This window comes from Hyalella azteca, unplaced genomic scaffold (genome assembly GCF_000764305.2).
Source record: "Hyalella azteca isolate HAZT.00-mixed unplaced genomic scaffold, Hazt_2.0.2 contig15573, whole genome shotgun sequence".
In the NCBI taxonomy this organism is placed as follows: domain Eukaryota; kingdom Metazoa; phylum Arthropoda; class Malacostraca; order Amphipoda; family Hyalellidae; genus Hyalella; species Hyalella azteca.
The window spans coordinates 1-72,089 of NW_025945418.1; the positions used below are offsets into that span (position 1 = coordinate 1).

Sequence of the window (72,089 nt, forward strand, 5' to 3'; positions counted from 1 at the left end):
CGAATTAATATTAAGGGTGGCGCATCATTGATTACAGATTACAATGGTAGATTATAGGGGCGTAACAGTGGATGGCCAGATCTGCCAAAAATCGACAGTAAAACACCGATAATTCGAAAGGCGGCGAGACTAGGTGGCAGTCATCGATGAATCATCGATGATTTATAGGGTCTGAATCGTCGATGGCGCATTGCAGACTAATATTTTCTAAGCCATCAATAGTAACCGTTTGTCCAAACTGCGCAGTGCGCGAATGAATTTACCACTGTAATTTATATAACGTAGAAAGGAGTTATGGGGTTGCGGTTCATTCGAGATAAAGACGAAATCATGGCTTCGTTCCGTGTGCTTGGCTTGTTAGATTTCAATTCGAGTAAATTTAGCATTATTTCGGTAGGTACGAAAAACACTGACCGATAGAAACAATGTTTTCACAAATCTTTCAAGCCAAAGTGAAGCCACTTGGCATGTATTAGACTGCTCCTGATATGAATTGTCCGAATAACGGCGGAAAATTTTGTTGCAAAAAAGTAAGTTTTTCAAAAGATGATGGAAAATCAAATTTTCCCTGTTCACCTAATATATTGCGTATATTCATTACGAATTCATTGCGTACACACTAACTTGCTGCGTTTGAAATATTGCTTTCAATTGAGACTAATTTATTATATCATTAGATATAAATTGTTTGAATCGATTAAGTGTGTAATAACATTTATAATATTCTTAAGTTCCCTCCTTTATCTAAACTATCAAAGTATATATCTATCTAAAGCCAGGTTGACGTATTCTACAGGGGCTTGACATCTCTAAAGCACAGCGAGCGAGTGGAGGTTCGCCAACCCAACACGTTCACGTTGGGGTGGCGCGCGTTGGCGTTGAGTTCTTTCCTACTAATATCCTGCTTCAAATATGTGTTTATTGCTTGTCAAAAAGTATCCTCCTTTACGCAGAGGGATACGAGTAAAAATTTGGTTTTCTGTCGCTGATTTCGATAGTGAAATTTGTTTATTTATGGGAAATTTTCTTATATCGTCATATAATTATTATTAGATTAAGTTTTCTAATAAAGTGGTATCTTTCTAATAAAGTGGTATCGGTATCTTTCCTACGCAAAAGATTAAAGATAAGGCCAGAGAAATATGGTGACACGAAGTGATGACGGTAGTTCGCGCCAAACATTTCAAAATCATCTAGTGATATAAATTACTTATTTCACTCAAGAATATTATTGGTGAAAAAATTTCCAATCCAACTGCTGCCAAATTGGTGTAATGTTCACATTTTGCATCTTCGATACTTTATACTTACTTTAAACACTGTATCAATACTTTAAATACAGTCAACCAAGGTGACTTCGGCCACCACTACAACAGACACAGATGGCAGCAAAACAAAATAATAAACGTTGGCCAAAGTCACCACGGTGGCCAAAGTCACCCCAGTCACCTTGGCCAACGTTTATTATTTTGTTTTGTTGCCATTTGTTTCTATTGTAGTGGTGGCCGAAGTCACCCCAGTTGAGGGCACTTTAAATACTACGGGAAAATACTTTATTAAGTATTTTTCCGTAGCCTTTACTCTGGGCTGAACCATTGTTCTTTATATTAAGAAAAGTTCTTTTAGCAGCTGTTTACTCGAATATAGCAGCATGTTCAAATAAAATTGTTAATGAAAGCATCTAATCATTACGGTGGTACCACAATTTCTGTCATTTGATGAACTTGATACTTGCAATACCTCAATTGAAATCTTTTAAAATGGCTTGAGTGCCAAGTCCTTTACGATGGCTCATCGGTAGAAGCTTGGCTTCGCGTGAGGGAGATCAGAGTTTGAACCCTGCAGGCATGGGCTTTTATTTAAATCGATTTATCATGAGGTCTGTTTATGGTACACTGATAATTTGTTCATGCTACATGTCTGACATTGTTACTTGTACTGCCACGGTGGATTTGCATACGTAGTACTCAGAATATGGGATCGTACGACGCAATATCAGTAAATGTAAATGCATCAGAAAATGTAAATGCACCTCATTTTGACCATCGGCGGCTCACCGATGCGCCACCGTTATCAATCGGCAGTTATTGAATGGTGGAAGAAGAGTTTTTCGAATAGGGTGGCAATAGGCAGGTTACTGGTGGAATGGACATGCCATCGATATCGCATCAATGCGCTATTGGTGCTCCACCTATAATTCCCACCTATAGCCACCAATAAACATCGATGCCCCACCAATACTTTTTATCTAGGAAATTTTGAGTTCTGGGGAATTTTGAGTTCATACTTCAGGCAAAGTTTTGAGATTAAGTTGAGACGTGCATCAATCAAGACGGCAGCGCACTTACAGAGAAGCTCAGGCAGTTTAGGCCAAGGTTTCAGCAACATTGGACCTCGAGAGTTTGAAGCCTTAATTATTCTGGAGAGCAATGTTATCGCATGGAAATATAATGAGGAATTGAAGTTGAATTAGCGCAGAAATGAACCGAACATTTCAAACTCTGCTCGTGCGAGGGAGCCAAAATGGAAGCAGCAATACCGAGAGCTCACAATACAATAATATAAAGAAAGAACACAAAGGTTACTCAATCACGCATAAAAGGTTCCTTGGAGACGTGACTAGATTCAGGGAGACATGACAATAAAAAGTCGGAGTCACGGGAGCAGTAAACCTTGAGCCATAAAAGAGAACTGTCGCCAGTGCTGACGAAGAAGAATGATTCTTCCTAAGAAGAAGAAACAAACGACACAAAAGTCTTGAATTCATTAATAACAAGAGTTAAACTAACACCAGAGAATTAAAAAATTGAGCTAATTTCACTGTTGACATCCGTCGAACTAAAAAGCAATATATTCCTTAAATGATTTTCTATTGTTTTACAACTTAAAAAAAATAAACTTTAAAAATGTTGGTGCATCGCCACTTGGCGTCGCTCCTGGTAATGCAAGGTAATTAAATGAATGATTTGATTATTTGATTTTGTCAGCCCTAGATAAGTTCTGAAGTAAATAGTGACGAATGAATTGCAGTCACAAACAATTCATTCCATTAATATAACGGCAAAAATTTCATTATATATAAATATGCACAAATTAACTTGCTATAGCCAATGAGATATGTTGATAACAAAGCTTAAGCCATCAAAAGAAGCTAAGTCTAACGCAAAATTGCGGCATCAGGACTCACTTGAGCAGTTGACTTCATGGATGGACCTGGCCCTGGTGCCAGGCACTAGCCCATCAAATTTATTGATAATAAAGCTTAAACCCTAAAAAAGTACTTAGTCTAACTCTAACGCATAATTTATTGTAGCTAAAAATTACGGTATCAGGACTCACTTGAGCAGTTGACTTCATGGATGGACCTGGCCCTGGTGCCTGGCACCTCGTACCCAGTGAGAGGGTCAGCGCAGTAGCAGTGGTTGGCGCGGCACTGAACGGACACGAAGGTTCCTTGCTGGTCGTCGCAGTCCGGCACCTGCAGCTCTGCGGCACTCAGGCCCAGAGCACGGCCGTGTCTCAGCGTGTTCTCGCGCTGCAGCTCGCAAGCTGCGCAGAAAAACACAAAAAATTTAAAGTTTTATGAGCAAGTTATAGTTTAGAGCAATGAGTAGTACTTGTTAATTTTTAGTGCATGTATGACTAGATATAATCGACAAGAAAGTGATCTTCTCGCATGATAGACCTGAAAAAATCATCATTGCATCAGGCGAAATAATTGTTCAGAGAATTTTTGATTTCTGTGAAGTTGCTAAAATCCTTAGGTTAGAGTTATGTAACTGTTCGCAAGCGGCACGATTTGCAAGAACCTGCCATCATGCGAGGTAATCTCGTTACATCAATACCTTCGTGTTGTAATTCGAGTGAAGTTATTTGGAAGCTTTAATCAATGTATACGCGCAGCGCTGTAAAGACGGTCGAGGACCGGTACAAAAAATACAACCATCGAAAGAAACAATGGAATCCTGTGTGGCTTTTACATCAAACGACTACAAGAAAGTTATCTAATTAAATACGAGTGCATTTATGAAAATTCAAAATTAATGAAGAATACACTCTGCGATATAAACGCTGCAAATCAGAGGAGGAAAGTATTTACCGCATGGATCCAGATGTACGGGCTAGCAACAAATAAACGGTATAAACCAAGTGTTCAGTATTTAAATTACGTTCGTGAGGTAAGGATTCCACGAAAAAAGAAAATATGTAGAAAAGAGAGAAAATTTGCCTAGCTAATAAGCGTCGCTTCAAAACGAGCTTGTTAGCAACAATGATGATGCAATATATAGAGCGATGAAAAAGCACGTTTTGTATGCGCTAAATTTTATGAAATACATTCCTAGAACTTGATTTATCAAGTAAAAGAAAATTATTATTTAAATATCAACATCTGAGATACGTGATGTTTACGAGTCCACGAAATACTGGAGATAAACATCTTTCCTCTCGCTACATCCCCGATCATTTCCGACGGGAACGTCTGGCCTCAATGTAGACATTCGTGAAGGCGCTATCACCGCGACGTTGGGCGCTCAATTGCCTGTAACTTGGAATTCTTCGGCGAGGCGATTCCGCTGTTCAAATTTACTAACCTCACCGGCAAATAAATATTCCTAGCATTGGTCAATTTGAGAAGACGGCGAGAAGAAAATTTGTTTAAATTGATGAGTTGCTTCAACATTTTTCATTCAGGGTAAGTTAACCAACATGTTTCTAGAGATTAGCTAAATTTTTTATTGTCTTAGTCAAAATTCTGTGAAAGCGAGTGGGTAAACTTACATTACTTCAATCTAAAACTAACGACATTACAATTGTTCTAGCCAATTTTAACAAATGCATTGCTCTTTTAAAACTCAAATGAGAGTCAATCAGAGAGTTTTTCAATCGGTAACCACACAGTGGCATTGTTTGCTAAACTCAGTGATTCTGGCAAGATTTTTAGTCTGGAATGTAAAATTAATTGGTGGAATCAATTTTCATTCAAATGACTACAAGGCCGATCGTGAGATACTCGTCTCCATCCAACTTTATCGAAGAGCGGAAGATGCTTCCACTGATGTTCATCGTATGCCGTTGGAAAAACTCAGCGGCTATCAACGTAGAAATGAAGCAATGAAAAAAGTAATGAACAGTTAAAATTCTTTGGTATAAATAAATTAAATATAGTATATTATAGTATATATAATATTCTTTAGTATAGTAAATAAAGAATCTATGCAATATTGATATTATTTGGAGCTGGAGCGATAAATAATCTGATCAAAATATTATCGCTTTCCTCTCTTCAGGAGGTATAGTAATGGTCAGACCTTGTTTCATAAAAGTATATAACATTCTTCTTTAAAATGTATATTTAAATTATACAAGACTTGCAAGCAGTGGCTTTTACTTACTTTTACTAGTGGCTTGCATGCACTGGCTGACTGACACATTGAAATGAGTGTAAGGAACTCCAAAATTGAAAAATTTGACGTTAATTACATCGTCTAACGACACGATGAGTCTGAGTTTCACTGAGCAGCGAGAGCGGGCGTACGTTGCTTCACTAATAGATGGCCGCCAGCAGCCACGGCCGCATAGCGCCGGTCAGCAGAGCTTCAGGGTCCATACTTTCAAAACTCGCTAAGTGAACGTAAGTACTTACGCTCTATTTTCTTGTCTATGATTGGTGGATTTTGCTTGAAAGGCCGCCAATGATTGGCTGATGAACTTACGATCTCTCAACTTTTTTTTCAAAGTATAGGCCCAGGCATGGAATTTGGGCACGAGTAAACGACAACAGCGCTTAAAATTAATACGGACGAACCAATGAAAAGGGCGGCAAGATACTGAATGAGAAAGTAATTAACGCTTAGAATATAAAAAGGGATATGACCCGCAGCACAATAGATGGATGCCGGGGGGTACGCAGCATAAACGATGCCAGAATAATTTAGTTGGTGTTTTGTTGAAGTTGTATGTACTGAAGTAATTTCAACAAGCACTTCGTAATTCCACAAGTTTAAATTAAAAAGCAATGCCAATTAAGTTGTGTAGATTCATCAGTGCAAATTATTCAACTGAATTGATTTAGCACTACAACTTTATATATCTCCTTATGTGCAAGTAAAGTCTTCAAATGAACCTGGAAATGGATTTGAATTGTATCATACAAATTGAAGTATAAAATTCTTCTCTTTATCGTATCTTACACATATATTAAAATTGTGAACTTTTGGGGAAGAAATTATGTATTAAGGAACTAAGCGCAATTTTTTAAAATATCCACGTAAATATAGGCTAAAAATATTAGTGATACTCCATATTATCATACATATATTTTACTTTAAATTGATTATTTTTCCACGACTTACTATACGAATAAGATTTCTAAGGCTGACAGGAGAAGTTGCGGAAGTCACCAGGAAACAAGAACGGTAATAAAACGGCGGGTTTTTATTGAAAAATCGAATCGAGTTTCAGTTAGGCTTACCATCGAGTAGAACACGGAACTTTTCCATATTCTTTTTTGGAATATTTAATATATGTTTAGAATGTTCCCTTTCGAAGATCTCGAACATTGAATATTTTATTTTAAACCCAAACAACAGATGCGCAAATGTTGAGAATGCGGAAGCGGAAACTCACGAAGAAGTACTTCAGGCGAATCTTGCGTCTCTAGAGTGCGACTTTCCACATATAGGCTAATTTAACACAAACTGCATCATTGCACAACAAACAGTTATTTTCCTGAAGTGCTTCTCTCTTTCACATTACACTCCATCCCTTCACATCAAACCTTCCAAGCCTTTACAACATATCAACCATCCACATAGACTACACATCAAACGTCGCAAGCCATCAAGGCTTCACATCACACACCCCTCACCCTGCCGACCCTCATGCCTCTCCCCTCACATCATCCTTCGATGCCGTCCGTGTCTACAATCATGGCTGGTCTTGTACGATGCAAATGAAGTAATGTTTATTTCAGGCGGCACGAAACTTCGCTCAGTAACGACGAAGCTCAGTCCGCGCACAAAAAAAATGAGGATAAACCAGGGAATAAACAGGGAATGAAGGCAGAACTAGCTGGTAAATGGCCGAAAAATGACGAAATATTGAAGCGTAGAATAGGTGAACAGTGGGCAAACATACGCGTGAAGCACATAACCGCACAGAAATGGCAAAAAAGGAAAAGGCACGTAGGGAACCCGGAAATCATTAAAAAAAAGTGGATCTAAATGAGGTTAAAACCCTAGCAAGAGTGACTATAAATCAAATCTGACGCGTTTTACACGAAAGAGCACAAATTATTGGCTTGCAGAAAAGCCAAGATCCGCGCTTGGAAAGTCTCGCACCAAAAGTAATTTCCCTGGGAGGTTAACTCGGGAACTTGAGACTATGAACGTGCCTCAACAGCCGAGAAAATAGTAAATAGTGATAAACATTTTCTTCTATCATCAAAGATTCACGAGTTTGTGTTTTATGCTGCGACGTTAATCGTACTTGCAGTAGGTAATTGCGCATTATATTTGATAAAAGTTGCTACCAATCACTAACCGAATTTTGATTAGAAACTCGTAAATACTTTTCATAAATACGGTAAACTTTGTATAAAGATCGGCTCTGAAGATTCAAATAAGGCGTTGCGAAGACGTGCTAGTCCTTAACCAATTTCGGACTTTAGGTGTAAAGTCTCAGCAATGTTTCCAGGTTGTAGTTCATGATTAAGGAAAATCGTGGTTTCCGAAACTAGTCATCATACTCAAACAGCGTGGTTTTCCCTACAAGAAGAAAAATTAATTATTGTTTAACTTATTCTTGTTCTTTTAGGAGAAACCATGCTGGTTGATGATGACTATAGTGTCGGACAATAAAAAATAATCAGTTTATAAATAAAATAATAAATAACCCTCAACCACAGCAATTTTTCACCCTAAAATTTTTTTAATTCAGATGCAAGAATTGCACAAAAAATTCCATCTGTCTGTTAATCCCCTAGAAGAATGACTTTCTTGGTTCTCCGCATTTCACAATACGATGACATCTGAACATTTAAAATGAACAATAAAATATTTTCCATTGCACGATCACCATATTATCAACATGTATCATTAAGAAATGCATATGCGATACCAAGATCTGGTGGAAAGGAGAGACGGGAGGAGTGCCCTCAGTGCCACAACAGGAGATCCTCGACCCTCTAATGAGGCCCTCAGGTGGCTCTCGTGAGGCGCTGGCGTGATGTCCTCCACAGAGGCCCTTATCTCCGTATTATCTTTGCCTCATGCCACTCCTTTTGGCCGCCATTCATTTCCGTGCAGAGGAGGCCATTGGACGGCCGCCTTTTTCAAATGTGATTAGCGTCTTGTCGACAGGGAGTCTTCCTCAGTCAGTCCCAAATGAATCAATTCATCAATGGAAAAGAATAATACAAGTCGAGAAAAGTTACAGTATTTTTGTATTGAAAACATTTGCAATGAAAATATGGTGAACTTCCTTAACATTTTATTCCCTCTCCGTTGCTTCGAGATCTGAGCAATGAAACGAGCATAATGGATGATATCATCTCCGATCTTATTGGGGGATAAAATACCCAAGCTCATTGCATACCTCACATTGTTTACCGACACGTGCGGTACTGACCCAACACATAATAGAGCGCATAAAGCATGGCTATATATAATAACGACGCGTATGCTGTGGCTGAGTACTAGATGGAGTCTAAAAGCTCCGAAATGCGGTGCGCACGCAAGAAGCTATTCTGGACCACCAACGCCACCATTAGAGTTATGGCGGGCAGAAGAGGCCGCTTTGTTGGGAACTTGAGGATAATGCGCGCCATCGCTGCAAAAATGGTCTCACCGGCTGCCTCTTATTGTCTTCAATAAACGTCTAGAGTAATTCCTAAACTTGAGCACAAACGCTGCGCAAAATATGCGAGGCGGTTTGCACCCAAAGAAGGTAGTTTTGTGCAGGAAAAGTACCTAGCACCGAATTTACAGTGTAAGGACCATATTTTTTTGTGGTACTTTGAACACGAACAATTTTTAAGACTTTCCCAGAGAGCAGAAACGCAGAAAAATTGGAAAAGATGAGCAATCAAAGAATGACGAGAACAAATTCATTTAGCTATTTCCCTTCCAGCCAACGACAACAAATGCTTACAATCTTTCATGGATATAAAGAACAAGCGAGGCAATCTTAATCTTTATTAAAAATTTCATTATTAATAAGAGTCTTGATATACAGCGGTTGGACAACACAAGGGAACGCCTGACATTTTGATATCGTAAATTTTAGAACATGTTATAAATATAAATAATGAAAATGTGACATATTTTTAGGTGTTATTGTTGCATCTAATTGATATTTTATCCTTGCACAGATATTTTTAGTAAATTTTTGTGTCTATAACCTAACGTATAAAATATAAATGGCAAACCTCTCTGACTTTCAAAGACTCCAAAATGTTGGTGCTCGTATGGCAGGTGCTAGTGTGACAGAAACTTCCCGAATGCTTGACGCTTCTGCATGGAGGTACTGTCTGAAAAGTAATGACTGCTTTTGGAAGAGAAGGAAAAACGTCCTCAGCAAAGCACAGGTCTGGCCGAAAGTCGAAGTTGTCTGAGAGAGACCATCGGTAGATACCTAAATAGAATTGTGAGGGAAATTTAATCCCGGCTGCCTCCTCACAGCCGCAAAACATGGGGATGCTCTGAGGTGCTATTTATTGGAAATCAGGCGGACAAATGATTTCTCTTCATGGAGGAATCAACAGCCGTGACTATTTAGGAATTTTGCAAGACCAAGTTTATTCAATGGTTCAAGCACTATAGCTGTTTCTGGAGGGGAACGCCATCTTTCAAGATGATAATGCCCCGATCCATATAGCTGGATTTGTTAAAAAATGGCTAGAGGAACATTCCAATGAAATTTAGCATCGCATTTGGCCACCACAATCACCAGATCTGAATATTATCAAGCATTTATGTTGCATGCGTCATGTATACATAACAAATAGTGTTGTCTTTAACTCTGATTTCATTTATGAAGCACATTAGACGCGATCGAGTAAGCTTACAGAAAACTACCATAACGAATAATGATTACTTTGAAAACTACGTCTAATCAGATTGCTTGTCTTGGCTCTTGAATGAAATCTCTAACGTCTCGACCATCAGCTTGCGTGTGACAGATTCAGTAGTTTCAGATCAGAGACGCGATTGCAACCCTGCATCGCCGGCTCATACATTAAGAAATAAAAATCGATTTCAACACGAGGTGAAAATCATCATCGAATGCAGTACAAGGTTGCGATTTTGTTCTGCTCTCATCATCATACGTTAATACTGCTACGTGCCAGAAGCAGCAGCTTGCTCGTGTTTCCACTTAACATGATTTATGTTGCTTTTTAATGCGGCGAGCTAAGTCCACCAGCTTGATTTATGACCTTCATAATGCGCTGCTGAAGGTTTTGCATATATAATATTTCATTCCACGCACGATTAGATCCTTTTATTAAAAAACCTGAGTCTAATAATTCACACGGGAGGAAAAACTTGTTAAGTAAAAGTAGGAATTTCCAAACAGTACCACTTCTAGAAGAGTTAATTATAACGAATAGATGCTTAAATGACCTTGATCACCCATTCATTCGAATGAACATGATAACATAGCATAGCTAAGGTTTTTTTCTGAATAAACCGCGGTAAAAAATTACTTTAATCACTAACGAACCACTTTAACGACGAATTGCTTGCCGAGTGCGTAGCAGCCTTGACTTGAACAACAAAGCCCTGTATCAATAATGAGGCAAATCAGTTGATTGCACCGGCAGTGTCAACACCAGACAATCAGCGAGGCGAACTGAGCTCCGTTCATTTAAACAAGCTAGACTGCTAGAGCATTCAGTGTACCGACATATTAAAATGCACAATTAACCACTCAGGCCTAATGCTGCATGAACAACTAATATGAATACAACAAAGTAGAGTAGAAAAATAGCATTCAATACCCTCTTAATAAAATAAATAAAAAACGGCATTTAATCTGCTTAACCACTAGTAGTTGTACGGCTACTAAGCCATGTAAGCGTAGAGCACTCCAGACCGGTCATTGTACGGCTACTAAGCCATGTAAGCGTAGAGCACTCCAGACCACTCGTTGTACGGCTACTAAGCCATGTAAGCGTAGAGCACTCCAGACCGCCCGTTGTACGGCTACTAAGCCATGTAAGCGTAGAGCACTCCAGACCGCTCGTTGTACCCAAGCCAGCAATTAGACGGCGATTTATTCATAAAAAGTGTCAATAAGTGGTAACAAATACCGAGACTCATTCGCAAACTTCGTACTGTTGGTTTTAAGGTGCTTTTTATCTGCCTGGCCGTTTATACGCGAAGGCAACTTGTGCATAAGAGAGGGTAAAAATGTATAATTTTCGGCTCGCATCTAAAGTTTATTCGCCGAAAGCTAAAGTTTGGAATGCCTTTTTGTGCAGCTATCGCGCATCGCTAAAACCGCTTGCTGGAAGTCCAGATTAGTTTGGAGCTCTCGTGAATATTTATTGAGTGATATTGGAGCGCGCCGCTGCTATTTTATGAAGACTTTTCATTGCCAAACTATGATTTTTAGTTAAAGAACGATATTCAGCGGTTTTCTTCAAACCTAAGATACCCCCAAAAATGCATATAAATTAATGGCAGTACAAATTTTTTATTCCGAGAGCAATACAGAGCGTCATTCCATACAGATCAATTTAATTCCGAGCTTAAATTGATTTAAGAACGTTTCAGTCGGATGAATTAAAACTTTAATTCTTGACAATTCAATGATCAAAATAATATTAACAGGTACGCGCAAGTGCATATTTACCTTCATTAAGAAAATAATCCTTTGAAAATAATGCCTGTACTTCTGAAACGCTGTCTGTTTCATATAATTTAATAGGGTTTACGTACAACATCAGCCCAGGTTGTAGGTAGATTGTCGGTATCCATGATAATTTGTTTCGCATGAAGTCAATGCGAGTCTGTGCGCTGTGCAGGCTTCAGTCAACGTCGCGCCGCGGCAATTTATTCTTAAAAATGAAACGGCACGGAATTATTTCAGAATGAATAAACCTTTGATTTCAGTTGAAGTTCGATAAAACGGAAAACACCATGATTTTAAGGACCGCATTGTTCTTCCCCTTTCTACATAAATGAAATGAGCGTGAATGCCTCGTATAGATTTCCTTGCGTGTTCCATTCACCCCGTCTCGTTAATGCGACTTAGGCCGAAGGCAACGTTAATCAGTTAATTAGGCGACTTGAAAGGAACATCGTTAGAAGTCGGCCAATACGTCTAAATGGAAGAAGTTTCCAAGCTATAACTCACCCGTTCCTGCAGCTCCTCTCGAGATGTGTCACTGAAGGATTTTTTATTAGATGCTACACCACATTGACCACAAATTGGACGATAGAGAGTAGACCTTCTCTTTGAAAAAATTACTGGTTACTGATATTTCGTAAGGCACTCAAAATTATGCAGTAATTCAAATCGAATTGAAACCTTGTGACGGCAAAAAGGCATTAAGGTGCACACCAAAAATCCCTGCGCACCTTTGAGATGGCGAATTAACTTCAACAAAAACAATACTTGAGTTCGATTCATAAAAAGAAATTGAACCAATAAGAGCAGATTCGGGGCAAAAATTTATTGATCAAATGGCTATAAGTGGAAAACTTCACTCCACTGATGTAGATCACGTCGGCAAATGAATTAGCACATCCGTCCTGCTCACATTCAATCCAATTACGCACAGCTGATCTAATGAGATAATCACGCGACAAATATGCAACATTATAAAACCTAATTTCGGCTTAAGAGAGAAAACATGAATGAATTTTTTCCGTCACGCCAAAAGGCGAAATCAGCTTTTACTTTCATTCAATCCACGTTAACTTAACAATGCTATATATGCGAGTCCTAGTTTCTTAGCGCTTCCAAATTAAACAAAAAAATTGAGGTATGTGTATATTATATGACACTCAGAAGGTAAGATCAAGAATTTAATGAAATAGCTTGAGAGCTTCTCCTCAATGATTAACTTTGTACACATACGAGTTCAATGCAGATGATTCTTTCTAGCACATCGTACTTTAGGAAGGAATGCATTCTGCATGTACGGTATTTAACCATTTTGAATAAGGACTTGCAGGATTGAAATATCAGAGATCACGCATTTTAATACTAGCATCATTAGCAAAAAGGAGTAAGGAAAATGTGCATTTTGCGAGGCTAATAGACCCTGACCATCTACAAATATGCAGAACATTATTTGTGAGATGTTAGAAGCTGAACGGGCTTGCGGAACGTGGAGAAATGAAAGGCAAAGTAAGGACTTGACGACAAAAATTTGAGCGACGACTTGCCTTAGCAACGAGTTTGTGGACACGTAAAGACATATAGAGACGATGTATTATTATAGGTACGAAACAGCATTTCGGTTAATAAATAGCTAATACATACAGTAGCTATCTTGTCGTGTTGAGTTTCACATCTAACCCAACATTCCACAGATTATTTTTGCGTCAAGATTTAAATTGACTTGTCTATTCAATGAATGAACTTATTTGTATAGTAATAGCTCATTGGAATTATACGTCGAAAAATTATACCGTTTTTATGATGGCTACAATATTGCAAAATATTTTTAAAAATACATATATAAAAATTTATTTTTTGAAATCTACCAGCAAATGAAGTAAGCACAATAATTTATCGTTAAGAGCATAGACTTTAAACCTACACATGAATGTATCGTTAACAAATTTGTGATCGTCACAGACATGAGAAGTCCGTAAATGCGTTATTCTCTAGAAGATCAGTCTTGATCAGATGTCTAGTTCAGATGAGACCCTTCTTATAGATACTTTTGAATTTTCCGGGAAATTACAGAAAAAAATAATTTTTCAAGTTTTAAGAAATTATCAAGTCCACAAAACAGGTATTCTAATTTCCATTCCATTTCTATTTTATTTCCAGACGAGTTTTTAAAACTCCGATCATAATACAGCAGACGCTGCCTCCATTGACTAGAAATATTTCCCAAAGGTTTCAAGTTTACAAAACATTGTACTCGGATCAAAAGGAGCCGGCTTGTGCCCATATAAAACCAATAACTATCCAAGTCTCTTTCGGTTTTAAAAACTCTTCGCTCGGAACACAAGCTCAAGGAGTATCTGCATTTCAAAGAGTCTCCGGTTTGTCACTCTCAATTCATTCGATTCGGAAAAGCCGTACATGAAATCTGAGGTGGCATCTCAATTTCAAGCGATATTGTTCAAACGTTGGAGCAAGCGTGGCGATATTCATGATATTCTAGAGTTTCTTAACAGTCATATTCGGTGGAGCAAAAAATTCCGACGCATCAAAGAGGATTCCCATTCGGCGGACGCTCGAGTCTCAATATTGACGCAGGCTGGGAGGAGAAGAACAGCGACCAATGCCTTTACAGGATGAACGGCGGCTCACCAAGAAACCAAAGTATAACGCGAATCCAAAAAAGGGACCAGAATATAACGCGACGAAAATATAGCGCGTTCGTTGTCTATTCTCACTGTCGTATTACGAGCCTGGCATCAGTTTACCTCTTGACAAAAAACATGTCTGAACGGACACAGTAAAGTTGGAAAAATAGACAAAAGCGGATAATGTATTAATTAATTAGATAAATGACAAAAAACTTCAAAAAGTGGATTTTTAGATTCAACAGGAAAAAAATTCCAAAAAGGATTGTCACGTCAACCAACGGGAACGCCAGGGGCTCATATGCATCAGGAAAGTAAATGAGTATGGGGACAGTGAGCGCGAAGGCATAGTAAATTTAAGGATCGCGAGTAGAGGAAGAGGGAGAGCAAACGTTGAGGATGGCGGAGAAGGAGAGCAAGTAATAAAGGATGAAGAGAGATAAGAGTGAGAAGGATGTGAAGCGCGCAGGTCTCGAGTTAGGAGTACATCCATCAATGTCAGGAGTGTCTCCTGTGAGCTCGAGCGGCGCTCACCAGGTTAAGCTGGTTGAGAGCAGCCCAGGGACGGGGGTAAGGAGCAGCTACTATAACGTTAGAAATTATGATCAATTTACCCGAGGAACAACGGAGAAAAGGTTACGTCGCTCGGCGAACACTAGAAAAAATTAGATCAGTACTCACTGCAGTGAGTGACATGTATTGCAAGCATTTTCTCAAAATCGACGAAAAAATGAAGTCACGGATGGACGGACGGACGGACATGACGAGCAAAATAGCGCCTTTTTTCCATAAATGAGAAAATGCGCTAAAAAGGGCAAAGTTGGCCAAAAAGAACCGAAGACAGAAAACAGTAGCAAGAGGAGGACTTTTGATTGGGCAAGTCGTGTGAGAAGGATTGGAAAATAGTGAAGTTTCCCGAGGAGAGAGATAATGAAGTGGCTGTACGTGCAGTTGACTAGAATAAAAATATATATAAATGAGAGACGCGAAAGAATGGACAAGAGTGAGAAGGAAGAGCAAGAAAGAGAGAGAGAGAGGTCTTCCATATATAGTTTAGATCAATCTCTTTGGGCTCAATACGGAGTAATGGATTAATGGTCCCAAGTTGAATGCAAAACTTTAAAGATCTCCTCTGCAATTCATGGAGGTCGCATCTTTTTTTTTTTAATCCTTAATGGTGATGCAAGAGCCCGGCCAAAACCACGAGATGGTTTGAACGAGCCTTAGCGCATCCCATTCCTTGTTCAAATAATAATAAATCTTTCTATGACATGTGCATGTGAGTTGAGCTGGGCTCGATAGTAGCCGAGACTGGCAATTTTTACCACAAACAAAAAAAAAATCGAACAAAATATAAATATAAACTGCATGTCGAGCTGGAATTTCTCATACTTTTTGTTCAAATGGAAATATCGTGTGACTAACAACACAGCTAGGGGTTCTTTTAGACTAGGATATTTTCGGCTGGATTAAATTGATCTTGGGCAGGCGTTACTAAATTATCCATCCGTGAGCATATAGAAGAGGCTCCACCCAAGACGCTCGCAGCTTCACGCTCGCAGCTTTTTCCCTTGCTAAGTCACCGAGTCATTCGGAAATTACCTAACAGTGTCCTCGGAGTGTCAGACCAAGTTCTGGAACCGTAAAAGCATTCGCAAGCCATAAATATTGGCGCAGGGAAAATTTGGAACGACCTGAGGCTAAGCCTAGAATGGCTGGACTCGGAAACTAAATTTGCATAAGCAATTTTATGCACTCAAAGAAGATTGAAGAGAAGAGCCTTTAGCCTGAAACGAGCGAAGACACAAAACCCGATTTGAAAATGTGCGGATGGGTGAGCGGCGGCAGGTTTCATGATCAAAGGTAAAACGATTGGAGTCGCCCAATGTCATCATGAGCGCGAGGCAAAGTCTACAGTTGGCTTTTCTTTATCCTCTGCCAGGAAAATGCCGAAAAATTCAGCTGGAAAGAACACATGGAGAAGTACTGGCGCCAACTGGCGAATTTCTTCTGCTATAGCTTTTGTAACATCAAAACGAGCTTCACGACTAAGCTTGAACGGTAATTAGACGATTTAATGGGGAGAAGAAGAGAAATAATTCAATGTAAAAAAAGAAAAGACAGATATAATACACAAATAAAATACAATGAGAATAGAAGATCATTACATCAGTGTGCATGAATTCCTATTTAGCAATATGTTGAAATATAAGTTGACTAAGAAAAAGCTATTTACAGCTATTCTGACGTACAATCAGTGACGCAAATTTCAAATTAATTTTCAGCAAATATGTATAATGAATACATCAGGGGATTTCGATTGATGAGAATAAAATCACCGAATAAATACGCTGTGTCATATTTTATTGCGCAAATATAATTTCTTCAGATTTTCCAGCATCACCTGCGCTTAAGTCATAAGACTATATAGTAAAACTGGTCAGTTTATTATTATAGTTTTAATTGTCATAACCTAGTAAAAAAAACTCGTGAATGTGTTTGAACAAAATGACCAGAATAATGGCATATCTATGTAAAAACAACACTTAACATTCTCTAAAAAAATAAATGCTAAAAATTACTTTTTTGGCCTCAACCAAGCTTTATACTTTCTTGATTTTTTTAGGCAAGAAAAAATTTCAGAAATTATAAGCTTATCAAAATAAAATAGAAATTCCTAGGAATTCCTGTGTGAAATTCCTATAGGAATTGTACACAGGGTAAATTTTTCGACAGCAGCAGCTCTCTTGTCAATCGAATTTGTCAAGTTCATGATGTATTTGCCTCGGTTGTCTTGCATGCGACAGAATATCTTGCCGTAGCTGTTGCTTTGAAGTGAACTGCCTCAATGGGGTTGAGGTCTGGAGAACATACGTCCATAACACAAGTTTGTCCCCTTTTATACCCAGAGCGGACAGAGATGCAAATGTGTTAATAACGATAATGAGTAAATATTATGAATAATACGTTACCAGAGATGGTGTAATATCATCAATGAAGATGACCAGAATCAGATGGAGCATAAACATCAATGAAAATGACCAAAATGAGATGGAGCAATATCATCAATGAAGATGACCAAAATGAGATGGAGCATTATCATCAATGAAGATGACCAAAATGAGATGGAGCATTATTATCAATGAAGATAACCAGATTGAGATGCTGCATTATCATCAATAAAAAAAACTGCAGCTGAACTCGCGGTTTCCCAACACAAACTAAGACTAAACTAAAAAAAATTTCTACTTGAAGAACTTAATACATATTATTTAGGTCAGGGAAACTGATTGGTCGTTTAGCTAATTAAAACGAACGTAATTATCCTCGCTAGGAAATGCGAGCTCATTTCCATGCTGAGGTGAAGCAACAAGCTTTTATGCGGCAATGAACATGAGGAAAAAACTCCGTCATTCCTTAAATTTCATCAGTGTTTATAATATTTTCAAGAAATTAATCGCCCTATTGAATATAAATTTTATCATTCGATTGCGAGTTTATGCGTAAATTCCGGAGAGGAGAGCAAATAATTTCCCTTCAGACAAGCATCGTTTTTAGAAAGTGAAGAAAAAGAAACTACATCTGATAGTGCGATCAATTATCCTAAAAATGAAATAATCCATTTCATTATCCTTACCATAAATAGAAATTTTTTCGCCAAAGGTCAATTATTCGACGAAACTTCCTCAGGCATCGGTTTGGTTTTGGCCCCGCACATTAAGGTAAAAGTTTAGCTACCAGGCCAGTACGTGGTCCATCGTGCGCAGCGGGCGTCGTCTCATGAACAATGGTTACTTCAACCTTGCGAGTCGAGCTTCTGTACTCGACTCAAGGATCAACAAGTTTGTTATCATTTGCAGTGAGAAAAAAGGCTGGATTTGTGGTCAGGCAACTCAGCTACCGAGCTGCGTTCTGTGGTGTTGAAAATAAGCTTCTTCAACTCTAGCAGTTCAGTAATTTGGCAGGAATCTTCCATCCAAAGATTATACATCTGTTGATAACCTTCATAGCGAGCCGCAAAGGGAATATAAATTCATGAATGACTCCAGGAAATAATTATTACAGTGAAACATGCTTCAATAGAGAACGTTGTTTCAGTGTGAACAGAGATATCAATATTGTTTATATTTCTAAAAAAATTAACATACATCATAATTTGAAGAGTTCATAACGATAAAAACCTAACATATTTTTAACAAAAAATTTTAAGCTGTAGCTTCGGGCCATTATTCACACACGGAGTTATAGACTAGAAACTTTTTAGCGCCATTTCAAAAGTACATTCATCCTTTAGTCAATTAACGTACAGCGACAGTACGAACGACACTTGATTTAAGCAGCGCAAAGAGGGGCAACAGAGGCAGTGAGAAATGATGCAACTGTACAGCACTGGAGGGCACTTCCAATTCCGATGAAGAGCCGGGCAAAAAATAAAGTACTTGCCGTCACATAACTGAAAGGCTCATTAATTGAATGGACGCTAACTCGGAGAACTTGCCAAGTGATTTCAGCTCTGCCATTGCAGAGCACTAGCGGATGTCTAGTCCTCGCAATATAACGACCTAAACTCGCCTCTTTCTTAATGTAGAAGAGGTATACTTGTAACAAGAATCCACTCTCCGAGCTCGTACAGATGCGATTAGATTCTTATGCAATATTTAACTCTCAGGGCTAGACCATATTGCTGATTGCACTAACCGAAAGTTTTAACCCTCCTGTTGTTTTCATTTCTGGTAAAGGCCTTATGCCATCTGGTCATTGGATTAGAAATACGGGACATTTAGGCCCGAAAACTACAAGAGAACAATTTTAAAAAATTGGTTATTCGTCGGTTTCTTACTCAATATATTTATACAATTTTTGACGCATTATAATTTTTTTTTATTTTTTTACACAATAAATTGCTCTGAGAGAGGAATAACTGGTTTTTCATGCTAGCAAGAGTGCAACACAAGATAGTTATGCTAGAATCGCATAACTATCTCATAAATGTCGTTCTTTAAGATGCGATTTAATTAATGTAGCTTTATAGTCAAATCCCAGTCCAATCTTAGTTCGATAATGTAACGAAAAAGACATCAAACTTAGCCCCCACTGTGAGGGTATATTGTTACATGGGTATGTAAACCTCATGAGCGAGCACATTATCCAACTTCCACTGGAAACAAAGTATTTATGAAGGTCGTTGGTCACCGTCTTGATCGCGTTGCTTTGTAAAGAACAATAGCAGTTGAGCTTTGATCAGGCCATCTATCCCTCAAGAGCTCAGCAAAAACTTGTATTAATCGCAATTAACCGATTACCGACTTAAACTAACTATTCAAGTTTAAGAACAACGCTAATAATTCTTATTTGCAGGTAAGAAATAATTATCTTAACACTGGGCCTATACTTTCAAAAAAAGTTAAGAGATCGTAAGTTCATCAGCCAATCATTGACGGCTTTTCAGGCAAAATCCACCAATCGTAGACAAAAAATAGAGCGTAAGTACTTACGTTCACTTAGCGAATTTAGTAAGAATAGGCCTTGATCTTTTCAATCTTCCGTGGTGTTAGCCATGAGAACCCACGAGACCAAAAATATGCACAAGTTTGCAGTAGTTATGACAAGCTCAATCGATTTTTATTACACTCAAAAATAATTTATTTACAAATCTTTTCTCTGAAAAATTGGACTATTCAAAGTACAAATGATTTGAATTCTTGCAGAATTTGAAAATTTGTTGAGCACGCGAGATCGGCAATAAATTTTGAAAATTATGTTCGAATTCGCCAATGTAGCTATGTGGTTAGATAACGGCTACAGACCAACATGCCTAATAAAAAATTTGACACCGCTCTATTAAAGTATACCACTTTCTTTAAGTATAAAAATTGGTGTGCGAGCAAGCCGATGAGTAGCAGCCTGGGGCCATACTTTCAAAACTCGCTAAGTGAACGTAAGTACTTACGTTCACTTAGCGAATTTTGTAGGTATAGGCCTTGATCTTTTCAATCTTCCGTGGTGTTAGCCATGAGAACCCACGAGACCAAAAATATGCACACGGTTCAGCGCCTAAGGTATAAGGAGAGCTTCCCAATGGAGTCCAGTGTCGAACCTATAACTCCCTCCTCTTTTGTTAAGGTCTGAAGCCCCATCAGTCGCCGGCAGACAGAGCGAGAGGCTCTGGTATCGACAAATGGGATTTAGGAGAGACAAAATACATCGACCTCTCGGGTGGGCCCACACGTGACCTCCGAATTTTCATACATCTATCGTTATTTCAGTACATTATGCAGGGGTTATAAATAGAAGAGGTAAACACAGTAGGCCTCCGACTTTTCATACAGCTACATTATGCAGGAAAACCAGGAATTATAAAAAGGAGAGGTAACCACAGTGAGCAAACGGTTTGCTCGGTGAAAATTGCATATCATTGTAAAGCAAACTCATATTATACAAAATTTACTCATCCGCGAAAAAAGTGAGTGAAAATTACTAAGGAATGTGTGACTGTAATGTCAATGTGTTAACGTTTGCTCGTATCGATTGAGTAGAGTTAAGTGCTATGTTTTCTTAAAACACATCGAATAAGACATGACCAAACCAATTGTAAAAATAATTTTTCCCACTAAAGTAGTAGCCAATTAATGTCATCGAAATTCCAAATCATGCATGCAGGTAGTCATTATTCGTGCAAGTATTAAATTAATCGAGTCGTTCGCAGAGATTGATCGCCTCGAGATTGAGAAGACGATGAAGCAAAGTTCTTACTTATTTTACAGGTTAAAAAATTCAATGTCTCTTCATTGGGCAACGTCAAAAAAACGACGCCAAATCGCAACGCCCGTGCAGGGATCCAGCGATCGGACCACCCTTGTCCTGAAATACGCTCTAGATTAATGGCTAAAGTTGGGGAGCATCGCGAATGCCTGCAAATTTATCGACATTATAACATCATGGCACAAAGTTGGGACTGGCAGCGACCAAGTTAGTTATTAGTGTAGGAAGTCAAGTGTGCATCTATGATTGCGCTGCTTCATGACCTGGGCTCAGGTTAGATGCATCATGGCTTCCAATCGACCCGAGCACAGCTTCAGCTATGACTATGGAACTGAAGAAGAGCTTTGAACACTGCCTCTTAGCTTTGAATGATTCAACGCAACTGAGAGAAGAATCATACGGAGTAAAGTAAATTAACCATTTCAAACGTAAAAGAATTGAAAAATCTTCAACTGATATAGTACTATCTTGAGCCGTTTTCCTACCTTCTAACAGGAAAAAAAACGGCGAAAATGAAAAATGGCGCAGGAGACAGCAATCAAAACAGAAGTCTAAAATCAACTTAGACACTGATAACACTGATTCAGTTGCAGATTGATTAGAATCCTGTACAAACAGAGTGATAAAAACGTTCTATAAACAAGAAAAAACGCATCAAGTCGAGGGTTCTGATATCAGGGAAACGAGGGAAGCGACTCATTACGGAAGATTTAATTTGACGTGATGTGATGAAGAGGGGAGCTGGCTGCAGCAGACTCGAGGGAAGCCCGCGTTCTATTCTGAGAACATTACAATTCACGCGAGGGCTGGACGCGGCAGCCGGACTATCAGACGCAGTCGTAATCTTATGAACTAATTAGCATACAAATCGCGTCAGATAATAACATGTTTGAAATAACGACATTTCTACACTTCGTGAAGAGATAAGCTTTATCTTTGCTCTCATGTGCGGTCGGGTTGCATCTCTAGCACAGCAGGTCAACTTTTGAAAGATACACGAATTTTCGTTAGAGAATCTACAACATTTCCCATGCTATCAAAAATTATCAATTTTTCTGCACTTTTACCATTGTTAAAATATTACTATCATTTTACGATTATTGCGACAGCAAATACTATTGGAAGTATTGAGGTGATTACAGGTTCAGTTTCATTATGCTAAGACTTTCGGGGCTGGCCTGTATTTAGGCATACTATGCGCATTTAACAATAACTCGATGTGATTGAAGAAAATGAATCAAATACAAAGGGATACGACGGAGCGCAGTGTTCCAGGCATGGCTGTCAAAAGGTTGAGAAAATATTTATTTGATGGGAGAATCCGCGGTGATCTTCCACGTGTTTTACTTCGTAAATGCAAACTCCTAGAAGATCCATATGAGCAAACTTAATGCGAGGCATGAAATAGGAAAAGCCAAGCTACCGTGTGCTTATATTCAACATGACAAGAATAAAATTTGCAGTCGACGAGGAAGCTCCATCGACATATGACTGAATCGGCCGAGAAATAATCAAACTATGTTTAAATTTGACGCTACTTATTTGAACGTGGTTTAGATTAATATTACTCGCATATCCATATTTTAATAAAAATATGCAGTATTTATTGATTCGGAATTAAATATACTTGTAGAACTAACTTTAGTTATAAGATGAACACAACATGTTGGTTTCCAATATAAATGCGTGAAAACGGATGATTCGGCTACAGTAAAATTGAAATCTGTAGAAAATTTATTTATTTGCTCAGTCTGCGAAGAAATACCAAAACAGGAAAATAAAATGAACACAAATTTTGGACCAATAGAAAATTTGATTTTCTTATGGAAATCCATGAGGGTTATCATCGTTCCTGAAGTCAAAAAGTTGACCGAAATATTATATTAGTACACTTGAAAAAATATTCTTGCCTTATCATGACCATATCAGTACAAACTAACCTCACCTGCTACCTTGAAAGTTAAAACCCTGGCTCAGCCCGTGGTCCCCCACTCACCTGAATGCAGCGGCCGCACGCACACCCTGGCGCAGCCCGTGGTGCAGCACTCACCTGAATGCAGCGGCCGCACGCACACTCTGGCGCAGCCCGTGGTGCAGCACTCACCTGAATGCAGCGGGCGCACGCACACCCTGGCGCAGCCCGTGGTGCAGCACTCACCTGAATGCAGCGGGCGCACGAACACCCTGGCGCAGCCCGTGGTCCACCACTCACCTGAATGCAGCGGGCGCACACACACCCTGGCGCAGCCCGTGGTGCAGCACTTGGCAGCGCCGCTGCAGTCGGAGTCACCGGCGCATTGGTCGGCTACGTCGACGGGGCAGAGCTCTGAGGCGATCACGCGGCTCGGGCATCTTCCCGGCTTCACGTCCGATCCTACAAGGCATACAAGTAATAATCCTATATTACAATCAAATCGCATAAAATATTTTATTGCAGTTAGAAGAAAATGAACAATGAGTAGTAAATATCAAATAGATAATTATCCAGTAGATATAAACTGGGAAGAGCATGCCAGTAAAATAGCTCAATTGCATGATGAAATTTTTGATAGCTGAAAAAATTTAGTCACATTAGTCACCCAAGTTAAATAACTAAAAATTTGTTTGCAGTAGTTATGACAAGCTCAATCGATTTTTATTAGGCTTAGAATTAATTTATTTACTTTTTTTTCTCTGAAAATATTCCGATTATTCAGAGTACAAATGATTTGAATTCATGAAAAATAAATTTGAAATTTTTTTGAGCATTAGAACCCGGAAATAAGTTTTGAAAATTATGTTTGGAATCGCCTAGTTGGCTGGGTGGTTAGGGAACGGCCACAGGCCCACATGCCTAATCAAAAACTGACACCGCTATATTAAATCATACCACTTTCTTTAAGTATAAAAAATTCGCGTGCGAGCAAGCCGATGAGAAGCAGCCTGATGACCAACCTCGACGCCATTACAACAGGCCGAGAGAGCGCCTATATAGTATATAATCGACGGCTCACAAGGCAAGCCTCATGAAATTTGATCAAATATCTGAGAGTGAGAGCAGCAGCTCTGCACCAACTAAATTATGCCTCCTGCAGTCAACGTGGCCGTCGCAGAATACACAAGTGTACCGTGCAAACAAACGAAGCTATATTAGAGCTAGCGACTGCTGTAAGCGCTGCGCTACTCAGACTTTATTTTTTCTCGCTAGATGATTTCGCAATTAGTTATTTATTTCAGCCGGCACTGGCTTATTAAGACAGAGCTTAATTAGCAGTTTTTATTTAAAGTTGATTAGCAGCTAGACGGGATTAGTATCTAAATATATGAGATGGAACTGGAGAAGCAACAGATTAACTTTATCTCCAATTATAAAAGGCGATGATGCAAAAATTAACAGATGGGATATTATTATTAGTAGATATTATTCAAACGAAATGCTGAAGATATCTTCTTAAAAATCAGAACCAATTAAAAAAATAATTAAAAGACAGCGTAACTGTGACTCCCGCAAACGAATAAGACTAATATCATGAAAATCGTTGAATACAAATGCTTCGGATACATAATTGACTAAAAATGACCCTCGGCAATTTATGAGTAGAGCAGTTACGTCGGTTTTCCCAGTAGCCAACGGACTGGAAGGCTAGAATTCACCCTATAAACTGGCATTCTTTTTCGCTATCAGCACTGAACTTTTGCCAGCGAGAACCACATTCTCATGCTTCACAGCGACTCTCTGGATAACAAGTTTTTAGCTTTGCAACGTAAAGCGAAGCGACACTGCAGCGGAGTGACCCAGTGAATGAAGAGCACTGCGGCATAAAATCGTCGCAGAAATCTCCATCCAGACCAAGTAGAGGTTCAGTTTTTTAGGTGTTTCATATGTTGCACGATATGTTCATAATAAAGATATGTTCAATGCCGGGGTTCGTGACAAACCTGGTTAGTGTAGCTGAGATATAAATTTTGCATCATAAATCAGGTCAACGAGAAGTATTACTACGTTCAAACTTCAAATATCTCATAGAGGACGCTGAAATATTTCGCATGCTTCCATAAGATAAAACAAAACATATTTGTCTTACACACTAGATAAAATATTGAGCCATAGAGCAGATATGTCGGTAAATGCTTACTTTAAATCAACGTGAGTAAAATGAAGTTAATAAACGCTAGCTTGTTTCTCTGATGCAAACCATGAAGAAACCAAAGGCAAGCAGACCTGTTTTGGAATACTCACCTAAAATTAGTTAGAGAGCGCGAGCTTCTACGACTGTCATTATGGCTGACTGCGGCCCGCTTGTATCTCGAGCGCAACGCGTGTCGAGCTTATGATGAGAATTTCAAGAACCAATTTCAGAACCCAAAGTACCAAAAACGGGCACAGGAATTTACGTGATGTCATGTAGAAGGGCCCCGAATAAAGGAATATTTCCGTGTGAGATAATAATGCACAAAAGAGGCGTCAAAAAAGGATAGAATTTCAGGCATTTTCCAGAAGAATCTACTCACCAACAGCAGACGTTTGACAAAAAGTTCTTGGGATATAGCGCTATGTTTGACGATAGTGATTTTGCGGATGAATTAAGGAGAAAACAGGCACAAATTTACAGCCGTATCAGGTCACTCACAATTGAGAAAAGTGTAAAATGCCATAGTATACGAGTCTCAAAGGAAACTGGGTATTACCATTTGTCTGGAAGAAAATATTTAAAGTATTTATTTAAATATCGAGTCAATTCAAACTGAAGTGAGCAAGATTCCTGTTAAACCAAGAACACGATTCGAGGTGTGTTCAAATGAAGGCAAATGATTTCTAGGATAATACTTCATCGCACAACTACGAACTAATGATACATAAAATAATAAATTATTTGTTTTCCGCACTATATAGAGTTGCCAAGAAAAATCATCTGACTACAAAAAGTAAACAATTCGCGCTTGAATCTTGGAAGTGTAATCCAGTATCCATTTCATGCAGAAGCGGTGAGTAAACAACGAACAGCACACCAAGGAATAACGCCTACTAAGTGGTGCACTATAAGAAGAATAATAGTAATTAATGTGTTCAAATGCACAGAGTGAGCACACGAAGCAACACAAATGAGTCGCCTGTGACTGTCGGTCGGAGAGTCCAACGAATTCCTGGACGCGCTCGCAGCCATCAAAGAACCCTGACGGTTCCCTAATTTGATGTAGGCCGCCATTCCAAAAGCGTCTGCAAGCCTTATCAAATTTGGGAGTTCGCCGTTCACGTAATTGAATAAAAGCTTCAGAGATTCCCAGTCGGTAAGACTCCAAAGTAAGGTCACGATTCCTACCCCTGAGTTTCTGCACCGCAAGATTGGCTTCATTAAATTCAGTAAAGTTTCCTCAAAACTGTCATGAGGCCAATAAGAGCCACATGGAATTTAAATGGCATTCGAATACCACATGAAAAGTAACCATAGATAATGAAAACCTTAATTTGAACGATTCTATTCTTAAATAAAAATCCAGGATATGATTGACCAGCTGATCATTTTGAGTAAAAATATTCGGTATGTCGCAAAAATTCTTGGGGAAACATTATTATAATTAAAATTAAACTATTTCGACGACATAGCTCGCAAAGATAAACGTGCATATTAGGAAACTCAGCAATAATAAAATAATAAGAATAACTAATTAAAAAACTCTCGTCGTGCGAATAACAGACTATTCGGCTATGGACAACAACATCCTACATATTTCAATCAACAAATTCTTCCATGATCAATCCCAAACTAGAAAAAAAAAATAAAAAAACAGTCAACAAAGTCAACGAAAAGTAAATTCGAGAAGAGCAAAGTGAGCACAAAAATATGCGTTTGAAAATTACTTTTTATAGACAACACTTCTAAAGAATACAGTGTCTGCGATGTTTCACATGTACAATGAATTTCTAATTTTATTTCCATACATTAAAAAATCTAAATTTTTAATTTTTTTAATATATGAAAAAATTAAAATTTCAAAATTATCTATTCTGTCAATTAATTCATGCATTGTCTCCAACTTTACACAAGTGTGCGAAATTTCAGATCGATTGGAGAGGTAGAAGTGTGTTAAAAATCGATTATAAGATTTGTAGCAGACAGACAAACAAGAAGTGAAGTTAAAGAGAAGTGTTGTAATAATGAGCGCAAGTGCAGGGATGGTGAACAAACTCCGGGCCAAACATTCACGGCATCGCGTTGATTTGAAGGCTCTTTATATCCTATACCTGGCACACGGTGTAGGTTGCATCAGGACCCTAAGCAACGCTCAGAGGCTACTGATGTGATTCTCGATCAGCTATGAAGAGAATGGCAGGAATGCTCAGCATTCTTGAGCACGAACAGCTCCAAGATATTGAGCCTCAGCGAGAGTTCTTTGGAGGCCAGCTTCCTGAGCCCCGCGATAGAAACAATCAAGAAGTTTAAGAAAACAACGCAGAAAGTGGATCCAGGAAACGCTGGCTTGCGGGATGTGAATTCCAATGAACTTCCACCCAACTAACAGAAAGGAAACCGAGACACAGACATGAGCTAAAAATCTAGAACCGATGCTCATCCTTTAGATTCCTTTGCGAAGACGCAGTTCGCTATTTCGGAATTCACAGATATCAAGTTCTTGTAACGAGTTGTAGTGTCTTGTATTCGACTTGCAGCACGTTTCTCATGAAACATGAACACGAATCACAATGTTTATTTCAACTTGACGATAGTGATATGTTTATTTCCGCCAAATTCTGCTAATTTTAAAAGATTAAAAGCATGAGATGAAATCATTTGCTCAAGAGAATGACAAGATGAAAGAAGAATTCACCTATTTCATGGATTTTGTGGCACTGCATTACAGACATCTAATTTTTGCTCTACAATAGCATAATAACCAGTCAATGACGGAAGACTGTGAACGAAATTGATCTCTGGAACATTATTGAACTTCCATTACATTAACAATTAGGGTCATAAGAGAAACATGATTATCGAAATTTACTCGATTATAATGAATTAACTAATTTATTAGAACAGGAAAAGTGCCTGTTAACTTTTAAATAATCTCTACGTCATCTTTAAACGACATGTTTCTGGGGCCGAGGTACTTTGTCGTTTATTCAACATTGTTTACACTGTAATTATTTAGTAATTGACACATAGAAACAAATAGAAGTGAATGCAAGCATAATGAATGCGATTTGCTTAATAAATCTACTATGAGATATATCGAGAAGTATGACGGTTAGATTCTTACTGCGGGAATAGGCAAGAGATGTAATGTCAGCTTTCAGATAAAATGACCACACAACTCTACGGAAATCAAAACCAGTATTCAACTTACAGCCCCTGTAAACTACGTACTATTGACATCACATGATCTTCGAGTGGAGTAAGAATAAAGAGGGCTCCATCCATCAAAAAGGCATTATACAACGACTAGAAACGTATATATGAACAATATTTCTATATATCTTATGAAATAAACGACCGAGCATTAGCTTAGTTGATTCTGCTATTACATTAATTGTTCTCCTCCTCGGAGTAGAGCCGACGCCGTTATGCGATAGTCCGCATAGTCTAACGCTTTTACTCCTGATTCCGAAAGTTCACGCCTTGATCCCAAGTGGCTGTCCAGGCAGCAATTGTAGGTTTAAGGCAATTGCCAATAAACATTTATGTCGCAGTTGCAGCCGCCGCCCCTTGAACAAGACACAAGCGGAGGTGCGCTCAGGATAATTCCCAGCAACTCCGTGTTGAAAACCAGCGGCAAAATTTACATAAGATGGAAGCCTACAAAATAAATTTATTTGACGGCAAGACTTGCTTAGGCCTCACCGCCGGCAGCCATTTTCTGCAGCCGGCATCTCGGCCGGTGAATATGATGAGGGAAATGCTGGGCTGCATATGTGATGAGGGAAATGCTGGGCTGCATATGTGATGAGGGAAATGCTGGTCTGTCGATTAGATGAGGGAAATTATGCGCGACCATGTTTATAAGAGGGATGTTCTGGGCTTAAAATGTAAAAAAAAATTAAATAGTAAATCAGATTCGAAAAATGTTAGGAAGGAAATGGTAATAGGGAAATACTGTTGGGGTAATAAATCAAGAAAGAATTTTAGAAAGTAATCAAATTTTCAAGCAGCTGAGATAGGAATTACGAACTGTTAGCACGGTAGTAAAAGAATCCTATGGAAACGAGAAGTACACTTTTGAGTAAAGCTACTGAAAAAAAAAAAACAGAAAAATCGACCAAGTGGATGTAGTAGCAAAAAATCGTACTCGTACGAGTACAGTTTCAAAGTATGATAGGATTGGTAACTCACTCACAGCGATAGAAATAGAATAGTTCGCGTTGTTAACGCGAGCGATACATTGAATAAAATCATCTCCAGGAATAAAAATAAATAAAAACTTTCAATTTATTCAGCTTGGGTGCGAAAATGGAATGATATATCACTTAGAAATTTCATATTCTACGATCTCAATATTGAGACATAGAGCTAAAATTGCACCACATTTATTTTCCGCCATGAAATTCGACTTAGCCAGCACAGCGAGTTTCCGCCATTAAACTCAATGAAACTTGACATAGCCAGCACAGCGAGTGTACACGCACAGCCATCTTGCACGACTCGACGTAATGGCACTCGACACAGGCACGCTTATATTGTCGTCATATGAGGCGTCCTTGCGGTTCAATGGAGTGGGACATCAAAGCCAGAAGTCTTCAAAGCAATTTTTGCAGCTCCACACACTCAAAACACCCTACGTAAACTAGTCAGGAGCAAATGCAATCGATAATACGAAGTGAAACTGTACAAGTGAGCCATCGACAACAGATATAATCGGAAATTCTTTCTTCCATTTTCCAGTAGATCGTCATCAGGATACAAAATGTCAGTAGTAACGACATGAAATAAAAAAAACTTTGAATTTACAATAAAATAAAAATTTAGCAAGTTTTTGCTTAAAATATTCCATGTATGCACTGGAGTTCAAAGTAATTTATCCCACAAGCGCCTGATACACATTCTCTAGGATCGACAGGGTACAATTTTTCCCGCGCCGAGACTACCTAGCCGCTACCTGCTCGCAGGCCACTAACTTAATTCCGACGCTTTTTCAGCACGAGACTTGGGCTCGCAATTTTGCATGATAGCCGTAGAGGGCTGGGCAGGAAAATGCTCGCCTGCAGCCTTCCTACCTGAGCCTATTGAAGCGCTCGGTACAGAAGTGCTGTGTGGCCCAGCTCAGTGATGGACCTTATTGGGTGGGGCTTACAGCGTATATAGTCAAGCCAACACCGTTTATTATTATTCATTTCAATTTTATTATTTTGCGTACATTTATGGGATTGAAATGCAATACAGAATTTGAAAAACTATTCCATAAAATTAATACATTTACCAACATATGTTGATGTAATACATAAAACAAATCTCGAAAACATGTAAAACGGTTGTAAATCGGTTATAAGGCCTCATTAGACAATTAAATGCTTAAAATATATTAAGAATACTGTAGAAGAAAAATATTTTGCTGGAGAGACGTCCGATGCGTGAGAAATCAATAATTTTAGTTTTGAACGCGCAAGAAAAGTCGGTTGGGAGTTTACTAGCGCTTCAACTATTGAGATATCACGCAATAAAAAAAGCAAGAAGTGTAGTATATCACACAAAAGCTCACAAATTTTCATCAATAAGAAGTTATTCATGATTTATTCAGTGTGTTGGTTTAAGACGTTATTTAGGTCTTAAACTACCAACACACTGGAGCCCACGGTGTAGCTGAGGAGACATAGAGACGAGCAGATTGAGATAAAAACGAAGACACTAAAGGACAAGATGTCACTTACGCTGCTCACCTGCCGCTTGCTTCAATTGGACAGAGCGAGGAACAAACATGGCCCAAGATCAAAGGCAAGAAAGCAGACATTCTCAATGATGATTAAATTTCAGAGCTCAGCAAGGACTATCAATCACGGCTGAGCAGCCACTGAGCTCCTAGGGATCGACAGGACTCGTTAAACGGAACCATGTGCGCCAATACATCAAACGATCAAGTTCATCGTGGTTTTTACCGACCGATGAAGTAAGTCATTGAACGGAAGTCGATGATCTCTTACCTTGCGCCTGATTTATTGCGGCAACGGATTTCGTGGATACGAATAAGAACGATCAGACAGAAAATCGAAAAAAAGTTTTGCGGAAGCAGCCAAGCAGAATTTTTTCCTGTCAAATTGCGATCGAGATGAATCGTAGGCCACATGTGATGCGCAATCAATCTTCCTTCCAAGATATTTCTCGAAGTTCATCACGCAAATATTTGTGACAAAATTAATGCAAGAAGGTACAGTCGGAATGTTCATGGGACAGGAATTTAATCAGTACACATCTGTCGTAATAATTAAGTTATAGCTCACTAAACACGTAATTGGCCGGGATTGTTCCAGTGCATCAATTTCGTGCAATGATAAGTTGAAAGCCGTAAAATTTGGAGAGAGGCGAGTTGCAAACACAAACAATCGGAAAATTCCTCTGTCAAATCGAAATAAAAATGTTTCACTAGAAACACAGCACCCAATACCCATCATTTTCTCCCTGATATCTTCGCTGCAAACAATTGGGATGAACTTTCAATTTGCATTTCAATGAAAAACTCCAGCAAACGTACAATAGCGGATTCCCAGTGATCAGCGCGATAGTGTTCTTATGATCTTGTCTACGTCGACACTGGACGTATATTTTGGAAGCTGGAAATTATCAGCAACATTTAAATTGCGGTCAAAATCAAGAAAAAGCATCAAAATTATCGATTAATTATAATTGCGCTCGTTTGTTACTCAAATCGAAAATTTAGTGATATTAGGATGACAACTCTAGCGATTTATAAATAAAATTGAAGTGGGAAAATCCTGGAAAACTGATTATTTACTATATCCTCTCATTTCATAACCTGACTGTGGACAGAGGGAGTTTTATAAGTCTTCGTACCGATCAGCTCCAGCCTGCGCATTACGAAGCCGGGCCAATACTTTAAAAAAAGTTAAGAGATCGTAAGTTCATCAGCCAATCATTGACGGCCTTTCAAGCAGAATTCATCAATCATAGACAAGAAAATAGAGCGTAAGTACTTACGTTTACTTAGCCAGTTTTGAAAGTATGGCCCCTGATCTCCAATCAATGACACAAATCGTCGGCCTCCTCCGCGGAGCGCCGCGGGTTCTGCTACCATGCAAGCAATTCACACGCAGCCGCCGCTGATGTTCACTACGCGTGCGTTCCCATCAGTCAAGCAGCGTAGGCTTTACTTAAGGTTATCCGAAAAGATGGACGAATTTTTAAGAATAATACCATGGAGAAATTGACCGGGAGTTAATAAGATCGAGTGAATTGGACGTCAAGCTTAGAGGCTATTTTCGAATACGTAGAACTTGACTACTAACAAATTTCGCAACAACTTCCACAGAACGTTACCCGGCAGAAATGTGTCATTCATTCGTAGCTCTTAATAGTTGAGTTTACGATTGAAAAATTCAATAGAAAAAAGAGAATTATTTGTACTGAACATGTAAACTTTCCTAATAACCGAATCACGAACTTCTTAGGACGGTAAAAGTTAAAGTAGCTGGAAACGGTCATCTTGTGAACTCCTTGTGACGAAAAATATATGTGGAAGCATTAATATAACCTGAATTTACGTGCGTAAAAACTTGTCAAGGACGCGTCGAGAGCGACGCTGAGACTCGCGCAAACACCAGCGACTGCAATATTAGAGTGCGACGTAAACACGCGAGGAGTTCAAGAGAGAGTGCACGGAGAGGGAGAGAGTGCACGGAGGGAGAGAGAGAGTGCACGGAGGGAGAGAATGCACGGAGGGAGAGAGAGTGCACGGAGGGAGAGAGAGTGCACGGAGGGAGAGAGTGCACGGAGGGAGAGTGTGCACGAAGGGAGAGAGAGAAAGAAGAGGGTAACATGGAGTGAGAATATAGAGGTGAGAAGAGAGTAATAGGAAGGCACGTAGTAACAGAAAAGATGGGAGTTGACGACGAAAAGAGGATGGCATGTAGTTGAAGCGAAAGGAACGCAGTTAAAGAAAGTAAACGGGAGGCGCAAAAGTGGGAGATTGAAAGTGAGAGATAAGAGGAGTGAGAGTAAGTAGATAAGAGGAGTGAGAGCTCAGTGAAATTGATTGGCATTGAGCCGATCGCCTGCGAGATTTCTGTCCATGTGACAGAAATGGAGTGGACGAACAGTGATCAAGGACGGTCAGAAGTTACAAAGACAAGAGAGAGAGAGATGAAGTGTCGCATGTCAATATATTTCTCTGTGCTAATGCTTTTGCAAAAATGCACCAGCCAAAACTTGATGGTAGAATAATAAACATTGAGGAAAGAGTGAAAAAAATTTAGGGTTTACGTGTTTTCAAAAAAATTCAATAGTACTTTAATAATTTTCTAAAATAATTACAAATTTGGACAAATAATGTTAAACAAAAACGTGGGCTCCAATAAATTTGAAAGGGCGATTGAATTTCATTTAAATTGTTACTATGCAAACTGGAGAAATTCGAAGTGTTCGGATTTAAAATAAGTTTACTGCAGCTCTAGATGGTCCCTACATAGTCCATGCCATGCAAAAGACCCCCAATACTCACCAGGTTGTTGCAAGATATCTTCTTCAGCGACCGTCAAGAAATGCCGCGCTTTGGACTCGCGGCCGCGTCTTTTGTCGTCTCCTCGCTGCGGCCCCGCAGTCTCATCGCTCGCAGCAACGACTTCCTCGAGGCCCTGAACCTGGGAGTCTATGATCTCGGTATTGATAGTTTCAGTATCGGACTTGTCTGAGTTACTGATCAGGAAATTCGTATTTTTTGGATTGGTAATACGAGCACTGGAAATGTTTTCACCTTCGCTCGAGTCTGTCACACGACTGTCCTTTATTTCAGACGTACTGTCATTATTGCCAACGACAAAATCGATGACAGCTTCATCAGCAACAATTCCGATAGAGTCTTCAGCTTCTTGGTTTACATCAGCAACATTGCTATATTCGGCGTCAACAGAAGGTTTTCTTTTTTCAACGTTAACAACGTCATCAGCTGTATTGTTCAGGTCTGTTGTCAGAGTAGTTGTATCGTCGCCATGGTTATTCGCATCAAGGGCCACTTGATGAGCGTCGTCTTCTTCGCCTTCCTCAAAACCAGAAGAAGCCATGTCAGGATCAGCGGTAAATGTTTTGTCTTTGACAATCAAGTGTTGAGCCGCAACGTTTATTGAAGGTTCGGGAGATACTTGCCCATGAGACGTCAAGTTGGGAGCCAAAGATTCTTCGCCGATAATCAAATCTGATTGCTTTCCGTCTGATGGTTGTTTTGGCGCGCCAGAAGACTCTGGTTTTTCAGACAAAGAGCTTTCACTTGTGGCCGACGTAGGTGACCCCAAAGACGATTTTTCTACCGCAAAGATCGAAGTGTCAGGGGAGGTTTCATCATCTATTTTGGTTACTCGCGTTGTAGACGGAAAGCTTCCCGCGGGCCCTAGTAGGGGCGACTGAGATGCGGTGGCTTCAACCAGTGAAGAAGAATGAGAATCTGATGGCTCAACTGCCGCCAGATTCTCAGAATTTCCTTCTGCATCGATGTTCGATTTGGAGATCACTTTCAAAATGGTGCCATCGGTCATCATTTGGTCGCTAGCTTCAGGGAAATCTTCTTTAGGGAAGGACGAAAATACTGTGGCTTGGTGGGCGTGATCAACAGAACGCACATCAGCAGCATAACAGGAGTCGACTGTTGCAAGAATGGCCACGACGGCAAACAGGAGATTGTATTTACCGCCGCAGATGACGAAGGGCGTGATGGCTGCGTGCATCGCCATCTTCCCTCTGCAACACGAAAGCATTTGGTTACTACTACTTCACTAGATATGGAATTAAAAATGTTCACTGAAGACACACAAAACCTGGATTGTATTCATGGTGGATAAAATAACTGACAACCTGCAAATTATTTCTTGTGAAACATCCAAGTCTTACAGAATCATCCTAACCGATCAAACTATAAAACAAAAACAGAATAATTCTGTACTTAGAATTAAATTAAATTCAAACTAAGAATTAAATTAAATAAATTTCTCGTAACAAAAATGATAATAAAGTTAAAAGAAAATCTGAACACATTTTTCTAGAGTAAAATGGCTTTCCAAAAGGCTTAAATTATCCTTCAAGCCAACAGTTCCAAATAGATTTTATTGTGTTTATCTTTGGCAACAAAGTCTACAAAATATTTAATAAGGTTTTAAACTCGCAATTCCAATAAGATTGTAGAAGTAATGTAAACATATTTCCTCGCTCAATTGCATGCATTTTCCAGTATAAACTTTTCGTATGCTGAAGTCAAAGGCGCTTCCTCACAGTACCGAGTCCAAATAATTTTCCAGCTTTTCCCCACCTGGGGAGGCCAGCGCGCGGAGACCTTAAACAAGTCGCTGTCTAACGTCACAAGCCTCATTAAGGTCACATACATTAAGGGCATATAATAAATTCCATCAAGCCCACATGCTAAAGTCAGAAATGGCTACAGGATTGTTTTTGCTTGTTTCCACTATCGTACTTTTTGACCGTGCTTCCTTCAGTCTAAAATTTTTTTTCTCCCCCTGTTCTCTTACAAATTCCATCGAGCACATATGTTAAAGAGAAAAATGGCTACAGGATTGTTTATTCTTGTCTCCACTATCGTACTTTTCGACCGTCCTTTCTTCAGTCCAAAAATTTTTTCTTCCCCTGATCTCTTACCCTTATAAGCTCTTCACTTCAAGTAGCCCTGACCGCATCATCGGCGTTTTCTTATGCACTAAATTGGTCTCCTCGAGGCTGTATTTCAGGAGCCTGTCCCTCATACTGAAATGTGTCCCCTATAAATCGGGGCGACGTCGGAAACGCGTTCCGCAAAAGTGGCTTCGAGCTTCCAATTTTCCGTTTCGTCTCCTGACAAGAATTACGGCATTCGTTTAGATCGCCCGCTCGTTGTAAAGACTGGCGCGAATTTCCTTTCAATTGTTGGTTCTATCACACACTGTTATTTAATTTGTCTTTTTAAACTAAGATTACTGGTCTAGCTGGTGAAAACTACTTCGGCCTTCACAATTAAAAGGCAAAGGCATTAAGTAACCTTTTGATTGAATTCATCATGAAAGAATTCATTGAGAATGTCAAGAAAAAACTACAATAAATTCATCGGTCAATTCGCCGATTTTTAAGCGTCCTTGCCAAACGAAAGTAAGCAAATCTAGACTTCTCGTCCTATTAGAACTTAGCTGCTCATTGCCCTAATGAGCCAAGTTTGACAGTTACGAAAATTGGCAAAATAAACTTTTGCTTTCTACGCAATCAAAAAATTCTTTCTATTTTATGTAAGTTAAGACTGAAAGTTACTGTTTAGAGAAACGTTCATCATCAAAAAACAAACGAATTTTTTCTTATGTGGTTTGCGAGGGCGATAAAAACTGGTGCGTTGCGGGGCCGATGAAAGCCATGAAGAATAGCGCTAATTAGGGCTGAGTGGCGCCCCAGACGGGGGGAGGGAGGGAGGGAGGGGGAAGTGGCAGGCGTCGACTGGGGATGGACCATTATTACTAATTAGTGTATTGATCATAAGTGAAATGAAGGTCGTTTGGCGCTGGTCATTGATCATGAGTGGCATGAGACATGCATATGCTGTAATTATCATTTCTGAACTTGAAGATGCAAAAAAGTCAAGCTTGCGGGTGTTGGAGCTGGAAATAACGGATTGAAAAGTCAGCCTCGTATGCAAAAGCCGACCTCGAAGAATGCACGTGCCGAACTCCACAGAAACAAGAACCAATAAAAAAATTGTTACAAACAAGAACCAAAAATTAAAATTGACGAATGCTGCAAATTAGGAAACTTTTAGGAAATGAAGCTACTGGATGCGGGTTATTGGGTTACAGGAGCTGAACTACGACTACTAATAAGAGTGGCTTGTAGCTAGTTGCTACAATCAACAATTATAAGAAAGAACAATTAGTGTCAGCCCCTATCAATCGATGTTTAGTAATAATATATAAATTCAAGATTTATTCGTAATAACTTGGGCGAATTTGGCCTATTAGCTCACGAAGTAATTTGCCAGCCGTTGAGCTCGTTTCAAGCCCCGTAGAGAGCGGGAAGCACACAAAATTAAAGGTGAGAAACACGGCTCGAATTATCGTCACAAAATAAGTTCCATTTGCGATGATGCAAGGCTACAGCCATAGTGCCAGACGTATTTTTCAGAGCCTAGTGGCTTTCCTCGTTGGAAGACGACGAATTTTGACGGCAATTATCGCGGGAAAATCTCAAGGGCAGTGCCCCGGTTGTCAAAGTTTAAGTCGCAACTTTGAGCGAGCGGCGAGGAATCTTTGCATAATTAATATCCCTCGCATCATTAAACTTTGCATTTTTATAGGACTTAAATAGACGTCAGACGGAGCAAAATTAACGCCTGCACTAACCCTGAAGATTTATTCGTGGGGCCCACGTGGATGAGCCATGAGGCTTGGTGAAAGGAGACGTCAAAAATGTACGGGATTAGATTATAAGGGGCAATTTCATAATGCATGCGAGGCAGGTAAAATAAAAACGTCAAAAATGTTTCGGGACTATATGATAAATTGTAATTTCATCATTCAGTCGAGGAGGATATTCGCAATATATTGGTTGAGATTATGAAAAGAAATTCTAACATTACGTTGCTGCAAATTTATCGTACCGGGACCATTTTCCGCCGCACAACGTACATTGAACTACATCTTCAAAAGGAACTTAGGAAGACGTCAAAAATGTACGGGATTAGATTATCAGGGCTAATTTCATAATGCATGCGAGGCAAGTGAAATAAAGTAGCCAAAAATAATTCAAGACTATATGATAAATTGCAATTTCATAATTCAGTCGAGGAGGGTAATCTCAATCTATTGATTGAGATTATGAAGGGCAATTCTAACATTACGTCACGGCAAATTATCGTAACCGGGACCATTTAATTTTACGCCGCACAACCTTGGATTGCAACTACAAAAGAAAGACGTCAAAAATCCTAGCGATAATAGATGAGATTATAAACCATCATTTCCTCATACAGTCGAGGAAGGTACCGAACAAGAAAATTCAACTTTGTACACAAGTAATGATAATTCAGCGCACCAGAACACGTAAATGGATTTAGTTTAGAGACATGCGGTTAATATCAAGCCTAATCGACCTTCATGAAGCTCACTGAGCAGCAGTAATTAATGAAATCCGGAACGAAGTTTAAAAGCGCAGTAATCCATGTGTACAAATTAGTCATTAATAACGTTATTCGTACGTTTCCTTTAATATTTGACGGTATGAAATTCGATAAACAATCACTAAAATATAACATAAATTGGTAGACGAAATATGAATTTGCGAAAGTAAAATGCACAGAAAATGCGCAGTTTCCCTGCTGCAGACCAAGCATAATAGCATATTTTACGGGTGCCATTTTAGGACAGCAATTAAATGGCAATATCGGGAGCGCGGTAAGCAATAAACGCCTCAAGCAAGTCCCTCGAAGCCGCCTAGGCAATACAGCAATGCTGCTAAATGGAGTGTAGCAATATACACGACACAGCAAAACAAATTCGTATAGACAACAGCAGGCTGTATATATAGGCCGTGTTACGTCTGCACGCAACGGTCTTGTATTATCATCTGCACATTAATAACTGCAATAGCACAAAAAGCATTACAGCAATATGAACAGTTAAGCATGCGGCTGCAATAATAATTTATCTGATATTGCGTTCAATTGCTGTTCGAGAAAAAATGCTATTACACGAAATAAATCAGAGTACTTCACTGCGATAAATAATTTAGAACGAAATGAGGTTTCATGAGCCACGATATTTGAGCGATGCAATAAACCCTTATGTGATCATCCCTCATGCGACTGAAGCAATGAGCGTCGATGCTTGCCATCATAAGTTGCTTTTGCACGCAGTCACCTAGCTCCTTTCCTCGATCCTATCCCCCTTAATAAATCCAAACAATTGCCGTAGAAATTTTCTTTGAAGGGAATGGTGTGTATCCAATGGAGATTTGCAATGAAGATTACTCGCAAGCTTGGCTCTACGTATTTCGTGATTCTCAGAGAACTATTTGCGATTTTTGGTAATTAAGAAGTAGATTGGTGTCGGTGCACAGACTGAACGGTAAAATAAATAATTAACAAAGAATAGAACACGGTATAAAGTGCAAGTTAGAATCTAGACTCGATGGCGTTCCATCCGGAAATATCGTGCTAAAGTACGTTAGGAATTTTGATTGAACACAGAAACGCGACTTTTCTTCAGATTGTGCATATTTCTGCCAAATAAAATGAGGTAAAGATTGCATTGCACAGCTGATATTTACAGACGGTTTCCTAATTGAGCGAGTAAACGGTACTCTTCAAATCAATCCAGGGATAAAAACATCAAGTATTAATAAACTAACCCTTTACGTTTTCTAATTTTTAATACAAAATTTCTTAAGGAGGAAACTGTTTCAAACAATTTATCCGAAGCAGTATATAAAGCCCCCGGACACAACGGTAAGATGGTCACCAAGACACTCGATACAAAGACGGAATTTAGCCGATGACTTTAATGGGACATCGAGCGCACGAACGGCCCCCGGACTGATCATTTGGACCGAGCAACTGCCCTGTATCCTGGCACGCGATTTGCAATGCAGAGCAATGCGCCGCGGAAGCTGTAGCCAAAGAACTGCATGAGGCGCGTCTGGCCGTAATTAAAGCATTGGATTATCGGAGAAATTCGGCAAGGGATTCATTGACAATGGATGAGAAAGAGGCGACATTTCCTTGCCAATGAGACAATGTAACGGTGGGACAAAAATTGTTAGTTGAAGGAGGAAAATAATTCTAGAAATGTGCGACAAAAAATAATATCACAATGCATATTACTATAAAACTAAGCAAATAGAAAAAGAATACAAAACTATCATCTGATGCTAAATGTTACAATTTCACACTATCAGTTCATATGCGCCAAGTGCTATAAAAAAACGACAACGGAAGATAAGCATGACCGGAGATAATTATCAAGATTTTTGACAATCAAGAATAATGAAATTTAATCCATTAAGAGATTCATAACTGAAAGTATTTCGTAAATAAACTAACAAATTACGCTGTACACAAAGTAGGAAAATTTAAGACAAAAAATAAACAACCAGAGATAAAAACTCAGTCAAAAATAGCAGACTTACCGCGAGTAAAAAAAAAAGACGGGGAAATATCAGTGGCACTGCAACATCGAAACCTTCTCAAAAGGGTTCGACATATTCTAGTATCAGCTCATGAGCCAGCTGTCATGCACGAATTAACAATAATATTTCTAATACTAACCTTTTAGTGATGAAGTCAAACAATAAATATCATGTAGCACAAACATACCGATTGCTTCACAGACAGCTCGAGTCAGCACCTAAAGAAGTGACTGTACCTAAGTATGTCGAGTCGACTCAAGAACGGAACGTTACTCTCACATTGTGATAATCCCCTTCTCTTTTAACTGACTGCATAATCGTGAAATTCAACTGAAGGTGATATAAAGTTCTCAAAAACCAATCATAAATTATTTCTATCTCTCGAAAGCTTTTACACTCACAGAGAAGAGACGACCTCATACTCTATCAGTTTGACTGGAATCATATTAAATGCTCCGTCACGAGACTCCAGGATCCTCAAAATCTGGGTTTAAATCTCATTCTTTCAAGCCATTAAAGACTATTTAGGAAACTGAAGCTAGCAAGAGGCTGTAATATATATCAAAACAAGCATTAGAAGCTGAGATACTGTAAGCACCAGCCGGGTATTTCACCCACTTGGCGGTATTGCCTAGCTCCACTGCACTCACATTGCCCCCTTACGAGCACCGCTATTGCCACTACAGCAACACGATTCCAGAGCAATTCAGCGGATGTCTCTCTAAAGCAATTCACTGGAGCGCTCGTGACCAATATCTCACATGAGCGGCCAATCACTTTATGCAGGGACCAAGGGCACTAAATATTTTCAAACGAATTTGCGCTTTAGACGGTGACATCTTTAAATGAATTTATATATTTGAAGGAGAACGCAGGCTTCAGGGATTAGGAATGTAAATACAGCGTTTGAATTAGATTATTCCTGAGTTTGAATCAGAAAGAAAGTGTTTTGACGGTGTGAAACTCACGTATAAATAGAAATGATACACTTCTACACGACCGGNAGTGAGTGACAGAGAGCGCATTTTCTCGTCGACGAAAACTTGAGGTCACGGACAGACAGACGGACAGACAGACAGACAGACAGACAGACGGACGGACATGGCGAGCACAATAGTGCATTTTTTCCATAAATGAGAAAATGCGCTAAAAATGAGAGAGTTTAACTTTCTGCTGGAGTTTCGATCGCATTCGTCCAGCAAAAGTGCTTCAAACATCCGATGGACACTTATTGCCATCGTCGCGTCTTTGCCTCAACGAGCAATCTAAGACGATCGCCATCAACTTGCTGGGTGATTTCTCACAACTCATCTAGTCAATGATTTATCTCTCATTCAGCAGCGTTAATTTAGAAGACTTCACATTTTTGTAATGCCATTATCAAGCAGATCAATTATTCCACATGTTTCAGCAACGAATTTCTCTTGATAGACATCAGCCTCGCACTAATTTTTACCGCACCAGCCTAACAACAGTCGGTCATGCACCAGGCAGGGAATAATTCATTATACAACAAAGTGTTCATCAGTCACGAGGCAATTCGCCACATGCCACAGAGATACGCCAGCAATGCCATGCGCGACAACGCGCCATCCGCCGTTGAGTGCCACAATATTGCGCCGCGCGCAGCACCCTCCCCATTGCATCTTCATGAAATAACTAGCAATTTGAATTTAATTTAATAAGAACTAAATAAATTCGACGGGCAACTACTGTACGCGACAGTGATAAACGCGAGTGCTCGATCGTTTATGCCTGTAATATACGTGATGATAAAATTGAAGTTGTTCAAGAAAATAAACGCAATTTAGTCTATATTTACAAACGAACATGACTGCTTGTAGCTGAACTTCAATGATTTCAATTTTTAAAAATTTTTCATTTTTTGGAATAAAAAATTAGTTGTTTACAATTATCTACATAGTATGTCGATTGAGGCTTTAACAATAATTTAAAAAAAAAACGACTATAATGAACGTGAAGCAAATACTATCTAGAGTAGTACAATAGAAATTTGATTCTGAAACTTACATATAGTTTTAAAATCTTACTTTGCCTCTAAAAGCATTAAGTTAAATTAGGTAAGTAAATATTGATATATTTTTTGAGATTCCTAAAATAATATCAAACGTTGCAACATTAATCTGTGGGGGCTGCTGCGCTCATTTCCTGCAATTTAAAGTTAGCCTCAATTTTCGGGCTAACCGAAGTTCACTTTAGCAGGGCGCTGTTTTTCAGGGAACGATGGTGTAATAATTTAGCGAGAGGCTGAGTACAGAACACGGAAGCCGGCCACATCTTTAGCAGTAACTTAGTTGGCAATAGATGACATCGTCAAGGCGCGCCTCGCTCTAAACGCCAAGTGCTGCATGGATACATAGGCCTTTATATGCTCTTATATATGCTACTTTTGTAGAAAAATCGTACAAGTTCTATACCATTTTTAATTATAGAGAATTATAATTAATTATAATTATTAATTATAATTACAGAAGTTATTACATATAGTCTCCCTATTATAGGTCCGACGATGTCCATCTTCACTTGAGATTGAGGGTTAAAATATTTAATCTAATTAATCTAATTATATCCTTATAATGTTGCGCGCATGGTGATATTCGCTTGTTATGAGGCAAAGTTGACGATCATTAGCTTCATCGGGATTATTACCTCAAACATTGCATCTGTGCTGACCTCGTGTTTAAACCGTATCATTAGTCATGTAAAATCTTGCTTTCTTTAACTTAATTTGAGTTTGTGCGAATGTGTTTTCATTTTGTTTTGATCATTATAATTTCATTTTCGGGCCTCTGTGCTCGTACGTTTAGGTCTTTATTATACTGGCTTCACGACTGTGGTTGAACTTCACGACTGTGGTTGTGGGTTTTTGTTGCTCCATGAACCTTTTGTGCTTAAATTTATTTAACTTTTAGACTTAGAGCTTGGCTTTAACTTAACTTTAACTTTAGACTTTAACTTTAACTATGCCTATATTTGACACCAGTAGGTATGAACGAACACATCTTGTACTATTTTCACTTTTTCTCTTCTTGTAGTTCTCAACGAGAACACTTGTCTAGGGTTCCTCAACGGAAACAAATAGGTCAGTTATTTTGATTATTTCGAAAGTGCTATTATTTTTCGTATTTTATTTGGGCATACTAATGAAATGCATTGAATTACACCTCGAATTCGTTATTAATAGGTTTAAACTGTTTATCTATCTCATGCTGATAAGAATACACCCAACGACCTCTAGTTTCAAATGGGTCTCAACCCTACTGCTTCTGTTTGTTTGACCTGCTGCTGATTTGCTCCCTAATTGTTACGTTCTGTTAATTCTACTATTTTCATTAAAAATTAGTTTGATGATAAGCAAATAATGAGAGACAGAATCTGGATAATAAATCCAGACAGCCGAACATACGCGTAAAATCGAACTTAACGAATATTCCTGTCGTGACTAGCACAATTATCAAGTTATTTGGATGGATGCTTGGGTAATATGGTGAAAATTGGAGACAAAGACGTTCAAACCTGTAACAGTGACTCATTTCTTTGAATTTAAATATTGTGATCTTTAAATCCTAATTTTCGAACCAATACCAATATCTGCGTATTTTAATACAGCGAGTTCCACGTCATGAGTATCGTTTTCCACTGGCTTGTTCTGTGAACCATTTCATTTTGAGAAAAATTCCATTATGAGAACCACTTCTTTTTTAGAACCACTTCTTATTGAAAACCAGTTCATTTTAAGAACCAGTTCATTTTGAGAACCAATTCATTTTAAGAACCACTTTATTTCGAGAATCATTTCATTTTGAGAACCAGATCATTTTGAGAACCAATTCATTTAGAAACCAGTTCATTTTGAGAACCAATTCATTTTGAGAACCAATTCATTTTGAGAACCAGTTCATTTTGAGAACCAATTTATTTTGAGAACCAATTTATTTTGAGAACCAATTCATTTTGAAAACCACTTCATTTTGAGAACCACTTCGATAAAAGTTTCAACGGTTTCATTGTTCTTTAATTTCCAATTGTACCGAAATTCAATATGAGCCCAATGTAGGAGATTTCTCTGGAGAAGCCAAGCGTATGGAACTTCCATGCCAAAACTAAAGTGCAGATGGAGTATTCATGGCCCAAATAATGATAAAAATATACGCTCCTACCACATTTTTACAATTGAGCTCCTAAGCTCAATNCCGCTATATTGAGCGTCGCAGCGGCAGGAAGCGGATAACTTTTAATTGGATAGATCAAGTTAAGCGCAAATGTTCTTACTGGCAAGCAATTAAACCGAGAGGGTTAATGACTTAGAAGGTTAACGAGGGTGACAGCTTGGCGATACCAGGGTCTGTGTCTCAGGATCATGACGCAATACGAGGGGAACTTGGTAATCTAAGGTAATCTACTTGCATTGCGCGGAGCGAGACAGCAAACGGTGACAATTTTGTATGATCCTTATAGTGAGGATCTTGGCTTTGGGTAATAATTTTAAACAGCAAAGATGATCGAAGAAAAAATGTTCAGTCATAATTCTTCGACATTAATTTATGCGAAAAAAATCATACGAAAGGAGCTGCTGGTGATCGAGTGAGGTACTATATGAATTGAATCAGAACGATTCATCAGCAGTAATGCACTAACATCCAGTTTGATAATTAGCTAAAACCCGACCTCATCTATTTATCTCTTAATTCTTTAACTAAAAAGCAGAACATTGTCATACGCATGCTTGGCGGACGAGAATTCAAATTAAAAATGCTCCACACAGCTGAATATGACTGAAGCTACCTACCACAATTGTAACTTGATTTTAACATGCAAAATAGCCAAAACCCACATTATTTTAGCTAAAAATTTATTTAGAGAAAATAATGCCGATTTTAAGTAAATACGCTATGTATAATTATTATACTTGGACGCCCGCAACGCAATGAATAAATATAGCAACAAGTCGTTCAGAGCCTAAATAAGCGGACTCTGGGGGCTGATTCCCGAGCGCAATCTTCGTGCATACTGAAATTATTCATTTCAGTAGAACTATTTCGAAAACAAGCGACTTTTTATAGAATCAACAAATCGGCGCGAACAATCATAATTTAATTCTACATTTTAATGTGGTAGATAATACGATCTGAAAACAAATCAAGTGGAATATCTACGTTAATTTTGTCCAACTACTTAAAATCTTATTGGACGAGTGCCTGAAGTTCATGTGTCATGGTCGTTTGAATAAGGGCATATTAGTAGATTATTTTCAGTTATACAACCAAACTTCGCAAAGCTTTGTGCATAGGCCCGGCAATTTGCAGATGACATCATCGTCACATTATATAAACTAGCATTGGAAGTAAATGAAAACAAATTTTGTTCTTACAATTTGAAAGTTACTCAATCAATGAAAATTTAGTAAATTAATTAAATTGAAACTCTGAGAATAAAACCACGACGTTATGTTTGCTACGCGATATTAAGGGTTTGTTTAACACAAAAAATTACTTAATATAATCATTTATTTTAACTTGAAATTGTCCATGCAAATAATCAATTCATTACACGTATTTTGTTTACAGTCACTAATGAATTCGTTAACTCAACGCAAGTTTTAATATCCCTTAATGTATTTTTCAATAAATCTACACGATCAAAGAGCCATCTGATGAGGTCATTTGATCTCCATTTACGAGAAAACAATTGATTATTTTTGAGCTTCAAGGCAAGTAAATTTCCATTATTGTGTGCCACGGTACACCATTAACGTGCTAAATTATCATCAGTTAATATTTATAATAGATGAATGTTATTTTAATAACGCGACGCGAAGTTTTGTCGGCATCAGCGAAGGCCAGCAACTGAGAAGCATGGCGAGCAATAACGTTACGAGGACACACGAATATACGGACGGGCTTCCTCTATTGGGGAAGTCAGACAAGATCTGTGGAGCATTCAGGCTCATTAGGCCGTATCTTGGATACAGCCTGACAACGGGGCGTAATGACCTCAGGCATGAAGGCGATGAACGCTCTTGCTGACACCTTCGCAAAACGCGCCTAGATCGTCCGTAATTAATTATATCCAAGGCGCCATGATGGGAAAATTATTCTGAGACTTGAGTCAAATTACGAAGTGTATGGTGTTAAAGCCACATGAAAATTCCAGCATATCTTAAAACCATTTGTACGCATTGTCCTCCTAAGGTCGATATCAAAAGCGTTGCGAAATTCACCAACAATATACACTCCAGGGCTTGCGGCCGAGCTATACACGTCAAGCCACGTCGTCGCGACAGTCAAGCAAATTCTAGAGTGCAGCAGTCACCAAAGAAGCATTGGTGAATCAACCAAAAGCTTAACTATTGAGTACCTATAGTGAATCATTTGAATCAGTTAAAGCTCAAAACTTTTCAAAAATGTTTCGGACGACTAAGATCTCGCGCAGAAGTGACTTCACAGTAATGCGACCCAAGTAACATATGCGCCAGTCAATCTCATTATTCTGCGCATGAGGATATGCGAGCAAGTCGATCAGGATCTCACGTACCTTTCTACATAGAATAACAGTCATGTCACAGAAACATGTCGACAAGCTCGGTAAGCTATGATATAAAAAGGACACGAACTCAGAAATCTCAGTCTTGACAGGCATAACATTTCTGCTCTACAGAACTTCTGCTCATAAACCGATGTTTTCAGCAGCCCCACCCATGCAGTTAAGGATAAGTTTGGAGAAGAGCACACTGACTTGAGGTAATGCAGGTTTGTGCTGCGCTTGTTTTCTTGATACCAGAATTTGCATAATGTTTCGGCTGCGTGGCAGCCACTGACGCAATAACACTTCTGTTGAAGTACTCCGCTAAAGCTGCTAGTATTCGCTGCAAGTTTTCACACCTCAAATATTGTGCTGATTTATTCTACAGATGCAAGTATCTGATGCACTTGCCTGTGAAGCAGTTCAGGTTGTTAATGTGCTGTGGAGGGACAACAGTCGGGCTGTCTCAGTCGTGAGTGTGTGTGTGACGCTGTGTTAATATGTCTCACGTCTCAAAACCGCATTTAAGCAGTACCGTTCTGCCTGATGCACGTTCCGAAAAAATAAAGAAGCTGAGGGATAAATTCTTTAATCTGTCCATCGTCAGTTTCAAGAAGACATTTGGACTATTGCCACCATGCGAGATGTAAAAGATTATTTCACTGGGAGGACTATAAAAGTGCTTTTCAGCTACTGCAACGAAAATGAATTGTGTGCCCTCTACCTGTCACGTTCGCGAATCGATTTGTATGAAGTGTATAACCAGGAGTTCTGGTAGAGAGGCGCACCATCCCCGTAATATAGGCGCGAGCAAGGAACGTCTGGGGCCGGATTATCAAAACTTCGTAATTTTTTATACTTACGCACAAAAAGATATGTGTGTCTTAAGTACACCCTAATTTTGGCATTATCAATACTTGCGTACAGAAGACTTATCTGAAAAGCTATTATCAAACCACGTTGCACATCAGCCAATCAGGAAGTTCGCTTACATCCTTGTCTTTTATGTATGAGGGTTGTTTCTTTGATCGGGCACTGACAGTGGGTCGGATTTCTTGGCGGGGAAATGGGGGAGTTCGTATTTCTTTTTACAAGGTTCTCATTATTTCGACCCATTGATGGCAACATCGATGTTCGTTTGTTTGCACTGTGCAACCGTTAGTAATTTCGTTATTTGATTACCTTGTAATGTGGAAGCCACCTACTTTGTCTAGTTCATTATTTTGTGCATCGTTTTTATATGCTAAACAACTGCGTCTAAGGAGGGGAAGCGACTTTTATTGCAGCCTCGATATTTGTTTTTATGGTGTATTTTGAATATGAAAATAGCAAAGATTTATTGACGACCCAGTATTCTGTAGCAACCTGATGGTGCTTCTGTTAATTGTGCTCAAGTTCCTTCAAATATTTTAGAATGTGTTCTCTTGTACGGTACTTTGAAGGTGGGAAGAATTGGAGTTTCAGTCTAGGAATTTTCAAATTGGATCAGTGAACCTTCAATTAATTATCTGCATTATGATCTGCCACTATTCCCGTTGTTCCTCTATAAATACCGTTGATTTTTTCTGGAATTTCATTGGCTGACAGCGACGTGGGATGGCAGTGACCAATATTCGTTGAGCTCTCTTCAACCATCAAGAAAGAGTTAGGTTTAGTGTTGTAGCTCTCCCGCAATAGTGGTATATATATGATTCAGTTTCCACTGTTTCAGTGGTAGTATATATGATTCAGATTTTATAATTCAGTTCTCTACCATTATAAAGCTACCACTTCAAATACTTTAAGTCTCTATATAGTGCAGAGATATAAATAGGTTGAAGCCGCCGTTCTCGAGACACGATATTGCCCAAGGATCTCGGTCTTAAAAACACTGGCCGAACTTCCCGGATCTCAAAAGTGAGTTTCAAGCCAATACTCTCGTGGTATATCTGACTTAAAAATGCACGCGTAAATCTGGAAAAATGAAAATTTTACGAGCATGAAGCATCAAAAAGTCCCGACTTCTATATGAAGAGCAACAAAACTCATTATTCGAGCATCTGATTTAACGGTGACCTTCGCCACCTTCCACATCTTAACTTTCGGCTATAACTATCGATTATACAGTAAATTCTACATGATAAAATTACAATGCAATTACATCATAAAATTGAAGCATCAGTGAACGTGAAACATTATTGAAATCAAAAAATTCGTTGAGCGTGAAACAGATTTCAGAATTTTCGCTTAAACTAATTTCCATCACTATTTCAAAAACACGAGCGAGCACATAACCATTATAAGAATGGGAGGGGCACTTATAGCAGGAAGGAGGTGGGAAGCGCAGATAAGCGATGGCGGCAGTAAGTTCTCATTAGCGTCACGATCGCTGGTAATTACACTTATTACAGTCACTCCCAAAGCCTGATCAAAGCGGCAGGCTTTTATAAGTGCAGTGCAATAAGCGCGGATCTAATGGGACAAACGCCAGACTCTCAAGTTCCTTCATTAGTTCCCTACTCTCTTCGGTTTGATAAAAAGGCAGGGTGTTGAAACTGAAGCGACGATATAGAATAGAATAGATAATAGAAAGACGCGGATCTTCGTGTATTAACTTACTTTGTTTTCCATTTCCGTGGCGTGATCGCAATGCTGAGATTCGTAAAAAGCGCCTGTGATAGAAATGTTCTAACGATGTGAAAGGGGATATATAAGAGAATTTCCTTCGATTGTTAACCGAGTTTGCTTCTCACGGGGCAAGATCAATGAGTGATTTAACTAAAATTATACATTTATAACTGCAGTGAAATGAAGTTACAGAGTGAGTACAATCGAGGCCTTCAGTTTTCTACCATAAAGTTTACTCAAAAGCACAAACTACGAGTTGACCGTATAACTCAAATGACACAATTCCACTATTGAACAGCAAACGCTGTTAGTTTTCATAAGGATCAGCGGTACAGTCAGTGTATCTATTGCATTCATTAATGCGAGAAATTAACTCAACATTTCGTAACGCAGAGAATTGTGTAACAGAAATTCGTGAGCAAATACAAGCACCATTCATATCGCAGGGAATTAGCGAGAAAAAAAAACGGCCACACTGTGCAGGATATTATTATTTTGTTATATGATATTAGCGAGGGAAGCCGCCTAGCCGGACAACTTTTCGGTACATTAAATACTCAGATATGCATTGAGAGACGTGTTCCAACAGACGCTATAGACTAATGTCTGTTGAATGAAGAATGATAAAAAAGTTCAGATTAATTTTTTTAAAATATGTCAGCATTGACTAATGGGTGACTCAACTAAAGTTATACATTGATGATGCTTGTAGAGATGATCGGCAAATTTTGAGTAGAATAAAGGACGAATAGCTTATTTTATTTTGAGAAGAGCTCTTCAAATCAGTGGTTCATGATCAAATTGCGGGAGAGGGGCGTTAGAAGATCACTTCTAATATAAATACCAATACCTTATGACGCATTAATTCTTTCCGGGTTGATAGATAAAAATTGTGAAATTTCTGCCACAGTGTAAAGCGGTTGCCAACACATCAAGTGGCTGCCAACACATCAAGTGGCTGCCAACACATCAAGTGGCTGCCAACACATCAAGTGGCTGCCAAAACATCACGTGGCTGCCAACACATCACGTGGCTGCCAACACATCACGTGGCTGCCAACACATCAAGTGGCTGCCAACACATCTTTTGGAGGTTCAACCTAAACTTATAGACGAACGGTTTCTTTTCTGTTAAATTTCAAGATAAAATCTTACATGTTTTCGACTTCATCAACAGGCGAAGATGGACATAGCTTCTAACTGCAGGTATATTGTTAGTACAAGTAAATCTTTGGTGACCAGCCAAGGATGTGTAGCCGATAACGCACAAATTAATTGATACGAAGAAGCTAATACGAAGCTTTAGTCACCAGTTTAGTAACAAAATATACCCAGAAGGTGTTCTGGCTAGAATTCCAAGGGCCACTTGATAATAGCCAGGCAGGAACAATTAGAAATAAAGTCTTCAGATAACTCCATTTAAATCTTCTTTATTTCAGGTTTTGTTAAACTGCGGGACAGAAAACGCCGCAAATAAATAGAAAGTCAAATATACAAAAATAAAAGTATTTCAAATAATCAAGGATTCAAGGTAAACGACAATTAAATCGTAATATTGCCAGATGTATCACAATGACTCGCCTTACGACTGCAGGTTATTGAACTTACGTGAATGGCAGCCCTTGTCTGAATTGTAAACTTAAGGTGGAATTTGGTTGCTTTACCCTAGCCCTGAGAGATGGACGAATTACGTTACACTGGTGATAAATATACATACAGAGCATGACTCAATAAGATACAATATCAACGGAAAAGATAAGATTCACAAATTGCAATAAATAGACAAAACATGTATAACACTTACCTATACTAATCGGACTATGGAGTAGCGCTACTCCCAGCACAAGCTATCAACACAATGTGCGGGCGGAGCGGCCGTGAATGTGAATACTGTGACGTCCGCGCTATTAACGTACGAATACAAAATTACACGTCATGCGCGTACTGGACGTGACAGAAGGGACATTAGTGTTGTAAGTAACCAACAAAGCTTCAATCCAAAACTCAACAGGTCGCAGGCAGCGCCCAACATCGGCAAGGTTGGCGACACATAGAGACGCAACGACAACACATTGAGGTAATTACGGCCAACACTCCAGCAAATATGGTCCAACTTGTCGCTCGGCGGGCCGGGGGCGAGCCTGCCTTGGAAGCTGGATAATAATTATTCGTAACGCGAGCAGTGAGACGTTTCCCCGGCTCAGCCGTAGCATAGATACCAGGCTAAAGCTCGAGCTTGCCGGGCACAAAAAGTGACATAAATATTGTCAACCGAGGGTTCATTGTAACATAGCATTGTGTAAATGAACGAAAACATTCTTTAACGACGTAAAAATAGTAAAATATCACTGAAAATGCCGTGGCATGCGTTAAAAGCATCAGAGCCAGAGAGTATGAAATAACATTACCTAAAATCTATTTTTAGGTGAAGCTGATATAACAGAGAATAATTTCGAAGGTCGCAATGAAATATCTTACTCAGCAGTATCATTTGTTCACAAATAATCTAGGCGCAGGCAGCTGGTTATCATTAGCAAGTCTACTGAAGTTCCGAAAAATAAAATAGTCTTAAAAAAAAGGAAGAGCGAAGTCAGCCTCAGGAATTATCTAACCAACGCCAACGACATTAAAAATCCAGGAAAAGAAGTACGAATTAACGGAGTAAATCATCATTTACAGCAAGAGCTTCGTAACACAAACTCCAGTAACATCACTAAACTTGCTCGTTTGGCCGGAAGAATCTCAAACAAAACTCTGTGCCTAGGAACAGGGCCCCGAGTCCAGTAAAAGGCGAAGGAAATTCAGGTAACGGCGGGAATTTGCTTAGAGATGAGGACAGAGAGGCGAGCGGGGCAAGATAAATATGCAGAATTCTTGAGATTGGCGCGCCAGAGCGAGTCTGTAAACAAGACACGAGCTGTGATGGCCGACCAAGAAAACCATATAGGAACCTTAAGAATAGGCACCCTAAACCCTATAGGCACCCTAAACCCTATAGGCACCGACGACCAAGAAAACCGCAAAGCACCGACGCAATAATGGCGCTCAGGGCGCTTCCTAAACACTGTCCCGGCCACAGTGTGCGGTACAGTATTGAGACTCCACTAGGGATGGTTTAATGTCCGTTATCCGGCTAGAAAAATATTGTTAAGATGTTAACAACATTACCACGAACGCAATGTTAAAATACGTGGTGAGAAAGCAAAAGGTGCATTTAAAAGACGTTGATGTAATACAGAAGTTGAAGGATTGTCATCAAGTTCGCGGTAACAACAGCTATCTAATTATTGTCGTGCTCGCCCCAGCTATCGAATTGTTAGCATCCCTATTTTAATGCAACTTGTTTATTTAAAGGGTGACACGACAATGACACGACAGGCCGGCTTTTCTGAAACGCAAAAAAAATGAAAATAAAAAAATTAGTGATTTACGCTTTCCAGCTTTAACGTTAAAAAATAATGAATGACTATCGAAGCTTATACTGGATATATAATTAAATATTTATTAAATCAGTATTATATCATAAACGTTTCCGCAGAATTGTCGCCGTCAGCCGACGAAACATAAGTCTTGAGCTCTATGGTGCGAGCAAGGAATGCCTTCAACGAAACTTGAACTTCACTAACAAGAATTTAAGTTAACAAGCGAGGCCGATATTTGAGTTTCAGAAAAGAGGCTGGGGCGCGGAGTGGCTGTCAAGTACAGGTCTCGGGGGTGTTGCCACGCACAGCAAATTTACAGGCTGCAGTAAAGATGGATCCAAGAGGGCATGTTACTGCCACGCGTCTTTATTTACAAACGGCAGTGAAGATAGATCTTGAAGAGCATGTTACTGCCTCACGTCGTTATTTACATGCGGCAGTGAAGATAGATCTTGAAGAGCATGTTACTGCCACGCGTCGTTATTTACAGGCGGTAGTAAAGATTGATCTTGAAGAGCATGTTACTGCCACGCGTCGTTATTTACAGGCGGTAGTAAAGATTGATCTCGAAGAGCATGTTACTGCCACGCGTCGTTATTTACAGGCGGTAGTAAAGATTGATCTCGAAGAGCATGTTACTGCCACGCGTCGTTATTTACATGCGGCAGTGAAGATGGATCTAAGAGGGCATGTTACTGCTACGCGTCGTTATTTACATGCGGCAGTAAAGATTGATCTTGAAGAGCATGTTACTGCCACGCGTCGTTATTTACATGCGGCAGTGAAGATGGATCTAAGAGGGCATGTTACTGCCACGCGTCGTTATTTACATGCGGCAGTTAAGATGGATCTAAGAGGGCATGTTACAGCCACGCGTCGTTATTTACATGCGGCAGTTAAGATGGATCTAAGAGGGCATGTTACAGCCACGCGTCGTTATTTACATGCGGCAGTGAAGATACTTTTTTGGCCGTTTTCTAATAATTTCACGTTTTCTTTCATTTTTTTTCGAAAAATTCACACGAACAAAAATGTCTTAGAATTCTGTTTTACATATGTGTACCAAGTTTCAGAGTGATCCGTCTGTGAATAGCCGAGATAAATTTTACCCCAGACGCTCCCCTTAAGCGAGCTGAACACTAGGAGTATCGCAGTTGGCAGATGATAGGCAGTCGTCTTACGTTTTACTGATAAATAAAATCAATAATGTAGTTCGAAACTTCGATTTGGTCATCAATCAGGAGATTTGCCCATGAACCGCCAGGGTTGAAAATGACAAACAGCAGAAGCATCTTGAGCGTCAGAAACTCATGAAACAAAACTGAATGCAATTGAATCCTGTACCCACTGAAATTTAATTGAATATCTTCGGCAGCGGAATTTTTCTCGATTTATACATAATTTTACTTTTTCGTACTCAGATAAGGGTCAAGTTTAAAATTGGCTGTCGCTGAAAAGAATCCAAGAATCTTTGACGAGTATCTTACTGGTAAGAATCATAAAACTTGGAGGATGAAGGAATCCAATCTTACGTCTCTCTGAGCCTGCTCGGGACTCGGTAGATGCTCAGGAAACTCAGTTCAGTCTTAACAAGCAAATGAACCGAGAGCTTTCGTACTTTGAAACTCATAGAAACCTTAGGAACTTAACAAAAACTAATTCTGATCACATTAGAAGTCTGTCTACTGATCTAAGGTTTTCAGCAGACCAATGTGGGGGAGGCTGGGCTCGATGGCTCTTAATGAGTAAGAGGATCCAAGCGGCCGTGATCAATGGCGGATCTCATTAAGCCTTTAATGAGCAATCTGATCGGAGACATCGCGGTGAATTCTAACCATAACAGCCACAGCGGCTTCACCAAAATTAGCGTATAATGTGTATTAAGATTAAAGGCTTGACTCTGCGGTTCTCTGCATGCGGTGCCGCGCCAGCGCCGGGACCTCTATGCTATATGGAAATTGGAAGCTGCAGGTGATCACTTCAAATAAACATCTCTTTACACTTCAAATAAACATCTCTTCGTTAAATTCGCCGGATTGGGTCGCATATCATAGATAAATTAATGTTCAAACCTGAGGCGTGTAATAGCAATATTTTAAAACAATTCTGTACCAGTGTTCTGGTCAGCTGCTGAGGACTTCGAAGCTGCTGCTCATATCACTATGAGAGCTGCTGATTAAATCAATTAATAGTCCTGTGTGTACACCATTTACGATGATCTCATCAGCTGATCCCTGGTTTACTTCAATAATATTTACGTCATGAAGCGAGATGTTCCAAGTGTACAGCTTTGGAGAAATCATTAGCATTAGCGTTCCTGAGTCACGGAAGTATTGGTAATTTTGCCGAGATGTCGTTCAAATTATCGTTGATCAAAGAGTAAAACATCCCGACTCTTACAGTTGTGAGGGAGAACGAGTAGCACCAGCACGACATGTTGTATTGGCGCTTGAATGGTGAGAAAATTAGCGTACAATTTAATATAATAATGAGGATACATGCATTGATCTGAGAGGATATGTAACTGCCGTGTGTTGCAACTTAAAGACGATTATTCTCTGAGTATTTTTAAAATCCTATTGGATTCCCATGTTTTTCGATCTCACATTTTTACTACAGACGGCAGTCAAAATCTGAGAGGGCATGTTACTGCCACGCGTCGCAATTTACGACTACGACGTAAGTAAAGACGACTGCGCGCTCAAAAGAATGTAGCAAAAAATGAGATCCTCGTATATTAATAACTATTGTTCACACAATAAAACGATGAAAAAAATAGAACTATGTACCAAGCAGCAGACTACGCTGCATTCAGAGCGATGCAGCACCACGGCAGTACTTGAGTCAAATGGCCACTGGTCGCAACAGAACAGCCCCGGTGGGATGTTAAGGATCGAATGTGCGGACAAAATGTGCGATAAAAGAGAGGTAGGATGCATCAGCTGCGTTCAGACAACGCAGCTGGTGCCCTCATGCGGCGTCTTGAGTTCCGAAGCAAGTGATGGCGATTCTTTTTGAAACGCGCACACAAAGACTTTCCTTTTCAGGGGGTTTATCAACAAACAATTTGAAAACGACGCTTATTACTGACCCATCAACAAGACACAACAAGCAACATAAAAAAAAACGTTTGATCTTGACATCAACACAGTCAACAAGACAATCAAACTACAAAAGAATTAGAAAATTTTTGTAACTGATCGCGCAGCTATCCTATACTACTGATAATATTGGATGATTAAGTGCTACGTTTAAACAAAAAATTTAAACAACATCGATTTGGAAACAACATCGTTGTTGGAAACAACATCGTCGATTGTGAGCAAATTTCCAAGTAAAAAAAAACTTCCAATAAATCATTGTAAAAAAATTTAAACATACCGGTATCACAATCTGGAATAAGAGCTGTCCACGGAATGGAATACATTCCCATAATAATTTATTCGAACGAAAATATTTTAGTGCAAGCGTACGTTATTGTTTTCTTAACTAAATATCTTTCGATCTCAATAGTTTACATTGATAAAAGGAATAATTTTATAATCATTTTATACTCATCTCTCAAAATTTCGAGCTTTGTCCCTGCAGAATCTTCATAAAGACCACAGTTGACTCTTCGAAAATATGACTTCACCAGTGCAAAAGTTCCCCAGAGAATAATATTCTCTTTTCAGATACATCGTACACTCCCATGCTTTCAAAAAATCTCAAATTTCTTAAATAAAAATCTATAAAATTGGCAACGTTAACGCAGAATCTTCTAGAGGAATTCAGAAGATTTGCCGAAATTTCTCTGGAGCTTTCGTAAGATAAATATCAGATGCCATACTTTCAAAACTGGCTAAGTGAACGTAAGTACTTACGCTCTATTTTCCTGTCTATGATTGGTGGATTTTCCTTTATAGGCCGTCAATGATTGGCTGATGAACTTACGATCTCTTACCTTTTTTTGAAAGTATGGCCCCTCGACAAAATATTTAAAGCCGCCACAAAATATCAGTTCTGCAAATTTACTGCAAGAAACTAAACACGATGTGAACTTAGCCAGACATGGTCGCTACAATGCTTCCTATGAATAAATACCTATGCTGGCAATGTTTAGAGCGTGCCACCAGGAATTGACATCCTCTACAATTTTGTATTCCACAGACGAAATATTCGTCTGTTTAATTTTTAAATTTATTTCTGTCCTTCGAATTCTACATACGAAATATTCTTCTGTTTATTTTTGAATACATTTTTGTCATTCGTATTCTACATAAGATATATTTTTCTGCTTATTTTTAAATATATTTTTGTCTCGACAGTATGCTGATGAGCCATTAGCTTTCTTAGCTGCATTCCATTTAGTATTTTTAAAATTATATTGGATTCTGATTTATTTCTTTCTCACAAAAAGAATACAGTCAATGTTTTGATGCCCTCGACTTGAGAGTAAATCTATAATTTGCAAGGTGCATCTTGACACCGGTAAAATTATATTGACAAGACTACAAAACACTTGTCAACTTCAATAATCCGTACAATTATTCTATTTTTATTTAACATCTCTATCAAAAGCATCTGAGTCCTTCAGTTGGCCACGAAATCGTCGTCCATGAATTTTTTATATAGAATATAGAAGCTATGAGCTTACGGCAACCATCACGAACCTCGTCCGAATTCCTTCCCTTATCCTATAATCCTTCGCGCCAAAAGCGGAACAGTTTTTCACAAGTATGGTAGCGATAAAAATGTACTCAAATAAATTATACATTATCTTCACGTTCAGATTCGAATCAAGTGAACGTAAAATTACGATAAATACATAGAATAAAAAAGAAAATACGACGAACATAAAATTCACTATACACAGCATCAGATGAAGAAATAATAATTTTCTAAATTAATTATTCGTCTAATTTGTTATTGCCTCTATGTACTTGCAACTATCCTCCAGCTCTTAATCTCGCCAAGATCCACGTGAATGCTTCTTTTCGAGGCTAGCGCACAAACGGAACAAAAATTACCGCCTAAAAGGAAATCTGGGAGAAAGTGAGGCTTAAAACTGGGCCATTAGAGATCCATCCATCAGAAGCAGCCGGCATGCGCTACGATTTTTTGCCTCTGTAGCAGTAACGCAATGAAGCAGGGCCTAGCTGTTGCAGCGTCCTGTTCATGAAACAGAGCATGACTGATGATGTGCACTCCTTACTGCTGTGCTCAGTATTGCGTGCGGTAAGTACTGCGCGTGTACTCCGTACTGCGTGCACTAAGTACTGCGTGCGTAATGTGTGTACAGTGTCCGTACAGAAGTGCGCTCCGAATGAAGTATGTGCTCGTTATGAAGGATCTTATATGCGCTACACCAGTGGCCCATGTTGACGGACAATACATAATCCATATCAATGCCAGACAGTGGAATGTAAGACGACGCCACGAACTAAGTAAATAAGCATGAAAAATAAATGTGCCACGTCATTAACGTGGGAATTGCCAAATATATGTTCAGAGGCCCTGTTAACCAGCGCTCGGAATTTAACTGTCGTAACGTATCATCCAGACGACAGTATTCATCACAAGAGCCATCACTGATATGTCCAACAGCGCCATTGCAAATACCATCGTGCAGTGTCCTGCAGATAGTGGAGAGGCTTCTATGCCATCACAACTCAAGAGGACTGAGCTGTTAGTGCATGCCTAATGTTGAGTGACTTAGCCAACGACGGATGTCGATGTCACCGATTCTACTGAGAGAATCAAAAGTTACAAGAATTAATAACATATTCATCGATCATATTCATTTTATGCAGAAATATTATTGAATATGAAATCAAGCATATTTTTCACCTAACATTGTTGGAAAAAATATTTTTTTTGTTTTGGTGGCACCGAGCCACCAAAACCCAAATAATCTTGGAATTTAGCTAGGCTTTGTGAAAGTAAGATTCACATTTCATAAACATTTGAAAAGGTCGCAATATATCGTCATCAAACTAAAATGTAACCCCGAGAGTGTATTCTGTCTACGTGTCAATGTTTTTACTTCACTAGTCACCAGCCGAAATTATGTTTATAATTAAGTGAAACACGTGACAATCCGCCATAATATACTTCCGTCTCTTGGCCAGACAATGCTAACTTCAGTATAAGACCTTCTCCGTAATTCTGCATGCAATAAAACGAGGAGCAGCTAACGAGTTATCAACAATAATTCAACAATAACGAGTTATCAACACTCGGCCATGACACTCGACCAAATCTCCCTGCCGACTGCCAGACATGACGTCTACTGAAAGCATATACAATATTCTTCTGTTTATTTTTGTAGTAAAACTAATAGCGAAGCTCTTCCACTAGAAAGATCATGCTAAGTGGTAAACAATTCAAGACAGCACCAGAAGCACTTAGCACTTAGTTGTCTATGTCGGCTCAAGTATTTGTGTTCATTCTGTGCGCAAATATCCGGAACGTGTGATAACAATGTAATTTTTTCATCGCAAAAAGCTGTAATGTATTCAACCAACGAAGTCTTACGAACAATGTAGATCAATTTTTTAAACCCAACAAGCGCGGTTTAGTCTTAGCGTTTATAATTTCTACCATTGTTGCTCCTAATTTTTGAAGGTTCATAATAATATAAATAACAAAGCATCGAATGTTTCAAGAGAATCCATTTTTAATTATTTTAGTACCGTTTTTCAGCGAACATGACAATTTCAATAACCAATATTGTCGGAAGTTTTAATTACGCAAATAGCAACAAGAAAATTTTTCTCCATCACTACTGAGAAAGATTAATGACCTTGACGTTTATAACCTTTGATAACTTTAACTTTTGGTTAGGAACAAGTCTATTTGCTAATAAACTTTTGTTTAAGAACAAGTCTACTAAGCACCCATGATCAATGCTGTATTTATAATAATTAGAGTTAATGCCAGCCTATTCTAGGTACAAGTCTATATGAGTCTTGTTCAATTGAGAAACTTATTCTAGTCTATAATACTTCAGCTTCTCAATGAGGGGCTGCTTGAATTGGTAACACAAAAGACACAACTTACAGAAACTTTTGGTGAGTGGCCGCTAAGTGGCCAATGATTTGGAGCCGAAGGTTCAGTGAGGTTTTGGAGCCGGCGGTTCAGTGAGGTTCCAATTACGGATAAGGTCACGTAGCTTCAACTCTACGGCAATCTCTCCACATTTACAGCTGACTTCAGTGGATGTGAAATGCCGGTTCGTTTTACGATGGGATCGAGTTTCCGTTTGGCAATTGGCGGCATTGAAGGCCACATAATTCTATCAAAGCTTCGAAATTGAGGAAGTATTGAATGACGCCGGTCGAAATGATAACAATCAAGGGCTCAGAGAGCGGCAGTAAAAAGAAGAGGCCACTGTCGGAGGTCAGTATACGCTCGTCTAAAGGCAAGCTTGTCGGACATAATGTTGCGAGTGGAAAACTGGTATACGTGTTATTACAAAAAGAAAGGGAGGATGTGTTTAGGTTGCTTTTAAGCTTTGAATCTCCTGTAAATGAGTATTAAAAAATACTCACTAATCGGTTTGATCTATGCAAGAAAAACCAAAACCATATTGTTAAAATGTATTTTAAGCGATTTTTTAACATTCACGGGCATTAAGGGAGCAAGCAATATTACGCATGCAGTTAAGGCATAATAAAAATTGTTAAAAAACTGCTCCTAGCAACTCACAGTTCGTCATCCAATTCAAGACTCAACAAAAAAGTTGTCGCATGCGCGGCGTCCACATAAATCTACGGTTAATAGGCCCAATGTTTAACTTACTAAAGACGAGAGAAACGAGAAAAGTTCAACATACAATAATGTATAAACATAAAGACAACATGAAGTTGACCTAAATATACAAAAATAAACATCCCTCCAAGACAGTTTTCAAGAATTAACTTTCGATTCGATAGAATTTAGAGAAATCAGCCCCTATCAATATTTCATACCTGCTTTTATGAGTAAAATAGTGGAATTTTATGAAATGATTTACGAAAAAACTCTCAATTTTCCCGTCTCATAGGATTAAGTTTGACCAGCCAGCCAAGCGCGCAAGCACTCAAGGCGTGAACGTGTAATAAGATTAATTAAAGGGGATTCCAGAGAAAATTAGATTCCAGGATTACAATCATGAATCTTTACTGAAGAATGAAGTAACAGTCGCTTAGATAAAGAGGCAATACAAAAAGTTCGCACCGAACAAAATGTACATATGGAGAGCTTTAGATATACAGTCATTACTTGCAATTCGATTAAACAATTGAATACAATCATTACAATATCAATATAAAAGCAATCTCGTACTTCATCTTGAGGAGACAACCATTGAAATAGAAACATTTTAAATAATTGAAATTCTAATAATGCCTTCGGTTATAGCCGCGGACACCCGTTAGCTGAGAACAACAACTGGAAATGCCATAGACATTAGGTTGGAAGACCATGGCGAATTTCAACTGCCATTTCCGGACAAATCTGTAACACAAAGCCGGACAACACTCGACATAGACGGGCAAATCCGGAAACGCAATTTTGAGCAGCGTCGATGCAAAGCCTTATTCGATTTGCGAGTTGTTTTTAGCAAAGCTGCAATGTGATTGCGGGTGAGAGAGAGCGAAATATAAATAAGGGACAGGTAAGAGGATGAGAAAAAGAGGGAAGAGGAAGGAGGAGGAGGGAACGTAGGAGAAACGGAGCGATGGTGAAGAAAGAAAAAGAGAGACAAAGAGAGTAGAGGAAACGAACAAAAGAAGAGGAATAAACATTAATTAAAAACAATGAAGTGAGGTAAAAAATAAGAGAATAAATATTAATGGTCTTAGATTCGAGCGCAGGCATAAAAACCTCTAAAAAGTAACCCAAACAATGCGAAGCGACAAGCTTACGATATCGAGCGTGATTAATAAAACACAAATGTAATGAGTGTGAATATAAGCAAGCAAATTTTAAACTGAGGATTGAAACATAAACGAATCAATAAATGAACGACAGAGAAAAATAGCGCAGTTCGCTGTGATTAGCGCTGCGGCTCCAAAAACTTGTGGCTTTAAATTTTTTCTTACATAAGAAACAGGCAAAAAACTAATTTTTTTCGTTTATAGTCTGCGCTTGAGAAAAAGTTTATAAAGTAAATAATCTTCCTTCAGTTGAGCTTTATAGCGAAAAGAACAAAAAAAATTCGCAACATCATAGATAAATAATTATCAAAATATTTGGAGACTTTGATTTCTTATATAATAAACTAAATTTTTATTATTCTTAATAATATTCAGAGTTCAAACATGTTGAAGATGCTAAATGATGAATGCGAAAGATAGAGCAACATCCGAAATTCTCAATTCAGTTTGTGAATAATTATTTTTTTTGTGCCAAAGCTAATGTCTGGGAAAGCGTTGCTACCGCTAGGGACGGCCAATTATACCGGTTAGAACAAGCGAACATTGTGAAAGGAGGCTTAGAAAATTTGAAAACGCAAGCAGAATACATAGACAATGCCATCCTCATGAAGGAAGCAAAGGATTTTCAAACCATGGAACCCTTATTCTATGGTTTTCAAACCATGGGTTTGGCTTTAAAACCCCGAAAAACCCACATTAGGTTAGAATTTCCTCAGGCTCATTCCAGAACCTGGAAATTGGCATTGAGGAGGGGGGGAGATTTCAGGTCAGAGCTTTGGTGTTTCGCAGCCATTTGTCTGTTCAAAAAAGGTTCAGTCAGAATATCTGCCATAGAGAGATCCAAATATATTAATATATTAGAAAAATATATTATAATACTAATATATTTCAAATATATTAGAAATTTTCAAAGAGATTCTAAGAGCCGAGCCAATTAAAAAAACATATTCTTAAAACGGCACATTATCAGTTCGTTGAGATGTTGAAAAGCTCCGTGAAACATTAACAAATGATGATCGAAGAGCGCTATGAACATTGCAAGATGAAATACCTTGTGATACAAACACGGTTAAAAAAACGGGCAATAATACGCAACGAATCATAAATAACGCCGTGATAAACAACGGATGAAGATGTTTGCCATTGGAAAACAAACGTCTAACTTCTACTAAACTATATAGACGGGAAGACTTCTGCATATAGCATGAAATATTGCATAGCAGACATGAAGAAGCTAAATCAAATAACAGGCCATAACCGTCCAGACCTTGAGAGCCATTCCCGTTAAACCGATCACGGCGTGAATTTAAAAACATGCAAGATTTTACAGCTGCGGCATCGAATCCATCGCGGGAACACGAATTCCAAATTGCTTCCAAAATTGAGAAATCTGCTGCGTGATGGAGGATATTTGCGGTAATATAATATGGAGGATATATATATGGAGGATATTTGCGGTATAATATTTGCGGTAATATGTTACTACTGCATTAAACGATATTTGCGGTAATATGTTACTGCATTACACGATGTTTGCGGTAATATGTTACTGCATTAGACGATATTTGCGGTAATATGTTACTGCATTACACGATGTTTAATGCAATATGTTACAGTATTACATGCAATCTACATTAAATGATACAATGTTAATCGATAGCTAAACTAATATTTTACCGCATTCTACGATATTTACGATAACATAATTACACACACAAATAGTTAACGAAAAAATAATACTTACGAAAACTAGTTAACGAAAAAATAATACTTACGAAAACTGCCATTCAAGTTTCCGCGTGAGGAGCACAAAATGAAAATAATTCAAACAATGAAGTTTTATGAGAGACAAAAGGAGGAACGCTCACGTCGGAATGAACTGCAGAGTCGTGCGGTGTTTAATTATGTTAATTAGGTTGGAATGTTTACAGGAAATAAAAGAAACTAGCACGGACGATTTGAATGTGAAAAATTTCATTTTAATTCACAATTATCGGTTACATGATCCCATGCAACGAAGTCATTATTATGAAGCGTACGTCGAAGAAAGCTTTTAAAAATAGCATAAAAATGCATGGGTTTAAGGTAAAGTAAGCAAAAAAATAAGTGATACTCGGTTGAAGAAAGTGGTAGAAGATGGAATAGAGCGGAAGCTGGCAAAAGTGAATTTGGAAAGTGGTAGGAATGTGATGTGGGGAAAAAGAGTGGGAGCCGATGGTAATGAGCGGAAGTCATGCAACAGAAGCGAATAGATGAAGTGGAAGCGAATAGGGCCTATACTTTTAAAAAAGTTAAGAGATCATAAGTTCATCAGCCAATCATTGACGACCTTTCAAGCAAAATCCACAAATCATAGACAAGAAAATAGAGCGTAAGTACATACGTTCACTTAATGAATTTTGAAAGTATGGCCATAGGATACGAAGAAAAAGAGCAAGGACCGATGAAAGAGAGCGGGAGAAGAGTGAGAGCGCGGCGCTGGGAGCCCCGCAGCGGCGCAGGAGATGACGAGGAAATTGGCGGCCGCGCCGACGATCTGACGAATAACAGCACCGGTGATGTCAATAACAGCACCGGTAATGTCAATAACAGCACCGGTAACAATGTCAATAACAGCACCGGTAACGTCAATAACAGCACCGGTAACAATGTCGATAACAGCACCGGTAATGTCAATAACAGCACCGGTAATGCCAATAACGGCACCGGTAACAACGTCAATAACAGCACAGGTAACAGCGTCAATAACAGTACCGGTAACAGCGTCAATAACAGCACCGGTAACCGCTTCAATAACAGCACCGGTAACAGCGTCGATAAAAGCACCGGTAACGTCGATAACAGCACGGGTAACAATGTCAATTACAGCACAAGTAAAAATGCCAGTTATAGTACCGGGAACAGCGTTATTTTAAGGGAGCAGCATCAACAAAAGCGCAGGGAACAGCCTCATTAGATTCAGCACAGAGAACCGAACATACGGAACAAGGAAATACGGAGCCTTCACAACATGAATACGGGACATGAAGATAATACGGCAGCCTTCACAACAAGAATGCGGGACATGAAGATAATACGGCAGCCGTTCCCTATAGGCAGCGTGACGGTGGGTGCGGTCAGTGACATAGGACGGGTTGAGTATCAGCGGATAGGCATGACAGGACTGACAGAGCTTAGCCATTTGTGGAGACCCCAATGACCGCGGCGAACAAATGCCACAAATAACACACGTCTTGCCGCAAACTACTCAACCGCCGAGCATGAATTGCATGGATGGGGGCATTGTAGTGGCTAACCAAGATTGCGTTATGATGACACTTTATTTGCTCACCGATGCATTTGTTCACAAGGAATGGATGATATGTGGTGCAAGGATGGTATCCGTATTAGATGGATAAATGCGCACGATTGTGTGTGCATGAGCATGATGTGTGAGTGTGCATGATGATTGCTCATGTGCCTACATAATGAAACATTTCAGGAATCAAGGCTTCTAACTGGAAGAACATTGCTCAAACAGAAATTGTAAGTAGGACACAAAAGTCGAGCACCCGGAACTTTTCTTACGACGACCAATGGGTTCTAATGCTACTATATTCATGAAACTGTGATGACGAAGTAGGTAATGAATACTATATTAGAATGCGTGCCTCTGTACAGCGTTGCATGCCAATACTGTACAGAGGCAACGCCACCAGCGTTGCATGCCAATACTGTACAGAGGCAACGCCACCAGCGTTGCATGCCAATACCGTACAGAGGTAATGTCGCCAGCGTTGCATGCCTATACCGTTCAGAGGTAATGTCGCCAGGAGGAGATTTAAATGACGTTATTCCCAAATAAACTTCCCACAACGCGGTTTACTTGAAACAGACAAACAACATTCAATAAATTTTACGCTGCCGTCTGAGAAGATGCCATCACGAAATATTTAGTGCCCAACTTGAGCCTACTGAAGTTAAGCAAGTTTTAATTGATCGACTTCAAGCCTAGAGTTTCAATTAGTTTCTAATTGTTAGACATACTCAGGGAGCGCCAAGTTAGCTCAACAAAGCCGACCTGAGAGCTCAAGCGATGTATATAGGCGCGTCTTGCGCACGACTATTTCTCGCGTCTTGCGCGTTTCCATTGCCTCATGTGACGGTATTTTATTTCAGTATTGCGTCTACAGAATACTCACATAATTTAAATAATTTATTTCAGTTTTTCGTCAGTTAGAAACTCGACAATTGCTAATGCACGGCCTGTGTTCTTTTCTTTTAATTTTAATATCTTTGCTGGCATGTAAAGCTGAATTAAAGAGACAACACGAAATATCACTCGCCGCTATACCTCCCACAGACGATGTAATGCATCACACTACATCTCGCCGCTATACCTTATGTTCTTATGTCAAGTGTAAACCGTCCTCGTCCGTGGTCACTCTGATGCGCAACCTTCGTCATCCACAGTCTCATAGCCGTCGATTAGGCAGGTCACCCAACCACCGGAGTCAGGATGTAATGTTGAATGTGAACATCGTGCATCTTCCTTCATTTAAGTCATCTGATGCAAAAATGCTGTTGCTATAGCTACTTGCTGTGGGTGGTGGGCAGTAATCGGACGGTCCCTCGACTTTATGTTTAGTCGCATCAAGTCAAATCTACTCGTCTTAGTCACATCAAGGTACAGTCAAGTCTACTCGTCATAGTCACATCAAGTCAAGTTCCCACATCATGAACAGTCACACTAAGTCAAGTCCCCTAGCCCCTTCACCACGCACAGTCCCACTAAGTCAAGTCCCCTCGCCACGCAGTCACATCCAGTCAAGTCCCCTCGCAACGCATTCACATCCAGTCAAGTCCTCTTGCCACACACTGTCACACCAAGTCAAGTCCCCTCGCCACGCACAGTCACATCAAGTCAAGTCCCCTCGCCACGCACAGTCACATCAAGTCAAGTCCCCTCGCCACGCAGTCTCATCAAGCGCGCCCGTCAAGTGGTGGCACCGAAGACGAGCTCGACAGCGCGGTCGCTGCTGCATAATGGATGGCAAGGGACACTCGCGTCGCTGCCGCTGACTTTGCAATAACTAAGGCAATTATGAGCCACGGTCTCGATAGAGAAGACTAGTGTAGGTTATATTGACTAGCCAAGTTATTCCGTTAAATGCATTTTCGTTTCGTAGAGCCCAGGAAAAAGGCCTGCATAAGTTGCGATGACTTGAATGCGACGAACTCGCTGTCATGATGAATGCATTCTTCGTCTTAAGTGTTTAAGTTTTAAGTATTAAATTTAAGTTTAAGTATTTTTTATTTTGAACTCGTGCAGACGAAGATAAGTTGGAGTTATACTCTTATTTTTAAGAACATTATTTGTGTTCAGTGCATTCTTGAGTTTTGTTGGCTTTATATTGGCTTAATTGCATTAATTAAAGCTTAGGTCTATAAATATTCAAAGTTCATGTTTGTAATGGTGCATGTTTAAACATCAACCATGCACTGCGCCATCGCCTCATCACCCAGCGCTCGCCACTGCGTCATCGCTCAATCACGTTAATGTCGAGAATAATTTTCTGATTTTTTTTTATTTTCCTGTGAAAATATTATCACTTGTGACGATAATAAATTAAAAATATGTTCAAAAATTTATGTTTCTTTGAATGCGAAAAATTATAGCTTTATATTATTATAGCTAATTCTGAACAGTAAGTGTTGCTGCACGGATCAGTATATGAAAAATCTTCGGCCGCGGTTTACCTTTGTAGGTAATATTAAGTATAAAGCTTTAACCTCATGGAAGCCTCGCAGGACGATGGTCAGGATCCGCAGACGGGAGCGCCTGTACGAAAATTTTGGAGTCGTCAGTACTACGATTATCCAGTCTGGCCCATGGTTCCTATACTTCGGCTCCGACCACTCCTTGCGTCCCGGCAACCTATACCTCTGTTAGGGTGTGGCGACCAGCTCAAGGAACTAGCTCATTACCGCCGTTCACCGAAGGATATTTTAGTATTTCAGGTAAGACCCGAGTAAAGAATAAGCCCGCAATGATCGATCCTTCGTGATCTTTGATAACTTTGAATTTATATTTGCTTTCTTGCAAGATCTTTCGTAAGTAATTAAAATTTCATTTTATATAAAATGTGTGGCAATAATTTGCACCAGCTCGGCATACTTTTTGCAACGCTTCGCGAAATTTTTGTCTCTTGACCTTTTACCGCATCGATCAAATTTTTTTTCTAACTTCCGAGCTGTATTGTGCCTTTCATAACCATTCTTTTAACCATTCCATTTAACCATATCCATTCGTGAATATTTTTTGATTATTAAGAATACCATATACGGGTTGGAAAAACGAGGGAGAGAGTGGCGATTTCTTTGCCTTTTCACGCGCGTTAAAGAGGAGTCGCTACAACAATTCAGAGGCAGCACTGAGCAAATTATAAGAGTTGTAGACATTTTTTTACCATCCTGCGACTTTTCATTAAAGGAGACATTTTTCCAGCAATTATTAGATTCGTCTTTTATCTGCTCTCAAATTCATTTCGATAGGCTCGTTTCCCTTAGTTTTGCCTAACATCGTTCTATCACCACTTCGCCATCATACCATCACCACTATAACCACTGGGCCATCGCTCCATCACCACAGCGCCATCATTCCATCACCACTGCGCCATCATTCCATCACCACTGTATAACCACTGGGTCATCGTTCCATCACCACTTCGCCATCATACCATCACCACTGTATAACCACTGGGCCATCGCTCCATAACCACAGCGCCATCATTCCATCACCACTTCGCCATCATATACCATCACTACTGCATAACCACTGGGCCATCGCTCCATCACCACTTCGCCATCATACCATCACTACTGCATAACCACTGCGCCATCGCTCCATCACCGCTGGGCTATCGCTACACCATCCGGCGCTCATCACTACATCACCACTGCACCACAAGCCGGCAAACAGGATGCGCTCCGGAACACCGCCGGAACTGCGCCAGTTTACGGCCGAATCGAACTTCTGTAACTGCATGGAAACGAGCAAGAACGTTGGAGAAACCGCGTCACGAGCCGAAGGCTTTTATTCGTATTCGTAATCTTGGTAATCCTGGTATTTGTTTCGGACGTAGCAGTCCCAGGCCACGATGGATCGCCGCCTCTGATTATCGTTCATCCGCCATCATTTGGGCCAACTGATGCACGATGCTGTTGCCGAAAGCCTAAGGCTTTCATTCAAAGTCGTGCGAAGCAACATGTTGTCGGAGAGTTATTTTGCCCAATTAAAGTTTTCTGATAAATTTGTACGAGAATGTTCACTAGCTGATTATAGGATAGCTGATTAAAAATGTGAAATACACAAATGATAACGTTTCTAACAAGGTCTTTACACAGCAACCAAAAATGATGGGTGCGAGGTACAGCGCACAGCTGATGTTATGCTGTGGAAGGTACAGCGCACAGCTGACGTTATGCTGTGGAAGGTACAGCGCACAGCTGACGTTATGCTGACGATAAGATAAACATTCCAAGTATTTAATTTGTCAGTGTCAAGAGTATCCGCTCCATGTCGGACGCGGGTGCATGCCGATGAGTTCAGTGACCAGAGGTAACCTCGAGCGCCTGCAGTGGCATTAACAAAACATGAATAATTTCAAAACAATGCGGGCACCGACGCCTCAAGACAAGGTCAGGCATTGAGGTGAACCTGGTGAAAGCAACGGTCCTCTCAGTACATCAATGGCTGAATTATTTGGAAATCAATAAGTCAAATGAGTAGTTTAATATTTATAAACGTAGACATTAGCTAATAACGCGTAAAGTTCTTATCTTCTTGAAGTCCTAAATCGATGGATTTTTAGGTTCCGTTGACGTTTTCTCGTCATATAATTTTAACTATCTTTCGTTGAATATAGATTTCTACCGATGATTGTATTTATATTCTATGAAATTTTTCTAAGTGATGATGAAGCTGTTTTTGGCGTTTTCTTCGCTTTCGAGATCTGGGTGACTTTGCCCCTAGCTTAAGTAAATTCATATTAGTCAAATGAATTAGTACATATCAAGAAAATGAAGGTTTGGAAGTGAATTGCTTCAGTTAAAATACAGAAAAGTATACGTTCACACATTGAATTGTTCACACAATAAACAACAGTAATACATATCCTTCCGCATAGGCAAAATTTATCAGGAACGCTGTCGTGCTTGTATAGTACAAGTCGAACAGCCCAAAATATGCATGGACACAAAACAACTTTCCCTTTCGTGCGAGCGGCCATTCGTGGTTTCGTGACACAATCGCGCAGCAAGAGAAAACCACGGGAAAATATTTGTACATTAAATAATTATTTCAATATTCTCACGAGTAAATCAATCAACGTCGATCACAATTAAATAGAAGTCAAGAGAAATTACGGCCGTCAAGCACTGGCGACCTCACATTAAATAATTCATTTGGCTAATAATGCGGGTTTCATGCCACACTGAGCATGAAATTCATCGGAATAAATTGTGATGTCAGTAATCATTGGCTACAAATAAAAATAAGTAACTCCGTTTAAATTATTTCCATCGTTTTCTGCATTTCATACAACCAAAATTTTACTCTATAGTGTTTTTTGTCGTATATTACTTTTACCTATTACATATTTACATACAAAATATAGTACATAATTTTACTGTAAATTGTTTTTTATTGTACATAGTTTATTTGTCACCTACAATTCTACTGTGTTAGTGTTCGTATCATGAAAATATAATAAATATCGGTGCTCTCAAATAGATTACATCAACTAAACAGCACACTTGAGTGCATCACAAACTCAAGGGCGGGAGGTGGCCATGTATGCTATTGGCGCAGGGAGCGATTGCATGATGACGACTCATGGATTGCCGAATGATTGTGTGACTGCGGGCCTGCAAAGCGGCGTGAGACATCGCCCTTCCCGCGCGGCGCGCGCCGAGGCGTAAGCAGCACGCGAGCTCCGATGCTCGCATGCACATTAAATGAACTTCTCATTAATTTAACTTTTTATTAACCGCTGGTGGTTCTATAGAGGACTTCGGAACGATACATTTTGAATTGATATGCCATTAAATACTCAATAAAGTTAATAATGATTTAAAACGATGTTCGCATGCACATGAAATGAACTTCTCATTAACTTAACTTCTTATTGACCGCTGGTGGTTCCATAGAGGACTTCGGAACGATACATTTTGAATTGATATGCCATTAAATACTCAATAAAGTTAATAATGATTTTATATGGGGGCAGAAACTCACACTGGCAAATGCGGCGACGCATGTAATCGACTGACGACCATCCCGTAATGATGTGTAAAAGGCGTGACAGGCCTTGAAACTTGATAGGAAACAAATTAAAAACGAATTTGATAGCATAATTCAGCGCTCTTTAATACTGAATAGGAATAAAAAAAAATAAAAAAAACTAGCAGCTTGAGGAATTGGATGCAGAGATGACATTAATACAGATACGCAGTTTGTGAGCAGAGATCTACAATCGGCGGCTGATAGTAAATAAAGTAAGTTAGTGTCCCAGTAGTAAAATACATCGGCGCGAGGCAGCCAGCTCGGAGTGCTCATAAGTAGGGCAATTAAACTAACAAACTGAAAAAATATGTAATGAAGTGAACAAATTCTTCGACCGTATAATTACTGTGTAAAATATACGTTAAAAACATGTCGAAGAAATAAGAGCTTTTGAGGCACGCGAGACGAAACTCGGGGTTAAATTTGAACTCAAACAATAGGCATGCGTATTTCTTCGTAGCTACGCCACGGGCACTAAGCATGCGTCATCGTTACCCAGTTTGCCTCAGTCAACAGGTGTATCAGTGCTTGATGCACATAGTGTGTCACTACTGGGAAAATTTGATCCATTAATTTGTCTGAGTTTACGATTTCCTTAACACTGGTTATGGAAATCGTCTACGATTTACAAGTTTGGAAATCGTGAATGGAAATCGTTTACGATTTCCATCCAAGCTGAACGCGGTTACGTACGTTGCGTTACGAGGCGCCGAAGGATACGAGGCTGTGGGAATTACAGCTCCTTCCCACGCTCTCAA

General features: G+C 39.2%; 2 protein-coding genes across 2 annotated transcripts; one reads left to right on the forward strand and one right to left on the reverse strand.

Annotated features, from left to right (window-relative positions):
- Window positions 1–3,339: 3,339 nt before the first annotated feature.
- LOC108666631 lies at window positions 3,340–36,138 on the reverse strand (the record flags this gene model as incomplete). The annotated part of the gene is made up of 4 exons (XM_047884552.1): window positions 36,068–36,138; window positions 33,897–35,125; window positions 23,470–23,631; window positions 3,340–3,549 (listed from the first exon to the last, which is right to left on the reverse strand). Coding segments are annotated over exons 1-4 (1,672 nt in total), but the record flags the coding sequence as incomplete, so codon positions are not given.
- Window positions 36,139–64,413: 28,275 nt separating this feature from the next.
- On the forward strand, window positions 64,414–67,032 carry LOC125179173 (uncharacterized protein DDB_G0287625-like). The gene is made up of 2 exons (XM_047884551.1): window positions 64,414–64,855; window positions 66,803–67,032. The coding sequence occupies exons 1-2, from the start codon at window positions 64,414–64,416 to the stop codon at window positions 67,030–67,032; spliced, it is 672 nt and encodes a 223-aa protein (XP_047740507.1).
- The last annotated feature ends 5,057 nt before the right edge of the window (window positions 67,033–72,089 follow it).

What these genes read in the sequence shown, in the direction of transcription:
- LOC125179173 (XM_047884551.1), top strand. Translation starts at nt 64,414, where the DNA reads ATGGCCATAGGATACGAAGAAAAAGAGCAAGGACCGATGAAAGAGAGC. An exon ending in TAACGTCGATAACAGCACGG is followed by an intron (nt 64,856 to 66,802) that starts GTAACAATGTCA and finishes CTCGCCACGCAG; the next exon opens with TCACATCCAGTCAAGTCCCC.